The following is a 60948-nucleotide window of genomic DNA, read 5'->3' as shown; positions in this document are numbered from 1 at the left end:
ACAGGTTAAACTGGTAGTGAGTATAAAACAAAATAATCCCAAGATAGTGAGCTGAACAGTTCAGTGGTTCTCTAACACATTACACTACTGGAAAGCCTTAAGGAGCAAACAAGATGGGAATCCCACAAACCAGGGTTAGATATAAAACAGATTAAAAATGAACATAATTCCCTAACCTTATAGCACCCATAGGAACCAAAAACTCTTCTGCAGAATTTAAATTTACAACATTAATAGAATAAATAACTGCATTAGAATTCCATGATTTGTGTTACTAGTCCATGGAAACACTTTAATTCCTTTTATCTCCTATGAGATCCTTCCCATAAGGATTTCTCTAAATTATACCTCCTGTCTTTCAGTGTTGTGGATTAATAATGTTTCACTAATGAGGATTAAATAGCTCAAGAACTCTGTGATGTGTGCAAACAGCAACACTGTAAGGCAAGATTCGTATTCAGAACCAAGAACTTTGTTCAATTTTCGAAAACCTGGAATTATGCTGCAGAACTTCTCTAGGCAGAACTTAACTGCCTTCAATAAAAGCTGTGCTTTTTCACTCATAGGTTCATTACATTGAAGACCAGAAGGGAGCAGGCTGATTGGATCCCATGACGATCACCCAGTCCCTCACAGTGAGCACATTAGATTCTGTTTGGCTGAGATACCTGCACCCTCCTTCACTCAGAGACCTCAAGATATGGAGGCATTGTTATTTCTTTTTGTAGTTCCTTAAAGTATGAGTACAGATTCTGATTTGCACTGGTTTGATTTCTGTCTCCAGACTCTAGTTCTTGTTGGGACTCTAATTTTACTTCAAATGGCCCTTGAGAAAGGACTTAGAGACTCTTCCAGTCACCCATATATTGTCACCTGTGTGTGGTCTTCCTGATTATTTCTTCCTTATACCAAGATATCTGGCCCTGGTCATGTTTGTTTTCTACCTGGAATCCAGCTTTTTACACCCCTCAGGTCAGGGTTTCCCATGAAAAGCATTACTGTCTTCAGCCTCAGCAGGGTGGTACACCTGGGACATACCTTCCCAGCCCTATCAGCTGTTTCTCAGCTAACACTTCATTCTTCCTCCTCCTCCTCCTCCTCCTCTCTGCCACAGTATCACCTTGGCAAATTGCATTGAATTTCAATTAATCTCCTAAAACCTCTTCCAAGCTGCTGTTTTCCAGGGAATTCTCCCTTCTGCAGAAGCATCCCTTACAGGTTGTCTATTGGTTGCATTTTGTGCACGGGCTCAGATTTATCGAATGAACTACGAATCAAGCTGGGATACCCTGTCCTCATGCTGACCACTGCTCCAGGCTTTAATCCATGTGCTTGCAGCTGGATCATTGATAAAAATGTTCAGTAGTTTCAGATGGTGTGTGAACTATTTGAAATACATCCAAGTTTTTCTGATTCCCAGAGGGGATACCCAGTTCCAGCCCATGATTAGCCTGAGCTGATCAGTCGATCTGCTACATTTTCTTTAATGTTCCCCCAACCAACCTCCCTGGAGCACTCCACGAGTTCTGTAATAATTGCCAATGACATCTCACTTTTGAGATCTGCTAGCTCATTTTTAATGCATGCTTCACTGAAGCTGCAGAATGCAAAAATTTTCATTAGAATATAAGAAAAATATTATCAATATCTACGCAACAGCCATTATCAACACATTTATAATCTCATTCAAAATCAGGTTTCCTGCATAAGCTATATTTTTCACAGAAACTGTGCTGTTTAACATTTATTATATTTCTGTCCTTTGAATCTCTATCATTTAAACCCCTTATTAACTTTTCCATTATTTTGCCAACGTTAAGGATAAGAGTATATTTTCTCACCCATGTCAAGTTTTTTAAATCTTTGGAAAATGCTATTACATTAATTATTGAACCCACATTTCATGATTTTAAAAGAGCACCACAAGGCCAGAGATGCTGTTTTAAAAATCCTCTTTTCAGTTTTGTAGAGTGCAAGACATCCAAGTCTGCTGCTTTAAACTTAAGTCTTCCTGCTGTGATATCAACCAAAAAACTTCACTGAACATTTCTGAATCACTACAGACAATTTTTGCGTCTTCACCTGGAAACAGCCTAACACTTGAGTGTGGTCTGAAGGATTAGGGTGTGATTTGACTGCAATATTCCATTGCATCATGTGGCTGTATTTCATTTCTAAGCTCTGTTTTTCTCTGTCTGCATAGTAAATAGCTGGATACTACAATCCTACTGCAATCAACTGCAATAGCTCTTCAACAGGTTTCAGTCCAACCCCAACTGAATTATGAATGAAAAAAACTGCTGAAGTGACTTTCCAGCTCCCTGACATCTCCTTACTATTCCTGACCTAACAGTAGGGAGCTAGTGTGTGGAAAAGATGAATCACTTCCATTTCCATTTTGAGCAAACTGGTGTATTAGCTGTGCTGAAGGCTTTTTGGTACTTGGGCAGGTGTGAATCTGTTTTACTGGGTTTTGGTGGGAATGCAAAGAGAGAAATGCAGGCTGCAGATGCCAGATTTCTACTTTGTGTTACTAAAGTCCTCCTAGCTTAGTAACATATGTATCAATAAATATGTACTGAGGTACAAGTGGGTAACCTGCTACCCAAGCACTGCAGTAACTCTGAGTGGAAGGATTCTTCTCCGAGCTCTGTTGCTCTGGCTTAGGCTGCTCATTGGGACAGTTGTTTGCTTTTGCAGCAATAAAGGATTAAGACTTTCAAGTTCTGCTGCAATAAGCCTGCAGTCTTTATGCTGCAATTCCAGAGCACTTAATCAGAAGCAGACTTAGCAAGTCACACAATAAATGTGTTATCAGTTTTACCTTATCAGAAAAGTTAGCATGAGCACACTGCTAGGAAAAATCTGTCTGGTTTTAGTGGTACACAGGCTGGGTTTTCAGCACCAGTTCTGATCCTGAAGTATTCTGTAATGCCCAAAAGGATGGCATGTAAGCAACTCATTTATGATAAAGAAGTGTCAGTATAAACTCTGAAGCAAAAGTTGCAAAGCTGGATTTCTTGTCTGGCAGTAGATTTCCAAACAATATACTTTGTACTACGGTCATGTTTCAGTGCTGAGCTGTACGATTTATCCTACAGGTGTCATTGCACACTCTCAGATTGCTGTGAACTTCAGACATTGATATAAACATTTTATTAAGTTGTTCTAATGCATTGCTGCCATGATGAAGGTCTGGAAATAGATTGATTTGGCTTGAATGTTGTTGTAAGATATTCCACAATGACCTCAGAGGTAAAAATACTGTGAAAAAGAAAATTTTCAAAAGCCAGCCTTTAAGGGTAAATGAAAGTTGTTGTTGTTGTGTGGAGATTTTAGTCTCAAATCTCAGCATGTAAGAACTGAAATTCCCTGCCACACTGGGACAAACAGCAAACTGTGTGACACAAGCTCCTGGCCTCAGGCAGCTCCCTGCCAGCAGGGCTGTGCTGGAACTCCTGCCCTGTCGCTACACATCAGAGAGGCAAGAACCAGAGGCAATCACCTGAGGCAATCACCTGCCCCTTAGACTCGCCACAGCAAGACACAGACCAAAACTCCTCTTGTGCAAGAGTCACCACGAAGCCAAGCTGGGCAGGAGGAGTGTTGGAGCAATGACCTTCTTGCTCTAAAGCCACAGCTTCCTTTAACTGCTGTGAAAGTCGATTCCACCTTTGGAAGCACCAACAACTTTTGATATCCACCCTGTTCCCCAGGCTCCAGTCCCAGCTTGGGCTCTCCTGCCCCACAGTCAGGACTGGGGTGCTTTAGTTACATGAGGTTAAACCAAAATCACTGCATCCTCTCACTGGTGCTGGTTAGCACAAGGCAGTAATGAGCATAGGTTTAACTCTGGTTTATACCATGTTAGATCCTCAGAACAAGGTACCTTACCTCAGTGGTGACTGAGCCATGGCCTTGTCCTGGGCTGAAAAACCAACAGACCCATCACTAAGCTCTTTCTTCCAGCTCCATGAGTGATTCTGGGTATTCCACAGCACTCAGCTTCTTCTCAGATTAAAGTAGAAGGAGGAAGGAAGAGCTGGCACTGTCCTCTAGAGACATTTGGCTTCTTATGTTAATGCTGACAATTTAAATTACCCTTATCTTTTTTAATCCCTCTCTCCCACATTGCAGAAACTGTAGCCAGCTCAGAGGAGAAGCAGAAGCAGACTGGGAGCAGCAGACACCTGCTTTTCCTGGAGGAGATGAAGAATATTATTTACCTATTGAACAGCAATATGGCCTTAAGTAAGAATATGCAGATTCAATTTAATAACCAGCTAGGAAAATACACACTGTCTGTGCTTGAGATTGGATCCACAGAGCCACAGAGGAATTTGGCTTTTGGAAATGGCTTTTTCCACGTTTTTGTGTGTGTGTATCAGTGGTCAGCTCTGTACACATTTGCTAAGGCTACTGTTCATTTCAGATAGCTCTTGCCATTTCAGCTCTGGAAAAAAGTCTTGCTTTTTGTACCTTTATGAAGTATTATTTAAAAGTCAAAGAGTTATGGTTACCTGGCAACCTATAAATGAAGTCTTTGGAAAAGAAACCTGGAAGAAGGGACCTGTTGAATATCAGGCTTCTTTCTACATTGTACATGAACCTCTCTCACAAAAGATTTCAAGTGTAAATGGCTCTTTCCACTCTGGGACTAGTTTAATCTTAGAAGTATTAGCAAAATATTAAAAAAAAAAAAAGTTTATATGAATAAAAAAAGATGGTAAAACCTTTTCCCTGACCTTTTCACTATCCTGCCCTGGCCTGTAACTTCACCTGAGCTGCAAAAAAAGCTTCAGTTCTCTTTGAAAGGCTGCAAGTGTTTAATTAATTAATTAATTAAACTTCACCTGAGCTGCAAAAAAAGCTTCAGTTCTCTTTGAAAGGCTGCAAGTGTTTAATTAATTAATTAATTAAACCATAAGAACGGTGAGAGGAGTATGCCTGAGTAACTGGTGCAGCCAGAGCATTGCAGTTTTCTCCATTTCAGGCTTCAACCCTGCATGGAAAGACTGCCCTGACCCATCCCATCCCATCAGGACCTCGGTGCTGGCATCTGTCCAGTTAACAATGCATTGAGAAAAGCTTTTCTCTTCCATTGCCTTTGTAAATCTGAAGCATAACCTGACTCTAGATGTGAGCTAGAGAGCATTACAGAGAAAGCAGGATGGACACTGAAGGGTGAAATGCCGATTACAGAGTTTTGTGAGCTGGATGAAGAGCCCGGGCACGAGGGCTGCTCTTCCCTCCTGCCACTCCTTGCTGAGCACAGGAGGAAGTTCAGGCTGTTCCCTGCAGATGCAGCAGCAGCACCACACTCCCAAGCAGCTGAACACATCTAGCACACAGATGTCTGGTTTGGTATTAACATCATTTCAGATGTACATTCAAGGGGCAGATGTATAATCTGGGACTACATCCAAATTGTCATTTAACGCAGTAATATAATCAGTAAGAATTTCTTCCCTTCTACTGTTGCTCATTCTTCCTCCTGCTCCTTAAAAACTAAAGCAAGGAAAACAAAGAAAATTTAAAATAACAACCTTTAAACAAAAACAAACAAACAAAAACAACAAAAAAAAAAACAACCCAAGCCAACAAAACAGAACAAAACTAAACCGAAAAACAGACTGAAGCATCACAATTGATGTAGTTCTATGGCACATTATCAAAGACTTGATTATCTCTGGAAGTGCAATGGCTTTTGAAGTAAACAAATATTTAAACCTGCCATGTTGTAAAATTACCTTATTTAACTGAGGGTCAGACCCCACTTAACAGGTAGCAGCTAAAAGAAGAGAAAGGTCTTAAAATGTGTATAAATGTTTCTTTTCACAGTTCCTATCAACAGTGACCCCTCACCTCCTGCAGAGGCATCTGTTCTCTGCCCTCTGGGCTGAGAGCACCATAGGAAGGCAGATGTCAGACAGGACGTGGTGTTTGTACAGTTATTTCCCACTGATAGAAGTAGTGAAGCAGAAATGATAAAGGTACACTCCCCTGGTAAAATCCAGAGTAAGTGGGATGCCAATGATCCTGCATTGTTCCTGAATGCACACTCTTCTGAAAAGAGCTGTAAAACTGTTAGAGAAATTTTCACCTGTTCTTCCTTCTACTTCACTTTTACTACACAAACAAGAACAATAAAAGCTTTTGCAGTGGTGCAATCAAAATTCATTCTTTGAGGCCAGTTACAGAAGTTGCTGTGCTGGAAGATGCTAACAAGCAAAAGGGTTATTGTGAGGTTTGTTATCTACATTACAGCAACGGCAAGTTCATCAACACAGACAGGAAAAAGATCTGCCAGAGTTACTGTTTGTTATATAGTACTTTCATCCCTGGAAAGGCAAGGGAACTACAGAATCTTGTGGTAGAATAATGACAGTAATATCAGGCTCTAGTTTTTCATCCCCCAAAAAACCCAAGCCCTGAACCCAAAGCTGTTTTTCCACAGAAATGTCACATCCCAGAAACATCATAAAGCCCTTTTGATGACTGAGAGCTGTGATACTGAATTCATGAGAGCAACAAGAGTGTTGGCCTGGGCTCCATTGTTGATGAAATGATGGGAAACAATCAGATCACTGCTGACAACTTAAAAGCTTAGCAGGAGAAATAAGAAAGTACAATAGGATTTCACATATCACTAGGTCCATAGTGTTAAAAATGTTTTACTTACTTATAGAGTAGGAAATAAAGTTTTCCTAATCCTGAATCACAGGCTGTGTTGTAGGTAGGTGCACTTGTCAGATCCAGCAGACATAAAACACTCAAGAAAGAAAAATAATCAAATTGGAAAGAGCTGCAGATTACAGAAGATGAAACTCAGCCAAGTATCATTCAGCCTTCAGAATGTGCAGATGGATGTAAAAAACCTGCACCCTGTCTTATTCTGTATTATTTAAAGTTATCCTCATAAACCCAAAGAACTTCTGTAAAATTCTTGCAGCTGAAATCAGAAATAGGACTCCAGTTAATTTTAGCAGATGCCCACAGGTATCCCATACAGTATAATTAGTCATCTGGAAAATGGAGGGGAGGGATGAAAACTATTCTATTATTATTATTTTCACCTTCCTAAGACAAAAAAAAAAAAAAAAAAAGCACGAGCACATGAAGCAAACATATATCAAATAGCATCAGGTGCACTTCTTCAGAGAGTTCAAAAAAAACATTTAACAGAATGCAGCTGAATGCCTACAGTATAGTACTCTGCACCATGCAGTGCAATAATTATGCACAATTAAAGCCTACTGTGCAATTTTGTTGCCATAAAAGCTCACTGACTCACACCAATTGAAAGATCTAAAACGACCTACTACAGAATCACTTCCCACAATTAAATGCCCATTCACAATTTCATCTCTATGGCCAAAATGCATTTCCCAGTTCAGTCTGATCTTTTCACAGTTGTGGTGTTTAAAGCTCAGGCTCTGAAAAAGTGAACAAGAATTAGCATTAAAATAGCTCGGAGAACACTTCCATGTTTCATTTCTTGGAAACACATTCCCATCTTGGAGGCTCATAATAGGTACTGAGTAACTAAGACCATCATGAAATTTTGCCAGAAATCTTAGAAATATAGGAAAGCTGCATTCCCACTGTAGGAGAATGAATAGTGCATGCTCATTTATTTGTATGAAATCCACAGTGTGTAAGTACAGGTTTCTGATCATTATTGCTTGCCTGAAAATTCGTATGGTCCCTCTGCAGAATACATTACAAAGAGTAAGAAGTTTTAGACTTGGAAGTCTTAAATTAAATGTAAGAGCACTTCCAGGAGTCAGAAATTTCACAGACTCTGAAACTTACTAAAAGGTAAGAAAAAAAGCTGGAAAGGGAGAAACCCCAGGAGAATATAACAGGCATTTTAACCTCTTTTAGTGGAGAACATCTTAGATCTAAAAGTGATGTATAAAAAGAGACATAATATATGCACTTATATTTGTGGATGTCCAGCATTTCCCCCCAAAGTGTTCTTTTATCTCCATCACCAAAGAAGGTGTTTTCCCACTGGTTTCAGTGAGGTCATAATTTCACTCTTTGGAAAGTTTTGGAGCTGGGGCTCAAGAGATCTTGAACAACACCACTCTTGCACAGAAAAAAACTCACAAAGGGTCAGCTACCAGTGATGATAAAAATGTCAAATTTTTACTACAAAAATATTATTTGGTCTAAATTTATGCAAATAAATAAATATTACCAAGAAGAATGTGCTGATCATGAGTAAAAAACAAAAGGAGAATAAACTAGAAAATCAGTGAAACAAAGACAATATGCCAAGATTAAAAACACATCCTTAAAAAATATTTAGATGTGGTAGTTAGTTATTTACCAATCCCTTTGGGGTAGCTATGTTCAATTTTTGTTAGGCACCCATATAAAGAAGAACTCAAAACAATTTGCTGCTTCTCCTGGCTTGCCTTCCTCAAGGGCTCCTGAGATAGTGGGGCACCACCCAGATCTCATCAACCTCACATTTGAAGAAATCCTGACCAGCCACAGAAGCAAAGATAAAATAATCTAATAATCTCCATCAGCCTGAGCAACCTACATACCACCAGGCAAGATTTTTAATTCCTGATAGTGTCCTCTCCCTGACAGGTATCCTTTTTCTTCTGTAAACTGCTCTTCTTACTGTTATCCCTTTTCTTCAAAGAGAACCTGTCTTAGGCTGCTAAGGCAGTGGCTTTGGGAGCTGAGGGCCAGCAGAGAAGCTCCAAAAGCAGCAGTTTAAAGCAGCCTGGCTCTCATGCAAATTTGCAGCCTCAGAGTGGCTCAGGGTATCTTCTGTCACTGAAATTCTTCAGCTTTCAGGCTGCAAGCAAGAATTACCTCTAGACAAGGTGCTTTTTTCCCCCTGTTATCTTCTATATGTTTGTTTTATTTAGATTTCAAAGAAGATAATTTTTGGAGAAACAGCAACTTTGGCCATTTTATTTGCTGTTTTCCACTTGCTTTATTATGCAGAATAGCAGTTTATACTACTGCTGAAAGACTATCATATGTGATGGATGCATTCTTCCTTGGCAAAAAAAGACAACATATATTTTTGCTAAATTATTTTGTATTTAATACTTTATATTCCAGGTTATTTAGCTCCCCATTTTATATCTTAAAAATTTTTTGGTGAAGTAAGAGGTTTCTGTGTTTGCACAAAGAAGTCAAGGTCTCTTCCTTGGAAAATCATGACCCAGGGAACATAGAGCCATTAGGTTTGTTTTACTTTCAGAGTATACCTATTCCATCAAAAATTACAAAATGCTATCACATTCAGTCACCTCAGGCCTGGCTTACAAGACAACACCATGTCCTGCAAGAAAGGACGAGAAAGGTTTTGAATTTTAAAATTCAGTGCACACAATTTCAAATCAGAGGACACAGCAGACAAAAAGACCTTGTCTGTTGTTCCAGAAAGGCAGGATTTTAGGCACAGAGCTCTGCCCAGACAGTCAGACAGCAGGAGCAGCTGTAGAGGACAGACAGAAATCTGTCACCCTTTTGCCTCTGCTCTTGGAAGCTCAGGCCAGATTGCTGGTGAGGGAGTGGAGGCAACACCTTTCCTCCTACATCCCTGCGAGCAGCTTAACCCACTGTGCTGTTATTGACCAAACTCAGGCTCAGGCTGGTGGTTTAAGGACAGAGCCAACCTCTCAACCTGCAACTTTCATCCTGAGCCTTAAAATCTTCCCAGCACAGGGACAAGCCCAACCCAACACCTGCCCAAGCCAAGCAAAGACACGCTGCCATCAGCAGCACAGCAAGAGGTGCTGGGGGTGAATTCTCAGGTTTCCCAAAGAACCTGCCAACTCCAGGCACCAGGAGGTGTTTCCAATGAAGCTGCTCCACACCCCAGGCACTGTATGATGTGTGGGAGCAGAGCAGCTCCTGGCCTGCCAGAGCACACGTGGCACAAGCACCCAAACTAGAAACCTCTGTGGTATTTTTCTGACCTTGTCTACATGATCACATTTTGGAGCACAGGGTATGAGCTCTGTGGGATGGCATCCCTGCTAAAGCCAGGGGTAAGATAAATTTAGCAGGCATCTTTGGAGGGCACACTGTAATGTCCAGATGAACCAAAGTCAATGTTAAAGGCATCTCTGGAGACCACATAAGTAGATAAACATGAAAGAGCACCAATATGAGCTTATGTTAGTAAGATTATGATTTCAAGGCCATTATTTTGGCAGCTCCCTGAGAGCCACTTCATGTCCCTTGGGCAACAGCAAAGCACTGTGTCCGTGAGAACCCGTGGGAAGTGGCAACTGGAGGACAAGGTTATGGAAAGACACAGGGTAAGACATTCCTTTGTGGAGAAAAATAAAGTAACAGCTCATCCGATGGCTTTCCCATCCTCATCACTCCACACTGTGCTGTGAACCCACACCTGAGGGCCCCTGACAGGAGCTCCTGGTGCTCACCTGGCCCTGCTGGCATCAGGAAATGAAACATGCTTGCCAGGGCTCTCACTCCACAGCTGGTGATTCCAAAATCCTCCAGAGACAGACTCCAGAGCACAGCCCAGAGCTCCTGCTGCCTGGTGTTCGTGTCTGGGCGCTGGCTGTGGAGTTCCCTCTGTGCCAGACATGGACAGCTCCCACCAGCTCTGCCACAGACCCTGCACAGAGCACAGCTCGGCCCAGCAGTGACACCCATGGCACTTCAGAAAGGGCCAAGGGCACCAGGGGCTGAGGGGACAGCCTGGAGAGTGCCCAGAGTGGGCAGCAGAGGGAGGAGGCGCTCACAGAGGAGGACATAATACAAAATTGGCCAGGAGATAAACACAGGACTAAAACTGTGTGAATTTAGCAAGAACTGCTCTGAACTAAGTGCCTGAGGAGATTAGAAAGGATGGCAGGTTTTAACAGCTAAGGACTGTATGGGATAACTTTACAAATACACCCACTGGAGTCTGTCTTTGCCATAACATTTTTGCTTAGTTTCTATTATGCCATGAAGAATTGCAAATTCTGTGCATTTAGGTCTTTCAACATCAGTAAACAGTACATGTGATTATTTTGTTATTGCACCTTACAGACCTGGACCTGCTTCCTAAAGTGAGTTTGAATGACACACTTCAGTGTGATGATGCATTACTGCGACATGTGCATCCCCTCCCTTTCCCCCTGGCCATGTCTGTAAGACTAAGGAGCAATACTGAGCTGAGCACCAGGTATTGTGTCAGCTATCAGGCTCAGCTTCCTGCCTTAATTTTGTAATTGCCTGGATATTTTAATAATTTGGATAATTTAGTAATTGTCCATTTTACTATTTAGATGAATCAACTCACGGAGTGTATATTTGATCTCTGTTTGATAACTAAACCCCTGAAGAGTGAATCAGTTTCCCAATTCTTGAAGCATCCTTCACTAGAAGGTGTCTTCACCTTTCTTTCACTTGGGATAAGTGATGATTGTTCTGGGTGAATAAAGCTTGACTCTGCATGCCAGACCAGCCTGCTAGTCTGGAAAATTCTATACAGCTGTGTGAGCAAGATGGACATTTACAGGCCATGGACCAGAGCCAGGCAGCTCAATTAGTTGTACAATCTTCCTCTCAAGCAATTGCAGGCAAAGAAATTTTGCCAGACCTGGATTTGAAATAATAGAACAGATGACCAGTAAAGGAAGCCATGAATAAAACTACCACATTAATTAAGAGTAAATAATTATTGCAGTGTACCTAACTGATTCTGAGAAGGATGTTCTGCAGACAGAAAACAGCAGCAAGCAGGTACTTACTTTGCAAAAGGATCAAGACTAGTGACACAAGAACTCTTTTCAGGAAAATCAACATTATCAAGGGTCAAGGACAGTATGCCCTTCTGTTTTCTTGGCATGATTTGTTAAACCCCATCCAGAAATTTATAACCAGCACATAGCCATGAAATCCCTGACTCCAAGAAGCTCTGCACTTTAGTTACTATTAGCAATAATGTTAATATCATTCTAAAACCAAACTATTTGGGGAAATAATATTAAAAAACTCCATTCCAAGAACAGTGCAGAGAAGAACTGAAGCAGTAACTAGGAGAGAAAGGGAAAGATGAAATTTAAAACTCTGAGTTTCCTTTAGGGTGATGGACAACAAAGAAGCCACATTTAATATAAAGAATTCATTCATGTGATCCACATGCTCATGCAATCAGCAAGGAGCAAGATACATCTGTTGCTCCTACTCTCACTTGTACTGTAATGAGCCTCAGGTATATCTCTTTCTTCTAGTCACATAAATTTTCATTTGCTACCAAAAAATCTACAGAAAAGTTACAAAATCAAATTAACAGCAAATAAGCACCCTAAGGACGGCATTTAGAGACAGTTATTTACCCACTGTAGGGATTAACTGCAGATTATCCATTAAGATCAGATTTTTTCATTGATGTGAATTAGCACAGCTCTGTTCAAATAAATGGGGCCATGCCTTTGACTCCCAGTTGATGATCCAGCCTGTAACGCTCTCAGAAGTGGGATTTTGTTCACCTGAACAGAGACTCAGTGGGATGCCTCTGAGCAAAAAGTTGTAAGTCAGTGTTCACAGCAAGCCCAGTTTCACACCACACCTGCTGAGATGTTTCAGCTATCCTGAATTCTCCAAAAGGCTGCTTTGTCTCTAAAGGAAGGGAAAAAACCCTCCCAATAGAGCAGCAAATTAAGAAGGGGGAAAGGGACACCCTATATTTAAAGCCCATAGAGCACAGAGAAATCTCAGCTCAGTGGGACAGTGAGTGTGTGGGCGAGGGGTAATTTTTTAGGTGTTTCTTCAGAGAGTTACAATTTACATGTAAGTGCTTATACTTTCTGTAAAAGACACACATTTCAGGCTCCCAACTTTTGGAAGCCTGACTATCTCCAAGGAGTAACTTGGTGCATATAAAGATGGGAAAAAGAAAAACACAGTAGGTTTGTGGGAGTAACATGTGATTAAAAACCAAACAAAAAGCACACCAGGGTACCACTAACCCGCAGAGTCCATTTACCAGTGGAAGAATTTCTCCTACCTGAGTTTGGTGATTTGCAGAATGCAGGAAAAGCATTTTCAGAGGTCTGTGAACAGGTTTAGAGGCAACAAGGCGGCTCAGAGGAAGCAAATGTTCAGACTCAATAGATTGTGGGTGGAGAGTGATGAAATTATTGCTAGTAGAATGTTTTCAAAATGTTTTTCACTATGTGCAGGTTTTTCTAAGACAGAAAAATAAATATACAAACATCTCTGGGGTGTTTCAATGGTGCAAGGTAGGTCTGGTCTAAGGGGACAGAACATAAAAATTATTTCACTGCTGTAAGAAGGAATAGCTTAGAGAACAGTAAACATGGAAAAGGTTTGATCTTCCAGCTTTGGGAATTACTGATAACTACCTTAAGGGGCAGAATTAGAGATGGAAGGAGAGGACTTGCCTTCACCCTGTGTGTGTGCCACCCTATTTACCTCTCTTCCTACCCCTCTCCCCTTCTTGGTTTATTCCTTTCCCTGGTCTCCTACAGATGTGAATTTTGGGGAGCCTAGGCCAGTTCCTCAAAAACTGAATCCCAGCCACAGTTTCTAATGTTCCTATATCTCCATTATGGTGGCTCTGCACCCTTTGGTACTGGAACAGCTTCTGTAGCACAGCCGTTGAGGTAAACCAACATTTGTTACATTGAAGAAAAAAGACTTTTAGGTATTTGGAGCAATCCCCACTCTCTTTTCAAGCAGCTAAAAGACTTCCTTTAATAATGTAAGAAATAGTAGTTAATCTTCATTGCTGTGTCTCTGGTGGCATCTGTACTAAAGGTCCTGATCTCTCAGTGCTGGCACCTCTAGCACTGACTAAGGACTTTGGGAAGTGAACTGACTGCTCAAGTAGCACAGGTCAGGCAGGGCAGGAGGAATTAGGGAGATTTAGGGAATATGAGACACAAGATGGCAATATTGCTGCAGGGCCTGGGCTGAAAGCTGTAGCTTCCTTAAGAACTGAGGCATTCTTAAGGACATGGGAACAATATTTTTGTGCCCAGGCCCTGAAGCAACTGTGCTAACAATTTATCTTGTTTTTGCCTCCTGAAAAAGGGATTGTAATCATTACCATGATTTCAGGAAGGGGAAAACCCAAACCATTGGAAGGTGAAGGAACTTTCCCAAGTATAATCAGTAAGGATAAGGAAGGGAAGAGGTATTGTGTCTACTCACAACTCTCAAAGCAGCACATAAAAGGCTGGGCCCTTGGAACAGGTCATGTTCAGAAGGACACTATGGAATTGACTGTAGTACTCTAGAGCTTCTCTAAGAGTCCATTCTGTTTTGAGTTGACACCCAGCAGCCTTTATCTTGAAACTGTTATCCTCTCCTGAAAAACCAAACCAAGCAAGAAGCAGTGTTTTCTAAACAAATGACACAATATTGTTGTGTGGAACAAGCAGCTTTGTTCAGGAGTTCTCTTGAAGATCCACTTCAAGGCCAACATACACTTCAGATTTAAATAGTCTGGTATGTGACGAGAAATTCACAAAGCCAGGATTCTCAACTCCTCTGTACTTGTGACTCTTTGCTATACTGCTAGGGTGACTCTGCTGCCAATTTTTCAAACAATTTAGAGTTGAACTGTCTTTTTTTAAACCTGTGAGAGGAGAGGGGGGGAAAAAAAGGGAAAAATGAAGAACTTATAAAGGGAGACATAAATGTGTCAGTTTTAGAAATCAGCTGCAAAAGGAGGAGGTAGGCTGGCAGGTATAATGGCAGACCAGAGCCAGAAAGCAGAAATACATCATTAAAAGCATTAACTAGGTGTTTTGAGGAATTACTTTGGCAGGGTGCCAACATGACATTACTATTATTTCATGACAGACTCAATGTGTCACCAAACCTTTATACCATTGAGACCCCTAAAAGCAAATTAGTGTTTTTTAAAATAATGAAACACTTCTACCATTTCAATTTTTGGGTGTTTTGAAACTTTTAATCCATGACAATCTGAAGCTGATTCATTCACTATTCACAGAACAGTTGAGACTCTCACAAAATTGTTCTGTCTTGAAGCTTTATCAAGAGCTCAACCTCTTACCCTACCCTCGAGTACAAAAGGAGCACACAAGGACAGGAATAATTTCAGCTCAGGCTGACTCCTTTTGCAAGAGCTCAGGTATACCTCATTTAGTGGAAATCCATTATGCATCTAATTCCAAGGGGCTGCTCATTCCCTTACCAAGGCTCTCCATCAGCTCCTGACAGATCATCACTTTGTTCTTTTCTTCTCTTGGTTAGGCTGGTCCTTATTGCCCCTTTGCATCTCAGAGAGGACACTGGCTTAGTCCATAACCATTTCCTTGAGAAAAATATTTCACTGCAACTCTGTTTTACACTAGGAACACATTTTCCAGGAGCTTCTCTTCCTACACCTCAAGCTCACTATGGCCAACACATTCCTGTAGGAAGAGTAATGAATCCAACTCCATTTTTAAGCACTGGGAAAAACATCACATGCAAAAGAGTGACAGATGGAGCTGTATCAGCTTTTACCTAACAGCGAAAGGGGAGGTAGAAGTCAGTTGCAGCACTTTTGCCAAAATGTGTTTTTCACAAAAGACATGTGTTAAATTACTAACACATATCCATAATATTTTTAAATATTTACACTATGAACTAATGACATCCTCTTAATTAGTGAAAAGTGAGGAAGGAAACACATAAAAAGGCAAGGAGGACTTGGGGAGAGGTGTGCATGAGACCCAGCTCCATTCATCACAGCCCTTGCATCGGATTTCCTCTGTATCTCCCTTTGGTCTGAGATCACCACATTTCCATGGCCAGAAACCTCTCATAGGGCATCACTTCTTGTTTTCCTGCAACACCACAGCCACAAAAGCCATCTGCTTAAAACTTAACTTTTCAATTTTTTTTTTCTTCCAAAGGGATAAAAAGAAAATCATACTGGCAGATGAGCTTCTTTCTTAATGGGAACACTATTACAGATAGACAGAATGTTCCTTTATGTTTATGGAGCTTCTCTTGCATTGTGTAAATGCACACTCGCAGTGTAATCATGAGTTTTCTATCATCATTAGCAGCAGGATCCCAGTAGTTAAATCAAAGAAGCCTAGTAAATGCCCCAACACTGGAAGATTCCCACAAAGAAAAGCCTATTTAGATAATTAAAGGAATCTTTATGATATGAAGATTCTCATCTCACAGCAAATTATAACACATTAGGTAACACTACCAAAAAAAAAGTCCTGAAAGCTTGCAAAGCCACAAACTAGAACTGGCTTTTGTTTCACGATCTTGAAATAGTGGCTGGGGGCAAGATGAGGGGGAAGTGAGGGGAAAAGAGGAAGAAGAGTTCACATTGAGGCAGTAAACTATTGTTTCTTCGGAAATCTTAAATTTTGTGCAAGTTTTTTAAAATCAATATAAATGGAATATTCTTGGGTTGCAGACATAAATAAAATCCAAGAATGTCTCCCACATACATAGTGTTGATAGGAAAAGAAGTTTGAAAATGGGGTTTAAATCATCCTTCTCAGAAGCTTTAAACCTCACCTTGCAGCAAGTGACACTGAGCTTCTGGCAAGTGGCAGTTTCATGTATGAAATGTGTCTCCTAAAACTGAAGAGCATACAGAGTAGAACAAGATAATGTGTCAACAAATTACATCCGAAAGACTGAAAGCAATCTAGAGAACCTGCACTGACTGATCCCTTTGTATACAGAAAAGTACCAGGTGTCAGGATATTACAGAGGAGAGTTTAGATCTTAATAGCCTAACAGAATAACAATACATCGATTCACAGTGTGGATAAGGAAAAACAAACTAACAAATACCCACAAAACAACAACAACAAAAAAAAACCAAACCACAAAATAAGTTCTTACCTCAGTTGTTTCTCCAGTAGCTCATTCTGGGCCTCCACACATCTCTTATCAAAGCCTCCACTGCAAAATCTGCTTCCTGTGGTTCTGTCACCACCTGCCCCAGCCATTTATGCAGCCAGCTGTCCTCTCAGCACAACTCATCAGGTGCTGACAGAGCCTAAGAAAGCAATGCGTTTCAGGGTTTTATGTTTTAATGGCAGAACCTGCCAAAAATTATTCCACATTTTACTTTATCTCTCTGACTTAAAAGGGAGGAATCACACAATGACTGGGATTCTAGCCATCAGTTAGGACACTAGAAAAAGGAACAGGATTCTTGTTGCCAACTTGCCTTTGAAAGTATATAGAAACTTTTCAAGCCAAGTTGCTTCAAATTCTTAATTTGAGCTCCAGAATTCCTGTTGCTTGTCAGGGAATACAAGATGAACTTCTTTTTAATTAGTTAATGCCAAAGCAAGTATGCCCTTGCTTTAGTGTAAAAAGCTGCTTCTTCCTATAGCAGTACTATTTATGAATTTGGTAAAAAATAATTCAGCTGTAGTTAATCCAGAAAACTCAGAAAAGCCTAAGGTGGAAATTTTTTTTTCCTCTTTTTTTTTATTACATATTTAGGTAAATGCCTATCATCCCCGAGGTTTTAATTATTAAAGACGCTGAAAGTTCAGCTGCAAGAAGAAAGGTCAATGTCTAGCCCTGGTTAACTGCGGGAATCAGAGATGATAAACAGGTAAATTAATTGTCTTTCACTGTTTATACATTAATTGCTCAGCCGGAGCCGCGGGATGGGCACGGCCGGAGCTCCCCCTGCTGCTCACAGACCTGTGCACACTTTGCCATTCAGGCGCTCGCAAAAAGAGATCAAAAATCGGTGCTTGACTGCTTAAATGACCGGAGTGTGATGGTTTGACCCCAGCCAGCATCCAGCCCCACACAGCCGCTCGCTCCTGCCCCAGCAGTGGGATCGGGGACGGAATGGAAAGGGTAAAAGCAGGAAGCCTCATGGGTTGAGATAAAGGCAGTTCAACAGTTCAAAGTGTGCACGCAAGCAAAGCAAACCAAGGAATGATCTCCCTGCGTCCCACGGCTGGGCAGGTGTTCAGCCATCCCCAGGAGAGCAGGACCCCATCACAGGTAGTGGTGACTTGGCAGGACAAACACCATCACTCCAAATGTCCCCCTCTTCCTCCTTCTTGCTCCCACTTTAAGTAGTGAGCACGATGTCCTGCGGTCTGGAATAAGCCCGTGCTCAGCCCGGGTCACCCATCCCGGCGGGGTCTCCTCCCACCCTCCCGTGCAGCCCAAACTCCTCCCCCGAGGGGCGAGGAAAAGCAGAAAGGCCTTGGCTGTGTGCAAGCCCCGCTCAGCAGTAGCAGAAACATCTGTGTTATCATCCGTGCTCAGCACAGACCCAAACAACAGCCCCCTACCAGACACGGGGAAGAAAATTAGCCCTGCCCCAGCCAAAACCAGCACACAGACCAAGCTGACACCAAATTATTACCTTCCACATTCTGGCTTAGGCAAAATGAGACAAAATGAGACCCCAAAACTCACTTTAAGCCCACCCCTAGTCACCATTTTTTCTTAACTGATGATATAAAACACCTTGGGCAGTAACCCCAACCAAATACCAATTCCTGTTAAGAAAATAAGATTTATAATCTTTATTGTTTACTTACATATAATAAATACAATACAGAACAAAAACATCACACCCATTGATTGTATTACACAGGCTGTTAATCAGAATACATTACATTTTCTTTTCATTAGCCCTTTTATAGGGTTTTGGTACTGGATATTAAGAATTTCAATTTATAAACCTTTTAACATAAAAACAATCTTCCAATTTTCACCTTCATGCATATTTCAAATCTTCATATATATACTGGTTTTGTTAAAAATATATAAGCACTGTTCAGTATTTGCAATATAGGACTTCAATTTCCATTCATTAGATCTCTATTAATATAGAGATTTTCAAAATAATTAATAGCTTAAATCTGATTTTAATTAAAAATACTTATTCTATATTTTTTATTTAACTGACCTCACATCAGAAAATGAAGTGACAGGACAAAGACACCCCAGACAAAAGCCAGTGTTCACTTTTAAAGAACAAAGGGTAGAAGTTCTGGTCCTTGCTTCACCTGTATTATCCTGGAATAATGGAGACACAATTTGGTATAAAGAGGGCAGGAGGAAACCAGAGTTTCTGAAGAGATACGCATCTTCTTTTCAGATTTACCACTGCCATCCTGCTGTTTTCTTGGCTTAAAAATCACTGCATCAAACCCTGATATATGTTTTTCTCTGCATGAATATCCTTGCCATTAAATGGAAATCAGATTTAAATGCTACATTTCTTTTTTATCAAAAATAGATCAAGGTTTAACACACTCTGGAATCAGGCTTTCAAGTGCAAACGCAATACAAATCAGCAATTCACGTTTTGCTTTCACTAAAGAAAATGGTTAAAAGATGATTCATAAAGATGTTTCATAGAGGATACATATCTGGAACTTGCTATGCTCCCAGAACATCTGAATTATCAGCAAAGTGTACAGACTTCAGGGGAAACCAAGTTTTCTTCAGGTGAAAGCTCTTCAGTTAGAGCAGCTTCCACTTTAAAAGTGTAACTGAGAATTCCCTGAAAGTTGGTATAAAAGGCAGTGCCAAAACAACCATCAAAACTATGACTGGTTTTGTGCATCTTTTAACACAGTCAAGTTTCAGGACTTTCATAAATCAAGGTTTCATAAACAATTTTGTTTCACTAATATCTATTCCAAAGAGATCTCACACAGATTTTAAATCATTACAAATACCCCTTCAGCTCTACAATGCTGAAGTTGTAGCTCATACTTAGTACATTTCTCTAATTCCATTCAGGTAATGTCAGCTCCAACACCTGGCTGTGCTCTCCATGCAGCCTTATGTAAACAGCCTCTCATGAGTGCCAATTAACAGAGCATTCCTTTGTAACTGCATTGGATGGACTTTTGTTTTAAAAAACCCAAACCTCAAACAAACAAAAAAAAACTTCCTAAATCTCCAAATATAATTTTTTTCCACGATTTTTTTTTTAACAATCACAGGGCTTAATTTAAGCCTTCAGCTTCAATATGAAATGATTATTTAAAATACCTACTTTCTATATTACATCAAGATCAACCAGAGATCAATCCAATAAACTACTGCCCAAGCACTTCCTATGTGGAATTGGGCTACGCAAGAAATTACCCCAATGATTTTACAGCATATGCTTCCTACCTTCCTACTAATAGTCTTGATTTTCAATTAGGATTTCTGTTTTAAAGTTTTTTACATTTTTTTTTCTTCTCCAATAGGAAAGTGACACTGTTTGGTTGGAAAGCCCTGCTGTTCCCCTAGAGAGAGGAAAAATAGATCCTAAAATATTTTAGAAATTAGTCATTCTGGCAGTGGAACTACCTTAATTGGCATGCAAGTGGTCAGATTTAGGTAGAAGTACCACATGTAACACAGACAAGGAAGACTTGTGGACTGGCAACATCAGTAATATATTGACTGATATCATTGATAAAATACAGTCATTTGCATATTATAAAATTAGTTCTGTGCTAAATGGCTAATCCCCCTCAGCTTGATAAGTGTGGAGTTTGATTGGTTTTATTTGGTTGGGTTTCTTAAAAAAAAAGTGGGAAAAAAATCAGGAACATATCTGAAGAACTATAGAAATGGCCCTGAATTATTATTTGAGGCCATTTCAGTATCCTGTCATATTTCTCCTGTGAAACATAAAGAAAATTTGTGCACCTTCCCTGAAAAAAACCTTCAGAAGTTCATTAATAAAAGAAAGGGAACATTGGATGCAACTTCATAAACTGAGATGCAGTTAAAGGACTCTGAACTTGTAGAACTAAACAGCTGCTTTCTACAAAAATCCTCAGAGAAAAGCTCTTAATGCTTTTTCAAAGTAGGAAGTGAAAGCCAGATGGAATTCTGGATGCATTCCACATCATGATAGGCATGTCCAGAAAAGGTTTGGTTACCTACTAATACTAATGACAAGAGTAAGAACACAGATCTCTAAGTAGTCACATTACATGTCAGATTTATGTCTTATGTCAGATTTCTAACACCACAGAGGTCTAGGGCAGTCAAAATACAATTACACTGGCTTTACCTAGAGAGGAAATTCACTTTGCAATGAATGCAACAGGGCATGGAAATGGAAATGTCAAAGCAGAAATCATCAAGAGGAAGCTGATGCTCAAGGCTGATGACTATGATCACATATTCTCACTACAGACAAAAAAGTATACAGCAAAGTGCAGGGGTTAATATTTCTCATGCTGCTGATTTTAAACAAAAGCCATGTAGCAAGACAAATTCACCTTTTAAATAATTAAGCTGCATACTGGATATGTGGAAGTATCTTTTGTGACCAGTAACAGCACTGTTTACCATTTTTACCAGTACTGAAATCCCTCCATTTATATTACTGAGGTCTTAAAGCAAACCACTCCAGATACATACTGCAGACAGAAATACTGCAAAGGCATAAAGGTCAACCTGACTTCAGAGTTCCTTTCAATAAAATTTTACTTTATTAATGCTGTCTATGACTTTCATGGGCTTTGGATCAAATCCCAGTCTAGCCAAAGTAACTTTACAGGAAAAACAAACAAAAAATCCCCAAAGTGAACAGACTGTAAAAATTTAATGATACAAATGAATATATTTATGTTAGAGATTTATCCTGATATACCCCAGAATTAGATTATGTATTATTACAGCACTGCCCAACCCTGAAAGTTAATGTCACTGTCATGCCAGAAGTGCAGCTTCAAAATCAGCAGAATAACTATTCATTTCTATGACACAGAGGATAATAAAGTAGAAAATCACACACATTTCAGCATCAGCTTAGAATGGATACTTCTCCAGAAAGTAACAAAGTGTTGGGCAGAGTATATTTTATTGACATCTTTAAATGCTCTTAACATTCTCCTCATGATTTACCTGATAAGCCTAAGGAAATTCAACATGGAAGTTACATGATGTGAAATGTTTGAGTGAAACCTGGAAATGTTTGTAGGGAATTTAAAAGCAGGAATTAGTTATCACCTCTCACAACATATGGTATCATCCATATTTCCCTGAGAAATCATGCCCTGCAATGATCATGTAACACAAAATACAACATTAATGAAATCATGGATTAGATAGGGAAAAAAAAGGCCTAACAGTTTATGAATGAACACCTAAATGCTACTGGAGTTATAACTATTAAATTGCAGGCACTACATGTGACAGCCATACCGGAAATGGTAACTAACTCAAAACTTACCCCAAATAAAGAAAACTGATTCAAAGGACCATCCTACAGTTAGCCATATAACTCACCATTGTGATATTAACATCAGTTTGTTTCTTGATTTTTGAGCATGCCAGTTCTTCACTTCATTTACACTCTGCCTTTCCAAGGCCTATTTCCATATGAAATCTAAAGTGTGTCCATAAACTCAGCCTATCTCCAAAATTTAACTGGTTTTCCCTGTCCTCTGATAGCTTCATTCAGCTCAGTAACATCATTTCCTGAAGACAGGAGGATCTTTTAGTAGGGAATAGGAATGACAACATTCAACACTAAGAGAAATGGAACCAAGAATTACAAAGAAATCATTTTGCCACCTTATTTAAAGCCATCACAGCTGTGAATAGAAGTACCTAGGCACGAGTATTGTGACAGGAATGACAATGACAGCAGCACACACCAAGAAAAGCAATTTGCAGGCTCTCCTATTTTCATTAGTACATTCCAAGGAGGTCTGCCACGAATAGACCAAGTATCACCTGCAGCTCCCCAGCTTGAACAACCACCCTGCTTAACACCCCATTTCCACAAAATACCTCAGCATCTGCCATTCCACGGGGACACCAGGGCAGTGCCTCAGCCTCCAGCTTCTGAGTTGGTGTGCAATCCCTGCAGCCCAACTCCATGGCCAGCCAGACCAGTCCTGTCCTACAGCCCCTACCCCCTCACAGGGATCCCCACAGGCCAGAAGCCAAGGAGCAGGATGCAGTGGACACTGGGAAAGCCAAACAGCAGGCCCTCAGCGCCTTCAGGAGCACTCATGTGCCCCAGACTCTGTTACAGATGTGGTATTTCCATCCCTTGCTGAAGCAGCATTACATCTGCAGCAGTCCCTTGTAGTGAACACATTTTCAGCATGACTGAAACCCAACACAAAGTGGCCAGAAAAACTGAAATCCTTTTCTGCCTTTGTTCTGAAGTGCAGCACACTGCTTATCAAACTACAGGAGACTCACCAAAACCCTAAAAGCAAAGGCATGCTCTGTAGCTTTTGGCAAATTATCATAATTTCCTTCATATACAAAAACCAAACAGCCCCAAAACCTCAATTGCACACACAGAAGAAATGGATGGTTGTCTCAAAGGATTACAGGAATTAGTTCAACTGTTTGACAGAGCAACACATAGTATTCATTTCCCACCTTGTAGGCCTGGGAAATCACTGTTCCTTAACCATCTAATGACAATCAAAGAAATGCTCGACATTATTTTTCTAAAGCATATGTGGTTCCTACAAGAAGTAAGTCAGAATAAAGACATTCCCAAATCAAAAGAGTAAGAGCAATGACAATTTACACTACCACACAGAGGTAAAGCATTCATGAGAGAGCTCCTTCACATTCCAGTTGTGTCACGGGGAAGAAAAACCCAGCACGTCTCCATTGCATCAGAGGTACCTGAGAATCAAAGCTAAATCTCTTGTGCATTTACCAAGCACCCATTAGAGAGCTATGCAATTTACATTTCAAATCAGACATTATATTTATAAAATATCATTGTACTAAAAATCACAAGGTTTTGTAGAAAAAACTCCATCACATTCTATTAAATGCAGGAACAATGTCATATGTCATAGCTTCTGTAATTAAAAGTGTAACATGTTTCTTGTAACTACAGGGGCACCACTGTTTAAAAATCCTTTCAGGAAGGAGAGTTTGTTTTGTTCTTACTATACAAAGAACTGTAATTTAATGCAAAAACACAGCTTAAGCTACCTAGTGCCACGAGAAAAAAATATTTCGTATCTTATTTTCAAAAAAATTAACACATTTTGTTAAAAACAAAAACATTTGGAAAGGCCTGACTTTGAGTTTACTGAACATTCTTCAACATTCCTGGGGTCAGAGGCAGAAGAATATTCTCTTATTAACCTCTCAAACTAATGAGTAGTGCAAATTAACATGGGAGGCTATGATGATCTTTGATTTTAACCCACGAACACAAGGGCAAATATAAATAGCAACTGCCTGTTTGACATCACAGATCCAATCATATTTGCATGACCAATTTCAAATAACAGTAATAGAAAATTTTGCTACAAATACAGTCACTGCCCATCTGAAAGCAGACTCAGTCTTCCCAGGCTTAATTCACTGATGCCACAAGTCCCAGCTGATTCAAATTTGGAGTTAATGCCTGGTATGAAATATTCAGCAGGTATCGCTGAAACTTTTCATTAACTGAAGAGAGACATTATCTTTTTATTTCTGAGTAGGCAGTACAATACTTCTTGAAAAAAAGTTGATGCAAACATCCCCTAAATTTGTCATCATTTTGAAGGACAAATCCAAAACCTAAGGAAACTCCACTGATCAAAAAATGCCTGAAAATTCTACTAAAGTAAAATTTAGTTCAACATACTGCATTTTCAACCCCTTGACTTGTGGGGTTTGAAAATTTAACTGTGAAATTTAATCGACTTTCTTGTCTCTTTTGGGTTTGTGATTTTGTTGCGGTTGATTTGGTTTTTTTTTTTAATTCCTATTTTAGCGTCCAAGAAGGATTTACTATCTCATCTTGAAGAGATGCCTCAGATCACCAAAGTTTGTAGTGCAAGCCAGTATTAAAAACAGGAAGGAAAGGTTTGATAAATATTTGAACAGAATAGCCCCAGGTTCATTTTGTCTTCCTTCTCTACACACAGTTCTTATATTAAATTCCAGCTGCTGGCTCGAATTCTTCTATAAATGTAGAGTTAAGCATGTTGCTTTCCTGCATTCCCTTTAAATACACCAAAAGACCAAAATTTCTTATGGAAGGATCATTATGGAGTGCCAAAATATGAACAGGCATTTCTGCTATGTCATCTTTCTGTATTTGTGTGGAGGGACAGTAGAAATACCTACATTATTAATAACCTTGTTATGTGGAAGAAAATACTCCTGGCTAAAAATCCACCTTACATTCATTACAAAAAAATAAAATCCATCAAAAGCCAAAATTAACTTTGATCTAAGTGTCTTATAGGCCAGGAGCTGAAAAATGGCATTGACTAATTTCAAATATTCCTGAATATAATTATAATAGCTTCTCCAGATTCAAAAGGATAGAAACACTGCAGTGGAAGGAAGATAATCATCACTTTTAGAACAAATTTATTAATACAGCTGGGGGGAAAGAAAAATCAATGCAAACACCTTTCCTTTTCAGATTGCTTAGCAGATTATTGTAGTGCCAACCCATTGACTGAAAACTTTCACAACCAGTTTATCTCTTTCACAACGTGGCAGCTACACCTGAAAATGTTCATGTCTGAAAGATAACTGGGATTGAGAATGGGTTAAAGAACCAATCTGTTTTAAAACATGTGTAAGAATGTATACCCAAATGTGTTGTAATAGAAATATTTTATCATTCACTGAAATGTTAAGGATTCCTGATGGTTGGGAAATTTTTTTGATTTTTAAACATCAGCACCCATTGCCATTACAAGGCTACTCAAAATGGCCTAAGACATTATATATGTAGTGTTCCAGGACCATACAAAGATCCTTCATCAGTAATTGTAAGAATGCACTTAATAAATTATTTTTCTATTTTCATCTATTAATATGCAAATCATTTATACAACATAAAAAATTTAATTTGTACCTACTACAGGTAACATATCTATTTAGCTTTTCATCTGAAAGCCTGTAAGACTCGATGACCTGCAAACTTATTTACATAACTCACTTAAAAGTATCTTTTAAAAATAATATTGTCCAGCATTTAACAAAATTGTGACTTAAAAAAAGAAAGAAATCACTTAACAGCATTTGCTTTCTTGATTTTCTTAAGTAATGTCACCAGCTCAAGTGTTATAAGGCAGGTTGGTTGCTCAGATGGACTAAGACTCCCTATGGTGACAGGCATGTAGTAAATCTGTTCATTTATAAAATCAGATGAAAGCAAGAAAAAGTTTAGAGTTTCAAAAGAACTGAAACGTCTTATTTTTACTACAAATTCAGAATAGGCACTGAAACATGATTCCTTAGGGACTTTTCCTGAAGATTGTCTCTTCGCTGGGCATCATTCCATTTTTAAACTAAGAAGAAGAAAAAAAAAATTATCAGGAGTACAAAATTCAGGATTACAAAAGAGGAATTACCATAAGTATTTGTTTCCATCTTACTAACAAAGGAAATAACTCCATGTCTTAAGACATCACAATTACTGCTCTGGTTAGAATATTTTTAATTTCATTATTAGATTTAAGCAACATAGGAAAATAAAAACATGCCTTTCAAGTAATTCTGCATACATTATTGAAAACCAAAGCTCTGAAGCACAGGGCTAAGAGAGTCCTAAACTTTGTTTGTTTCAATGCTCCAAGCCAGTACTGACAAACCATGTAATGTTCCTTTTAGAGATTTGTTTAACCTCCTCTTAAGGAGGGATATTTTGCAAACTCTTTAGCTATTCTAGTCTACTTTCCCTATGCTTATCATGAGAAATATTTAGCCTAATATTTAATAGAATTTAACAACCTAATTCTTGTCAACCACAAACACAAGGGCTCCTTTCCACTTTTGGGACCCGTAATGATAAAGTCTGGTGATGTTCTCTAAACGTCCTTAAATGGTTGGTGTTTTTCATGAGCTGCAGTAGCCCAGACTGAGACCCCAACAGCATTAAAGACTGAAGTAATTACCTCAGATGTTTTCCAAGCACATCATCCATGCCAAGAAGCTGAATACCTCTTCTGGCTTATTGACTCACATCCAGTCTTGGATGAACTTTGTAATACTCTTTAGTAAAAAACTCCATTTCAAAACCATTGACCAAGAACTGTGAGAATAATGCTTGGCAACAAGTAGTAGCAATAACTTTGAAGACACACTTTAAAACTCTGTCCATAGATACAGAACAAGACCGACTGCATGCTCTTGAAAAACTTGTCCTTGCATAACACAAATGCCACCATGAAAACCAATCCTCACCTTTCTGTGCATCGTTTGAGGTTTATTAAAGGTTTACCTTTTGTCTATGAACAGCAGCTGTCTCCATCCTGTGAAACACTGTGCATAGGGATGAGGCTTTCACACTGCTCGCTTTCTTCTGGCATTCTTGAAAGAAACACAGTTATTTAAGTCATACAGTAATATTAAATTGGTTGTTGTGAAGCCAACAGAAGTACCAAGTATGCAGCTGTTTGAACTTTAGCCATCAAAAACATGCAAAGACTCCTTAAGTCTATTAAGTGTACTCAAGTTTGCACAATTCTCACTGCATGTGCTGGGTACAGAAATTATCACAGATGTATTAAGGGAAAAAGCTGTGACAACCACTAGGAAACTTCTTTTAAAAGGTAAACAGACTTCACATCTTTCCATTTTCTGAGCATTACATAGGTTAATAAATGGATTGGCAACTACAACTATTAAGAAATTAATACACCTGAATATAAAATCAGGTGAAAATAAACAGAGTATGAATATTGTGGAAAAGTTAAAGAAGAGACAGGATTATAGTTTGTCATTGTCCTACCTCTGAATTCGATGTTTTCTACAAATAAAGGCAAAAATTCTTCTGATTCCCACCATCACTGGATCCCAGTTGTTATAGTGACACAAGAGAGTTGCAATGAAAAATGAAAAAAATACAGGTACTGCTCCTGCAAAAAATAACCAGGAAAACTGCACCTGGAATTGAAACACAAACATCATTCACTCAATAGCTTAAAAAAGAATTGACATGCTGTATATTTGGAATGATTATTATTGTAAGTTTGAGATGCAGTTTGAGTTATTTTAAACAGTGTGAGTTATTTGGTTCCAATTCTATAGCTATTACTTCTTTGAAGAACTGCATAACCTGTTCCCACTGATCCATTCTTTACAATGGAACATTCTGTTTGCACTGGGAGCTGAATAAGACTGCCATTTCCAAACAGTCTCAGTTTTAGGTTTTTAGCTCTGTCTCTGGTGCCAAGGAGAAAGCCTCCTACACATTCCACGGGTTGGAAAGACATGATCTTTAAAGTCCCTTACAACCCAAACCATTCCATGGTTCTGTAACTCCAAACCAAGGGCACAAGGACAGGAAGAGCCTGGGACCTGCCTTTCAGGACAACAGAGCTATGAGCTATGGGCATGGCCCCCTGAATGGAGAAAAGATCCAAAACTGAAGATTTTGGAGAAAACAGATTCAGCTTTGGTACCTGGCACTGATGACCCTCCTCAAAGATCTCATAAACTGCAATTGTTAAACCCTGTGAGCCTATTTAAGCCTATTTTCAAATTAAATTCAGAACATGTAAGTTGCCAAAAGGAATATTTAATTACTTGTTAGAAACCTGGTTGTAATCTCCTAAGATTCAGATTTATGTTAGAAAATTACAGAAAAGTAAATACTCAGAAACTTAGTGATTATGAATACTGTATAATTACCATGCCATTTAACAGTCATACAAAGGCTGCATGTATTGATATTTTAATCTTTACATTACATGGTGTGATCCTTGGGGTGTCCTATGCAGGACCAGGAGTTGGACTGGGTGATCCTGATGGGTCCCTTCAAGCTCTATGATTCCATGATTATTAGCCATGCCAGTGGAACTCTTGTGCAGGTTTAACTAAAAACAAGGCTGGCCAGAGGCATTAACAGAGCAGCCTGAAGCTGGAAGCTTAAATTTCTATCAGGTCATGTGAGATGTGGACACCTGAGACTTCCATGAGCACAGGGCTTGGCTTAGGATATTCTGATGTCTGTATGGCAGAGACAGACTTGTACAAACACACTTGTGCAAAAACCCTCAAAGTCTACAGCAGTTTGCCTTTAATCAGGGTCCCTCACTTGTTTTTCTAATACTAGTAATTTATTTTCCAAAATGAAAGACAAAGGATTTACTTCCAACACCAGGAGTTACAAAGGTAATTTGCCCTTTTGTTACCAACAGCAGCTGAAAGTCATCCAAGAGAGCTTTGGAGATGTTTCTGCTATTTGAAATGCCTCCATATTGCATTAGTACATGAATAAAAATTAATTCTACAAGATCTGGACTCTGTTTATTCAGAATAAACAGCCTAAAGATTAAGCTGTTTACTGGGAATTAGAAAAACATACTCCATTTTTCAATGTATCCCAGAAGAAAGTTTAGATGAATCACTTCAGAAGACAACCTAAAATTTTCATATATTGATATATGTAACTATATGTATATACACATCTCTACCAATGTATTTGCACATGCACCCACACCTGTGTATATCTAAAATGAGTACTGACACACAAACCTACCTATAAAATTCTTATTTTTTCTACCAGCATTAACTCACTCATAAATCTAATTCGAGCTCATGAAAGTGAATTTTGGGGGAGGAGTCTACAGATATTTTATTCCTCGAATCCTTTATAGCTATCATGGGTTATTTACCACCCCATTACAATTTATCTCTCAAGTGTGCATTGCAGATGCTTTAAGAGCCACACAAATACAATTATCTTACCAACAAATGTTTTACTATTGTTGGAATCACTGCAGTATTTGCTCTGTTTCCATGCTGGAATATGCAGGTAGTACTAACACAAAACATACTGTATATCACATGTTCATTACGAAAGTATTTATTCAGGGTCTGACTCTTTTTGACTTTGCTTTTCTTTATCCTTTTATTTTTCAGACTTATTTTCCAAAATGCACACTGGCATGAAGTAAAAGCAAAATACAAGCTGTGTTTGGGGATTTTTTACCCCATTTTTACATGCACAAAATTTCAGAAGTCTAAAGGTACTCATCACAATTTACACTTTGCTTGTGAAAACATTGAACAGCAAAGCTTCTTTTTGTCTGGAAACATTCCAAGTGCAAGACTTGACTGATTTCTTGCACCAAATAAACAAGTACAAGCCTAAAAGAATTTAATTAGAAGAAATTCTGTAAACAATGATCAAAATTTAGTAGTACCTTACCTTCTGCATGCACATATCAGCTATTATGGACAGAGGTATTGTAAGGCTTAGGGCAAGTGTGCCTATCAGCGATGAGGTAAGAAAGCAGCCCCTAAAAGACAATAAAATAATAACAGTTACATGATTTAATGACAATAAATAATAATTATAATAATGAGGTTTTATTTAGGAGTTAAAAGACAACCTAAGTAATACATCAAATGAGGAAGACATTTGATGAACTGTTAGCTACTGTTAAATAACCAAAAACTAACTCAAACCATCACACTCCATTATAAATCTACAAAAGTGCATAAAATTCTTAACTAGGCAACTGATGTCTTCTGGGCTGAGGCTTAATTCCCATCCCAATCTTTTGAGAGGATGGAAATTTCCCTATTTCACATGTAGTAACTTCATCTAGAAAAACCTGCATTTTGCTTCCGTACCATGATTCTCTATAGCATAAGAGACTGCTTCTGAATTACAACCAACCTGTCCACAGAGAACTGCAAATGAACAAATGGTACAGAACCCAATAAAAATTTATCAGCATGTTAAAAAAAAATGAAGAGTCATATCTATCCATCCATTATTTAGTCAGTAATATGTGGTTGGGTGGAGTAAACAAGTAGGTTAAATGACATTATTTACTACCAAAAAAAGTAAAGAAGACTACACTAGTGGCACACTGGATGGTACCAGCACAAACTCTGAATTAGTCCCAGTGCAAAACTATAGAAAAGGAACTGGAAGTAAAACTAGCTCTTAAATTGACTGGAATATCATTCTGAGTTAATTAAACAAATATCCTGTAAAAAAGTCTCTGCACATCCATGTACTTAACCCTACGCTAGTACTTGATTTTGGGACAAGAGACAATGTTTGAGGTTTGGGGGGTTGGTTTGTTTGTTATTTTGCCTATGTTAAAATTACACTTAACCTGACACTGATATTGATACAGGATGGCACTAACATCACAAAAATATTCTATCAACAAAGAAGTTCAATTGCAAAGCAACATATGAAGTAATGCATGCATACCCAGGACTGGTGTAAAAGTTTGACAATAAACAAAAAATCTCATTATTAAATTTCATACATAACTTTCAACTTGAAAAAACAAGCAAAAATCCACAGCACCAAACAAAACCAAGAGGTTTTTGTGGAACTCCATCTACTCCACCTTGATCTTTCACTGCAGTATTGTCACAGAACTGTTACAACAAAATTCACGCTCTCCTTTTGCTACTGCAACTCTGTAGCACAAAGTCTTTTTGTACCAAATGTCAATTCTGGAATAAGCCCAGCACACAGTAATTTAATTACTACAAGATCACATCAGCTACTTTTTAAAGTTAGCTGTTGTCTTAACAGGACATTACGACACGATGCTAAAACTGCACATGTGGACAGAAAAAAAAAAAGAAAAAGAAAAGGGCAACATAGACATATACATAGACATAACATAGACAATTTTTCATCTCAAGAGCTGAGAACACCGGTAAGATAATTCATGTGAAACATATTCAATGCATGGCATACATACCACAGCCAGAGGAACTCTGACAAAACTGTTCCAATAAGGCCATTTATGACAATGCACATCCATATCAGTTTATTGGGAAACTCAAATGCTTCAAATCCAGTATAGTGAAGCAGGAAGAACCCCGGCCAAAGCAGCAACAGATTAAACAGTCCTACAAAACCTGAATATAAAAACAGTATCAAGTAAATCACAATAAATATTCTTCAACATAACCAAAATCTCAGCTAAAATCTACTATTTTGACAATATGCATATAGCAAAGCAGCCATGAAGCAGTATTTTAAATCTTTGAAAGGAAACAAATGTAAGAAATTTAACCTGAAATTCACAAACTAAATTTGCATCAGATATTTACAGGTTTGAAACTGAAAAGAAAATAAAAATCAGAAATCTCACTAAGTCAGTGGGGCTGTCTGCTTTCCTACAGGAAGTTACCTCTCATTGTTAAGGCACTAAACAAGAAATAATTCACTAAACCAGGCTCTGAAGGACTCGTAACCATGGGAGTAAGAGGCTTTCTCTACTTCCTTGGCTTTTCTAAGCCCCTTTACCACTCAGACACAGTTCAGTGCCTGATCACTTAATCACACATTGAATTAAAACTTTCAAAGGAGTTACTTTTGGTCTTACCAAAGAACATTGGTATGTCAAGTTTATCTTCTCTATCTACTTTCCTTTTTATCATGACTATGTAGACAGCATACAGCATTGCTCCTACAAGAGACCAAATGGAACCTGGAAAAATGGAAAAAAAAATCCCCTGAGATATGCCAAGCATGTTACGCACAGAAGGATCAACTCTCCTAAATCTCTGTTGATTACAGAATCCATTACTAAATGAAAAACATGGAAAAATGGAGAAAGCTCTACAACGTAAATACTTTCCCAACATATGCACAGGGTAGAAAATTATCATAAATGGCAAGTTTTAGAAGTTGAAACTAAAAAGCCAGATTGTGAAATGTTACATGAGCAAGAGATATAGAGCTTGCTATATGACTACTTAGTACTGTCAGAAGATGGTACTCATCACTGCATATTTCAGGATTAAAGCCCATAAGCAAATACCTATTGTATCTTTTCCAGCAGATTTTTCAGATCCAGAAAGGTTAACAAGTACCACACCACCAATGCTAGCAAAAAAAGAAGAAATGCAAAATGTTACTCGAATTCAGGAATTTCTTTACAAAAAACAGATAAAAGAAAGAGAAAAACAAATATACAGTTCTATCTTTAGGCATTTTTAGTTAACCAAAACCCACTTCTGGAAAGTCAAAAGGAGTTCTCAACTGCTAAGGCATGATCCCAAGTTAGAAACAACCAACCCCACTTTTAACTTCCCAGAACAATGCACCAGGCATTTAATGAAAGAGGCTGAAAACACTCAACAAACCTCTTCTTTTTTCACCATTTACACAAAAATAAACAAACCACAACTAAACAACAATAAAATAAGTTCATCTATTTCCAACCAAAATCACTCTAATTTCCTGCAAGAGAATGATATTTGGCAATGGTTCATGATACAAAGCATTTAACTGAATTCACTTGCTCAATTGATCTGTGAAACAAGGATTTTTAAAAGGGTGACACCTTTTATACCTGATACCACAGGTATAGTAGGTACAGTTGTCCTCTCACTGTACCAGGGAGTTTTTGACCAAATGTTCCCTCCTATTATCTTACCTTAAAATAACAGCTAATAATTTGGACAGGGTAAACCGATCTCCACTGTTACTGGGAAAGACTGCAGCTAAGATCAATGTAAAAAGCCCTGCAAAAGAAATTCAGAAGAGTTTATACAATCAAGTTTTGCCAGTAGTTTGCCCAGAAAATTACACAGCTTCAAAGCTATTACGCTCCAAATATATTTCTTTAATATACAGATGTAACTGCAGAAGTACACACACAAAAAGCAGTGAAAGTACCCTCAAAAACCGCTGCAAATACAAAATGAATTTTCTAAACACACATATTCAATGCTTTTAGGTCAAATCCCCAGGTAAAAATGTTACACAAATCCACTGTAACAAGAGATTTTTATGTTATAAACAGCCTTATAATGCACACCTGGTGGTGTAAATGAAACTTACCAGAGGTTGATGACAAGATATTAACTATGGCAACTTGGGTATCTGACAGAGCTTCCTGGTACGAGAAATTTGCCAAGAACCACTGGGGAGAAAGAAAAATATCTTTGTTAATATTTGGGTACCAACAACAGAGCTTAAGTTTCTCAGTGCAATAAAATCCTACTTTGAGAATAAACAAAAAAATTATTTAACCAAAATAATAAAATCAGAACTAGATTTTTAGCTTGAAGAGACTGCTAACTTCTATTAAAGTGGCAGGAACATTAAAAGAAAGCAGCAAACTTAGAACTGGCTCAAACCAACCACATACATCTTTAGTAACAAAATAACATACTTCAGAACTTAAAAAGAATTAAAATGACATTATAATAGCTAGTCTGTAGTAACTAAAGGTACTTTTAACTTGTTTTGGAGTGCTTCAAGATGATAACTGCACAAGGGCTGCAAAGAAATTTCAGTAATGCATGTGACATAGTCAGCCTAATGAGGTCTTTTAGAGTACTTAAAACCAGCATTCATCTCCACTGTTCAAAACAAGCATCTCTTACATTCAATGCCTAAAAAATATTTCCTAATTCCTCCATAAAGGAATAAAATGGCAAGCATTTTCTCACTTCTTGATTGAGATCTCATTAATAAGATCTCAGACATATTCTAAGGGAAGTAACCACTCTCTATGAATATTTCCACATAAGACTAAAGTCCAAGAAATAATACATGTACATGCCAGTAGTGTCCTTGATCAGAATAAACAGGATTTGTTTTGGACATGAGGACACTACCCTAGAAAAAATTACACCACTATTTTCTGGCACATGCATCAGTGGTATTATTGTTATTATTGATGATAATAATAACAATAACAATAATGTTTAAAGTGCTCTACTTCCTGAGGAAAAGCTGTGGTGAGCCCACATTACAGAGAACACATTTGGCAGTACTAGTGAAGCTGCCTCTGGAAAAGGTATCACTGATATGCCCTCTATATTTTTCTGTCTCAAAAATCCTGCCACTGTTATCTTTCTCTCTCCCCTCAGAACTGAGGCATGATGCAGCAACAGCATCTACCAATGGATTCATAATTAAATCTTGCACATGCATGTCCAGCACAAGGAAAGTTTTACTTCTTATAGTACATTTATAAAATAAGAATCAAAGAATACAAGTCATCTCAATACTTTTTCACTATTATTATACAAGTTTTAAATGCATCTAAACTGAAGTTTTCTGAAAGAATGGAGCACATACCACAAAGCAAAAGAAAAAGCTGATTTTTGCTACTTGGCTTGCAGTGAGTTTTCCTACAGTTTTTAAGATTGATTCCTGCTCCTTCACTGTTGGATATGACATGCGGGACAGCTTTGCTTCCAAAGCGTGGCTTGATGGGAGCTGCCTGATCTCCATGATGTTACTGAACCTCACACGAGGCTTTTTGGGTGCTTGAAAGGAGGAAAAAAAGAAAAAAAAAAGGAAAAAAGAAAAAAGATTCGTATTGTCATTAAACTTTTTGAGCCAACACAATATGCAAATAAAACGATGATGTTGCAACACACCATTAATAACAATACTGCACAAATAACAGGTTTTTATCCAAGTAGAAGACATGCCATCATGATTTATTAAACTAATATTTTGCTATTCAGGAGGCCAGTAATAAGACAAAGCACAATTAATTACTGTTTTCAATCAGTAAGTTACCCATCCACAAAAACCTCACTGAAAAGCATCACCCCTGCTCCCTGTCAAAAATATCAACAAAAGGTAACAACATATTTTTAGACAGGAATTATTCCATATTGACAAACATTTTCTTTAAATGTCTAACAGCCAAACAGCCAAAACCTGCACACAACTGTACCTAACTGCAAGGACAATGTTTCATTCAGAAGATTAAAGTCCAACAGACCTCAAAGCTTAGCAGAGACCATAAAGTCACTTGCCCTTTTGAAAGCCACCCTCTAGCTAATCTTGCCAACTAGGATCATGTTTTATTTATAGTTATTTTAGTATCATTAGCTCCCTCTGTAAAGAAAACATTACACTACACACTACAGGTAAATATTAGCCTAGATCAATATGAAACAATACCTAATTTCCTAAAAAAAGGTAACGGGAAAGCTGCAGCTGGAACAATTCTGAAATGATTGGTGCCTGTTGCCACAGGAAGCAAAGTCTACCAAACTGGTTCTTAACGTGTGCCATGTAGAAATTAAGAGACTTTCCCTTTGATAAGCTGGGACTCTTTTGCTGAGGACTGGCTAACTGGATGTTTTGAAGCCAACCTTTCTACAATTGTCTGGGACAGTTAGGCCTGTTTCAGGTACTATCACAAGATAGTGAGGCTTAAATAAAACCAGAACGCACATAGACTGTTAAAATTCTTACTTTGACTGCTTTGCTCCTGCTCTAAAAAGGACAATAGCTTGTTTTTCCAGAGGCTGACTCACTGCTGCTGGTCTTACAAGCCCAGAAGGAAAGAATCACAAGTACTGAACCCAGTTGGTCCCTTGAGATAAACATAGGCTGCATCTGTAGTGACCAAGAAAGGTAAACTGAACGACAGGCCTATGTTTTCTCTACCTGAAAGTAAATACATGAGACTGCAATTCATGCAAGAAGAGATTTTTAGAAAGGCGAAAAAAGAAAAAAAAAAGAAAGAAAAAAAAAAAAAAGGGGGTGGGGGGGAAGCAAGACCTGCAGCATGACAGCAGTTACACTAAACAAAGAGAAAAGTAACTCCTTCACCAAAGAACTAACATTACAGCATTCCAAAAGTCTTTACTCACTTTTCTCTGCATCACTACTATTACTGCCATTTTTTTCAGTTGGCAAATCATGAAACTTTACAGGAACATATAAAGGTTCACTCTGCAATGAATCAGTGTAAGTAAAAATACAGTTAAGCAGGATATTTAAATTACAAGCAGTAGAACTTACTTAGCGAATTAGAAAACTAAATAAAGAAAAGATTGGTGAATAGTAAGAGAATCAAACTTAAAGTGGGTCTGCATATAGTGAATAGACTTGTTAAAACCCATGTATAAAGTATAGGGCATGTTAGACATACTGGGAAAACACAGTACTAAAAGAGAACTGTGCTCTTTTGCATGTATCCTCATGAATACAAAACTTATGGCCAGAAAATTCACACCTACTGATTTAAAATTACAAAGTAAGTGATCAATATCAATAGTGATATTTCAATAGAACTATAGCTTCTGTCCAAATTATAAACTAGAAACATGAAATATAGAACATGTATACAAAAATTAATGCACTCATTTTCTTCCCATGACCCTAAAAGCCCTCATTTTCTTCCCTAGATCTAAACATCAAAAAACTTTGGGAAACATGTACAATACATAAAGCACTTACAAGTATTTCAAGCAATTAAAACTTCTGCTAACAAGACAACTTTTAAGGTGCTTGTTTATATTAAATTAATTAACTGTAAGAGTGAAGTAATGAAAAAGATCTGGTAGTTGGATTTACATTAGGCTTGTTTAGGACTAGAATTTTGGTGGATGTTTAAATTAACACAAAATTGCCCAAGTTTCTAGAGTCACATCAACTTAATGAATTGAGCAGGCTAACAAGATTTTATTCTTAAGCACAGAGAGATAAAATTGAAAATCCCCTAAAAATTAAATGAAGAATGCATCTGAAAAAAAGTCTCTTCAAGTAATTCTGTATAAAATATCCATACAGTAATTTGCCAATACTCAGTTGTTTCCCCTGCTCTATTAGAGATGGTATTGAGTTGAATATGTAAAGGTTTCCTTCGTGCAAGACAGTATTTCTTTGACAAATGACTACAGAAACATTCAAGTAAGTGCTTTATTGAGCTGAAGAATCCATATTTCTTATAATTAGCAATACCATTACGTGCAGTACTTATTAGTAACATATAAGCATATAAGTTACCAATCTCCTTTGCCAAAAACTAATACATTCAAGACTGCCATATTTTATAAACAGTAAGTCAGGATGGTTGTGCCATGTTATTGTAAATGACAAAAACATTGACCTTCATAAATTAGGGCACTTACCAGAGAACTGTTTACAGTGGTGTCTGTTGTACAAGCAGCAAAATAACCTTCAGCATCTGCAAACTAATTACAGAAATTTTAATGTAATAAACTACCAAGGCAAAGTTATTAGTAACTGAAATTTTTGAAGAGGAAGATTTTTATTACTTTTTCTATAATTCTGTCACAATTCCCTCTCTCCCCTCAGCCCTTCTCCCCAATACCAAGAGGGCTTACAAGTTCAGTAAATAATTTCAGTACTTTCTTGTACCTCTTGAAGAACCCCACTGAATTCAACTACCCAGGTATGAATGCAGAATGAGACTCTTAGATACAGAAAACCTGCAAAATTCGGTCTTAGGGACACATTCTCCACTAAATTATTGTGCAACTGTTAACAACAAGCTGCTTCTTTCTTCATTTTATTGAGGCAAAATTCCTCTCCCTCTTCCTTTCTGCACCTTAGCAAACCCCTATTTCCTGAGCTGCAGCTTGCTGTTCTACCATGATGGTAGCAAATCTATTAAAGCCTCTAATGTGGAAGAGAACTTAAAAATAAGGTGTGTTTATCCAAGCAATCATTAAAATACAACCATATAAATGGACATGTTTTCCAGATTAATAAACACAAGACATTTTAAAGGTGCTTGCAATAATTATAGAGTTGAATATTAAACTACATCCCTTGAGGAGGAAGGAAACTTCTAATTGCACATTACAGTCCTGTCTGCACTGTTCTTTTGAAAAGGAAAAATAATGGCATTCCAGTAGCAGTGTCATGAGTACCACATACAACATGTGACAGACTGGGCATTCTTACTCATTGCATTCCAGTTCATATTTCATTACTGTCAGCAAAGAAACTAAGTTCTGTTTATTGCCAAATTATCTTGTGATGATTCTGAACGTCAAGTCTAACGTGCTATATTAGGCACAGACACTTGGTATTAAAAGCTCATTCAACAAATATTATATCAAGATATCAGCTAACTCTAAATGCTCTATGTGTTTAACTCAAGAATTTAAAAGAAAGAAATTTTTTTAGTTGTTGTGTTTTGTCTTTTTTTAATAAAAGTAATTTGTATAAAAGTCATGTAACACTTTAAATATGTTATGCCTACAACTGTCACTATCAGTGAAGTCTAACATACCCAGAAAATCTGAAATCAGGTCCTTTCACACAAGCTATTTTCTATAAAGACATGTTGATTAACAGCATGTTCTTGGATCACATTTTCTGTTCTTTTAATGTGAGATTAGTATCAGGCCAAATGCCTTACTGCTTCCTGAGTGCTGCTGTTCAGCATTTTGAAACACTGGCACAGAACAACTGCTCTTCCCAGCATCTCTTGGAAAAAAACCCAGTATTTCTGTCATATAACAATAATTTTACGTTCTAGCACAAACTATGCCTAACTCTGGAATGGGCATCAGAAGGTCACTCATGCACAAAAGCTATAAAAAACAGTATTAACAGTAACAAAAACATAATTCTACCACCCTTATTAAATGTAACTTTAAACCCCTCAAAACAGTTAGCAAACAGTTGTGCCAGAGACTAAAAAAGTCAGTGCTAAAAATCAATTACAAAGTCCAAGTTCTGACTCCATTGATTACAGATGTTGGGGGAGGTAAAGGGAACCAAGAGCCAACAGTGGTGGGGTTCACAAGCTCTTGTTAAGAGGAACCATCCCCTGTAACTGTCCAGGATACAATACCAGGCTGCTTGGGCCAATGGTCTGGCCCAGCAGAGCATTTCTTACAACTCCTGACACATCTCATGCTGCTTTCTCTTGCCTCATCCTTTCACATGACAACTGTTACAGCTGCTATGTCTTCCTGTGCCATGACTCAGTTTATATCTCAAATAGTAAACTCTGCTCTTCTCTAGGGTCTGTTTTAAGGGGTTTTATTCTGTAAAAACTTAAACAAATATCACAACATCTATAGAGTTATAATACTTACAAAAGCTGCATGCCTTCCACGAAACCCACGAGTGCACTGTTGCCTCCATGGTTTCCAAACAATAAATCCCAAGAGGTATAGAACAAACATGGATGTTTTTGCAAATGTACTGAAAAAGGGTTTGTTGTACCTTGTAAAAACATACTGTGGAAAGAAAATAATTGCAGTATCCAAAATTACCAAATAGGTAAGAATTCACAAAATGAATGAACAGGTGTTAAGTATATAGTCCAGTCTGGTTCCCAAAATAACAGAGCTGTGAGTACTGACATGGATGACCAAAGGAACCAACTGGCCCTACCTGTTCTAGGGAACCCTCTCCCAAATACCTCTGGTGCCAACAAAAAGAAGCCTTTTTGCAAGATACAATGCCACAGGAGGAAAGCTACTTATTACTGGCAACATATTTATATGCTACTGTAATGTAGCAATGAAAATACATTTACATACAAATATATTCTAAATTAAAGACCACTTTTATAAGCAATAACATTAATCATAAATTAGAAAAGATTACTTTGGCTAAATAACATTTAGGTCTCAGTAGTGACTCCACCAGCTTATTGCAAAAAATGTTTTATTAATATCACATGATAAGCACAAACACTTGTATGTGCTTAGTTTCAAAACTGATATAGAACATGCCTTGATGACAGTTCAGAAAACTGAATTTAAGAATTTGCTAAAAATTCAATTTCCATTGCTAAAGTTCTGTTTTAAGTTCTAAAACTTAGTATGAAATAAACACCACAACAGTTTCAATATGGTGAATATATGAACTAAATGCAATTACAGGGCTTAAACTCCATGACCTAAGTCCTTTCAACCTGGACTTCAGGATGTTCTGAACTATAATGCACCACATCACTCAGTCTTCCATGTTACAGCTCATTTACTATTTTTTGGGAACCATAAGGGCATTATTTTAATCAATATGGCAATAAACAAAATGAACTCCCTGATTACAGTACATAGTCATGAGCTTATGCTCTTTAAAGTCATCAGTAACACCTTCAGTCTCAAAAGAAACAGGCACTGAGTTGAGCTTATCTGTAACTTTAAGTGGACTCAGGCTGGTGAAACACTGAGTGCTTGATAACCATGTTTCTGTTGCATCCTTCTCTTTTATTTTCCCTTTAAGATGTGTCAAACAACACTTACAGAAGTGAGTTCTGAAGAGGCCACCCAGATCACGTCAACCAGGAGGAGAATGACAATTCCTAGAGCCATTCGCCTGCGCTGAGCGGATGAACTGCTCTGGGAGCTCATCCGGTTCATGATAAAAACCCACACCATTTGGAACCTGGGCAAAAGAGACACAGAAATAAAACACAGAAGATTACAGTGACACACAAAAAAATAAGCAGTGGGGGCAACTGTTTCATATATATAAACAGGACCTAATATGCAAGGATGCACATAGGCCTGTGCTTGTTAAAAAGCAGATCTTTGACAGATCTGGCAGGAAATTTTCAGAGATATTAGGGACAATTAGAAAATAAATCTTGACTTTGCAACAATTTATCAACTGCTTTAGCACTGAAGTAAGCAAAAGTAGGTAAAACACAATGCCTTTTTGGAATTGGTGCTGCAAGTTCTGCAAAATTTGAAACCACTATATTTTGGTAAATTCAGATACCTGACAGTATAAATTAGATTGATGTGTTGTGACAAATGTCAGAAATGCGTTTAAACTTAGAGGCATTCAACAAACATTTCTGAAGACATAGGAAAACATTTGGGTAAATCATAAACCCTTATACCAAGAGGTGATTCAAGCAAAAAAAAAAAGAATAACTGTAAACTTTAAAAAGCAGACTACACATGCAGTTGAATTAAAAAACAATCATACAGTTATTTGGCAATTTATGAAATACAGGCGTGAACCAATTCAAGGGAAAATCTATCAAAAATCCACTAATGTTACTACAAGGGAATTCAGATTTGTGACACAGCTTTACAGCTGCCCATTGGATGGCCTAAATTTAGGAAAAGTTTCAATTATATTACTAAAAAGCTTCAAACTCAAGTGACAGAGACTGATGACTCATTCACTGCTCTACTTGTACCAGAATCCTTTACAAACTCTCTAATGAATGTCAGTAAGACATGCATGTGCTATTTCTATGATTGACATTAGCTTATTTATGTCTATATTTTAAGAATCAATTTATCAAGAGTTCAGTAACTACAGATGGCATAGCATACCATAAACTCAAACACTATCTCTGAGAGAACTGCTCAAAGAACTGCAATCCAAGCCACCTTTACAGACCAGCTTCTGACTTTCACAGTAAATAGAGGTCATCTGATTTGCTAATATGTTTTGGCAAATTTAAATTGAACTTTGTTTTTTCCACGTGTGAACATACAAATACTTGTTTTCTTCTCATTATTTACATTTCTTCTCATTATTAATGAAAGAGACAGTGCAACAATGCTCTCAGTGAGTGAGGAAGGTACATTTCTTTTTCCCAGAGTAGCCTGTTCTTCCGATTAATGATTTAAATGCGCAGATATGCACAAGTGCTTGGAGATCACAGCACTGTTTCCTGCTTTGACTCATATTTCTATGCAGTCTCTGCCATGTTAAAATCTTGACACTTTTTCCTCCATTTCTTAAAGGGCTTCTTTCAAAAGAAAAATGAACAGGCAGAGTTCCTAAGTATAATTATACCACTAGATCTATGCTGATATATTCCATGTGTGGGCATCAGTTCTGGATAATTACTCTGCTTTTCTGATAAAATGGTGGGACTGACAAAAGAAAGCAGAAATCTGTAAGTATGGAGGGGCAAAATTATGAAAGACTCAGCAAGGAATTACAGTTTTTACTTGATACAGAATAAAGGAGAAAACATTTGTTCTCAAAGAGAGAACAAATAAGTGTATTATCTTAAACTCAAATAAATTAACATAAAGGTTTTCATACTTGAAAGCTTATAAAGGTTTTTTCAGTTTTTATTAATTGGTTTAACAGATACTATGTATTATACTCTACAAACTCTGCCTTCATTTTATTATGACTAATAGCCCACAAGCCATTACATGAAGTTATATTATATACAGCCTAAAAATTGCTCTTGTGTTTGCATAAGATGCAGCTAACATGGAAGCTGGGCATAGAAGAGCTCCAAACAAACTGGAAGGAAGAAATCTCATTCCTGTCAGGCTACAGCACAACACATGGACAGTGGGAAAGTATCCTAGAAATGAAAGCACTGCAGCCTTCCACCAGTTCTGTGCTGCAGGCAGGAGGGGAGAGGTAGCTGGGGAGACAGGAGGGAAAGGCAGCAGCCCAATCAACTGGACATCTCCACATCAGAGGCTCCCTCACACCTACAGCTCTGCTGTTCTCACCACAAGCTGCTTCAAAGCACACTCTGTGAACAGAGATCGTGCACAGACAACATTCACATTCTGCAGCTGCTTAATCTTGTACTCAGCTTGTCTGTATTAGGCTTGAACAAATCCCTTGCTTTAAAATCCCTCAATGGGAGCAAAGTAAAGGATGACAGACCATCCACCACTTCTTAGATAAGAGGTTACACATAAAGTTATTCACAGTCTATGTACATTTTACACCATTTCTTCTGTACCTTTGATAAGTAGATGTTAAAATTCTAAATAAAGAGCCCATAATTATGCCTTGAAGTTGAAATTTTTTATATGTTACAATAAGAGCAGCTATTACTTTCTCATCTGACTACCAAGTATCTGTTTAACAATTCTCTGTGCCTAATATAGTGCTTTGCTCAATCCTTCCCTAACAAGGCAAAAAGCTTAACAAGAAAGGGTAACTACAAAGTGCAGCACCATCACCTTCAAGCTAATAGCTGACTAAAAAAGTTGCAAAGCAGCAATACTAAAATGCCTACAACATTCTGCAGAAATCCAAAAGCCTACTGAAACCTGAATACTAAGTTTTAGGACAGAATTAAAACCCAGTAAAACATCACACAAAATGCAAAGACAGATTGAAACTACTATTTTGGAAAGTTTTAAACAGACACATTATCCCCACTTATTAACAGTACTCGTGAACTTGCAATGAAATACAATTCCCTACTTTTATGTTCATTATAGAAATGAACACAAAAGAGTATTTACTTTTCTCATATTACCTTCCACAATAACTGTAAAAAAGAAAAAGTGGTGACTAACAAACTTCACACTTCATGTCAAAGTGAAGACAGCCTCCTAAAAACAAACAAACAAAAAAAAAGCAGTGTGAAACACATGCATAGGTATATTAAGCATTTATCTTTGCAAAATACTGTCTAAAATTTCAAGTTCCACAAGTGTCTTCTGCAGCTCAAGTCCTAAGTGTTGGGGACATACAGATCTAAAATCTTAAGAATCAGTCTGCATAAAAAATGCCAACAAGACAGCCCTGAAATGCAAGAAAACATGATCCTTTACTACTTTTGATATTACAAAGAACATGATCCCTTCCTTATAAATTGTCTATAAGAGATCTACATGAGGAACAAGAACCTGATGATGTTAAGTTCTGATTTTTTAAGCTATGCACAGAAAGGCACTATTTATTAAGTGTACATTCCTAAGTAAAGTATTTAAACATTAGAACTAGAAAGGTAATGGAAGAACATATTGGCTTGTTGGTCTTAAAATAATCTAGAAAGATAAGGCACCTCCATGTTATGTCTTGGGGAAGCCCAGTATCACTCCTAAAATGGATACAGCATTATTACAGTATTAAAACAAAACACCACCTTACCTGAAACATTTTTTTTAAATTTTAAAACTCAGATCATACAGACACATTCAATAAAATTCACTTTAAAAGTGTTATATAGGAAAAGAAACATTATACAAAATAGAGCCATAAGTTTTATTGCCTGGAAGTGCTGGAATTTTTATTATTATTATTATTATTATTCATGTGAAATGTTTCTAAACTCTGTTTTAGGGATATCCTGAATCAACAGGAGTCACACACTATGCTAATGAGTCTCAAATTAGTGTCCCAAACAGATGTAGCAGCAAGGGCAGAACTAAATACTTAGCCAATATCTTGCTCTTAAGCACCTGTCAAGCACAGCTGAGAGTTTGTAAACTGTTACCATGGGGCAATAGCTAAATTCATGCTTTTCACCTATTAGGTTAAGAGGCAGCCCATAAGGATAGGCCCTACAAGCCTGCAGTTCAGCCCCCACTGAACTCAACATTTACACACAGCAAGTTCAAACCTTTTCCACAGTTTACCAAATGACCATAACTGCTTAAAACAAACACACCAACAAACTGGAAGACACATTTTCTAAGACACAAGTATGTGATTACCTAACTTCTACTCACAAAGCCAATGCCCAGTGTAGACCCTGAATACCAAGGCAGTAAGTCACAGAACATTGTGAGTTGGAAGGGGCCTACAAGGATCCTAAAGTCCAACTCCTAAGTGAATGGCCCAGGGATTGAAGCCACAACCTTGGCATTATTATTGTAGGGGTTTACCCTTACAAAACATTTAATTTCTCAAGTGCACAAAATTATTATAAATTTAAGCCACCAGAAGACAGAGAGGCTGAAATAGGAATGACGGTTTGAAAGTAAATACCTTATTCTACTCTATTAAGAGAGCAGAAACTTCAGCATGTTTGCCTTTTGTTTCCATTATTAGGAAAGAAATATGCTTTCCACATGGTGTAACTTTAAACACAGCAACTGAAATCTGACATTTAAAGGAATATTCATTAAAAGGCATTTCTTAATATCATTATAATTTTCAGCAAATAGCACAGAGACCTTTTAAAGTCTCCTTTTTAAAATTTATTTACCATTCCAACAGTCTTAGAGTTGGTGCTGTCATCTTGTAGAACCATTTTCCAGCCAGTTACATGAAGATCTTCTGAAAAATAAACATTAAAAATTTTCTTGTTGTGACACTGTACTTTGATTTTAAAATGTTGCAGTACCCTAGATCATGTAAGAAGAGTCACCACTGTAATTTATGATAAAAAGATATAAGAAGTGGTCTCCCCCTTTGTGGTCTACAGTGCATGCTCACACAGCTGACTGCACTAAAGCCAACAGGCCCAGCAGCCTGCTGTTCTTAACATGCAACAGGCAGCTTCTGAGGGCAGGAGATATAACTGCAACATTGATAGTTCATGTGCATTCCTATTTGGACAGCATCAAATGTTTCTTTGTGCAGATTATTTCCACATTAAAAGTTCCACCCAAAAAGAGAAAATCAAATGAAATTCACAAAATTTTCACTGCACTGACAATTAGGGAAAAGAACATTATAGGCCAAAGAATTGCCAAATCATTGCAAAACAAAAGTATTGCTGTTCTGACTATTCTAGGAGGAAAACACATAGCTTGTCTCTCCCCTCCACCACCAAGGAATAGAAAAAAAGTACATAACAAGAATGACAGAAGACACAGAACAGCAGCTCAGTCACAGACCATGGTGCAAGTCAACTGGAAATTCTTCCTTGTATTTACTCAATACGATTTCATGTGCAATTTGAAAGACAACATATCAAGATAAGGCTTGCAAGCAAAATAAATGGGTTTAGTTTTTCCAGTTATACCAGCTGCTCCAACAATACAAGTTCTGGGATACAACCTCCTCCCCCTTTTAACATGTTCTGTCATCAGGTGACTGTTTCATATTGGATAGCTTTTAGAGACACTGCTTTCACTTTAACCAGAAGAAAAAAGCTGAAAGTAAAATGATTTCTATTTATATGTCAAAATCTGTAAGCATACATTAAAGCAAGATTAATCTAACACAATTCTGACCTCCACTCAACCTCCAAAGGGTACCACAAGATGAGAGCAAAGCCAAGAATGGTCAGGAGAGATGGAAACGTGAGCCTTATGCAACAAGATTATTTTATTCACCACGGCCCTGTCATTTTTACTCAAATAAAGTCTCCTGTAGGATCTGTAGAACATAGTGAAGCAAAAGATCCAAAAAAGCAACCAAATTTTCCATGCCAGTACTGAGTTTTGCAAGTAGAGATCACTGTTCCCATCTAAACAAGAAGTTACACAAGACCAAAGTTTGCACAGAAAACACATTAATTTTATTATCAAAATTGGAGAATTTAGCTTAACATAAAGATATGTTTTAGGAATCTGGTGGTATGTAACAGTCATGCTATCAAACTGTCATGGCACAGCTGGATCTGGGTATCTAAGGAATAAAAAGAACATGGATGTTGGAATGTTTTCATGAATGAAATTGAAGTTTCCTATTCAGCACTTAAAATTAATAAAGCAACGCTTCAAACAAATTTTTCTATATAGAACTAGCGCAGAGTATTCATCTCTTTTATACTTCAGAGTCCTTACCAGCCACAAGCCTGTGCAAGCACACAGTTCTCAGTAATTCCCACAGCACCCCCAGCAAGCCTGTGACCCTGCTGGACTTGAAGTCTGACTGCAATGAGTTAGAAACACCCAAGTTTCAGGTCTGCAGAGTGAAAGTTGACAAGCAGAACAGACACTGACCTCCTTGTTACTCTTGTCCAGGAACATTAGGAGAAAAAACTCCATGTCAAGCTGCCAAGGCCTCTCTAAGCTTCACCACGTACAGAGCAATCTGTCAGCCACCAGTAGCTCCACATTTAACATCAGCTAAGGATTACAAATGACATCCATTTCACATGCTGCAGATCTAATCTTGTCTAGTGCAAGGACTAAACATATCGTGCTTTGTCACAGGATATAAAGACACAGATCCCTGATAAGAACCAGCACAGCAGCTTTCAGCGAGACACCCTGGCAGCTGAAAGCTGAGCCTTCCAGGCAAGGTAGAAATCGGCAAAATCACTGCACTCAGAGTGAATGGGGGTCTCCTCCCTGACGATAGATATCTTTGGGGAAAAGTAGCAGGAACAAAGGAAATGAGAAGGAAATGAGTAAGTCTTCTTAATGCACTCAGGGAAAAGGGGATATCTAAGAAGAAAGATATATGGCTCAAGCCCTGGGGATCTTGGAGGATAAAAAATGAGTGTGCTGCACTCGCACCTAAAAAAATGGAAACTGCAGGAGGAAAGGGAGCTGCAGCCCAAGCAGGGGAAACATGGACCCTACCCCAGACTCCCGGCGAGGCAGGACAGTGGTGCCAGGTCAGAATCACTGAATCAATTAGGTTGGAAAAGAGCTCTGAGATCATCGAACATAACCCATGACCAAACACCACCCCGCCAACCAGACCACGGCACAGGCTTTCCTTAAACACCGCCAGGGATGGTAACTTCACCACCACCCTGGGCAACCCATTCCAATATTTAATCATCCCTTCTGCAAAGAAATTCTTCCAAATGTCCAACCTGAACCTCCCCTGCCGCAGCTAACACTGTCTCCTCTTGTCCTGTCACTGCTGCCTGAGAGCTCGACCCCCACCTGGCTCCTGTCAGGGAGTTGTGGAGAGCGATAAGGTCCCCCCAGAGCCTCCTTTTCTTCAGGCTAAACTCCCTCAGCTCCCTCAGACACTGCTTATAGGACTCGTGCCCCACACCGTTCAGCAGCTCCGCTGCCCTTCTCCGGCCACGCTCCAGTGCCCCAGTGCCTTTCCTGTAGTGAGGGCACAGAACAGGACACGGCACTCGAGGCGTGGCCTCACCAGTGCCGAGCACAGGGGCACAATCACTTCCCTGGTCGCCTGTCCGCACTATTGCTGGTACAGGCTCGCTCTGGGGAGAGAGGAACCCCTCCACGCACCCCCAGCCCGGTCAGGGGATCTCCCCCGAGGCGTGGAGCGGAGAGCGCGCTCCCCACACCGCTGTCAGGGGCGGACGGGGCCGAGGGGCGGCGGGACACGGGGCACTCGCACACCCCCAGCCCGGGCGGGCACGGTCGCCCCGCCCGCGCGAAGGGACAAAGTTCCCTCCTAGGCCCGGCCCCGCTCAGCCCTGCGGGGCCTCTCGCCCGCGGCACCCCCGGCGGCGGCAGGACCCGCCCGGCCCCGGCCCCGCTCCCGGTACCTGAGACCGCGCCGGGCCCGGCGCCCCCCGCGCTCCGTCCGGCGGCGGCACCGCCCGCCCGCGCCGGACACCCACAATCCATCCCAGAGCCGGCGAGCGACCGCCCCACCCGCCCCGCCCGCGGGCCGGCCCCATCGACCTGCTCGGCCAGCAGCTCCACACCCCTGTCCTTCCACCCGCCCCCCGCCGGGCGGCAGAAGAGGCGGCGGGGGGACATCCCTGTCCCCATCCCTGTCCCCATCCCTGTCCCCATCGCCAGCGCCATCCCTGTCCCCATCCCTGTCCCCATCCCTGTCCCCATCCCTGTCCCCATCGCCAGCGCCATCCCCGTCCACATCCCCGTCCACATCCCTGTCCCCATCCCTGTCCCCATCACCAGCGCCATCTCCATCCCCATCCACATCCACATCCCTGTCCCCATCCCTGTCCCCATCCCTGTCCCCATCCCTGTCCCCATCCCTGCCCCCATCCCTGTCCCCATCGCTGTCCCCATCCCTGTCCCCATCGCCAGCGCCATCTCCATCCCCATCCACATCCCTGTCCCCATCGCCAGCGCCATCTCCATCCCCATCCACATCCACATCCCTGTCCCCATCGCTGTCCCCATCGCTGTCACCATCTCCGGCGCCATCTCCATCCCCATCCATATCCCTGTCTCCATCACTGTCATCATCACCATCCCTATTCCCGTCCCCGTCCCCATCACTGTCCCCATCCCCTTCTGCGTCCCCACCACCATCCCCATCCTCATCCCTATCCCCGTCCCCAATGCCATCACCGACCCCATTCCTAACAGCGTTCCCACCACCACCCCCACCCACGTCTCCACGCCGTTCCCGTCCTCGCGCTCATCCCCATGCCCGTCCCGTCTGCAGCCAAAGGCTGCGCTGCCGGTGCCCGCTCCGTGTCCCGCCGGGAAGCCCCGTTCTGCCGCCGGACTCGCTCCCGGGTCCTGCCCGGGGGTGCCGCCCTGACCGGCGGAACGGGGCGCGGAGTCACCGCTCCGCAGCCACCGCGGGGAAGAGCCAGAGCGGGCTGGTAACCCCGGGCTCCTGCTGGTCCCAGGATCATTCGGGGCTATCCCGCCGCGGCTCCTGGGAGCGGAGCTGGCAGAGGGAGAGCACCGGCTGTTCCAAGGAGATTTACCATCTCTAACGAGGGAATGGGTAGAACAGCTCTGATGGAGCAGGGCTTCCTCCGGAGACACGGGCATTTATACGGGCTTGTCCAAAACTGTAAGACAAGCAAGTCAAAAAAAACCAAACCAAACCAAACCAAACCAAACCAAACCAAACCAAAAAAAAACCCCAACCCCAAAAAAAAAAAAACAACAAAACCACAAACAAACAAAAACCCACAACCAACTAAAATATGGAGGAACAGAAACGGCAGAGGAAGAGAGCACGGTGTGAAGAACTAGAGATGCAGAAGTGGGATGGAGCTTGAAACCAGTCTGTTAAAAAAAAAAAAAAAAAAAAGGAAGAAGAAAAACCAAAGTGAGCAAGACCCTTGAGAAACGTCCTAAAATGCAGTGAGGTGGTGGAAACTTAGTTTCATAGTTACCATAATCTTTACACGCTCTGATACAAAATCTCACAGGACCTGAAAGTAGTGGCAACTATTAAATTTTTTCAATAGATGTCTGCTTCACTATCAACACTCTTTTAAGACCATAAAAAAGTGATATTGCATAGATATGCAAGCTAAATTGAATCAAAATGTTGAGATGTATAAAGTAGTGACTTACAAGCTGCAAAAGGAAATACTAGACAAAGTCTATCAAATATATTGAATAAAATGAACTATTATAGGCTTAGATGAAATTGCAAAATCAGATTCTGGTCTTCTTTGGTTTGGTTTTGTAGTCTGTGTTAGTAATCTCTGTAGTCAGTGTTGATTAATATTTAAGAATTAAGCTCACAATACCAACCTAAAGATAACCAATGTTGTATGTGACATCTTGCAGATTATTCAGTATTCACCTGCTAACAGAAATAAAGCTTTTTCCAAAATTTAACTGTTACATATTTTGGAAATTTTACAGCAAAAACTGCTAGGAAACAAGAGTAAGCAATGTATACATGAGTAAAAAGGTAAATGATGTTTAATTGTTATTAGGTGATACATGTGATATAGCTGTGAAATTATTTTAAATGCTACTCCCACTTACAAACTGTTGAAATCAAATATTATATTTCACCCTTCTTACAAGTTAGTGATTGAAAATATCCATTCCCTCTCACATAAAAATGTGATGTCTTACAATCATATATCTGGGTGAATTTTGCTGTTGGGCTTATTTCCTGTAGATAAACAAAAGTTACTTCTTAAAAAAAACCCCAAATTCTAAGAACTTTTAGTCTGAAACTGGTTTGGGCTTTTTTGTGAGCCTGAATTTCTTAGTACAGCTGTATTTTAATTTGCATATAGCAGCACTAAGAGATGTCCAACAAGTTTGATGCCCCATAAAACTGGTTGTTAGAAGCTGTAAGATACAATCCCTACCCTGAAGCATTATGGCATAAATGGCGCAAGGACATGCAGTGAATTATGCTCTTGGTTCAAACTGTCCTTTTTTGATGTACTCTGAGTACACATTATAAATGCTGTATTGATTTGTTGTTCTCCTGGCCTCACCATCACTATTGGCCTTTCAGCCAAAATTGCCAAAATGTACAATATGGTGCTTTTACATGAAATTTTGACTTTACAACTTTGTAAAAGAGATTTGACATTAAATGAATTTCTTAGCCAAAGCTTCAGGAAAATAGCAGTCCTCTTGAAATGGTGCATTCTGTGAAATTCAGAGGAGCTGAAAATTATATAAAATGTAACTGCAAAAACACGTGTGTATCTCACAGCATCTAATTTTCTTGGGTCTTGCAGATCTTTATTTAGTATTTATACAGAGACTCAGTAAACTTACATGGTTTATCCAAGGTCACTCAGTTCAACAGCAGCAAAACCTGAAGAGAAAACCAAAGAGTTATGACTCCAGTACTCTGACAGAGAAACTGCATATAAGACTTTCCTCTAGCTAATAGTGCTTTTACTAAATAATATATTGGAAAATATTATGCATAATTTATATTAAAATTGGGTGAATGTTTTATATTAAAAAAAAAAAAAAAACAACAAACCCTGCTGCATGTGAACAGGGAGAATAAATAAGGCAACAGGGAAAGCTGAGAGTCCCAGGCTCTTCTGTCTTGCCTGAACCTGCATTGATACAAGAGCTCTGGAAAAGGGGAATTCACCTTTGAGATGTTGGTTTGCTGCCCCTAGAAAATGTTTTTCCATGGTGATTGGCAGTAGCTGGTTCTAGCAGTGACAAAATATCTGTGATATGCAGATTTTCTCTCTTTTTATCCTTTTCTCCTTTGACAGAAAAAAACACATGAAATCCCACCTGAAATAAGACCAGCTCTCTGGGTGTAACTCCATGTGTCTTCTCATGTGTATGAGTTTTCTTCTTTAGGAGGCAATGCAGCAGTTTGCACATCAATATGGCAGCACAGTTAAATCCACCCTGTTAATGTTCTGATTTTCAGCCTTTTGACTGGGGCAGGCAAACAGGAGAGAACTGCTGTCCTTCAGGTGGAGTGCCAAGATTTCTTCATCACAGGATGAGGCACTTATGCTGTGGTTCCTGGGGTGTTTTGAGAAAAACAGGTCAACACTGGCAGAAGCCCAGAAGTTTGTACTTCTTACACTTTAAAATATCACAGGACCTCTGTATTTTTAGCTCTTAAGTAATTTGCTTCCTATTGTAAAAGTTCACATGATGATCTTGTGTCTTCTCTGAAAGAAACTATTATGAGAATTATTTCCAGTTTGTTTTTACTGTGCCTTTTTCAGGAATTAGATTTTAGTAAACACATGTAATAAAACAATATGTATCTTGAAAATATACACATACTGCATATTTATTTATCTTGCTGTGAATATTTTAGCTACATGAATAGCATTTCTGTAGGCAAAGCAAAACTACATCTACTTCCCAGTAGCACTATAATAATCCATAAAATAAAACATCCACAAGTCATGGAAACCTTATAAATTGCTCTTACAAAGAAAATTTGAATTTAGCTTCTGCTCATGTATGTTCTAGTTACAAGAACATAAAAGCTGATTTGGAAGAAATAGATCAGATCCCAAGAATGAAATTTAATACTCTGTAGGTCTCATAATAAATGTCTACAAAGGAGTTGAATCCACTTAATTTAGAGAAATGCTTCCTTCAAAAGGATTTGGAACAGATCTTTGATGAACAAGATGTTCATGTTGATGAACAAGGCAAAGCAGCAGAAGAAACTGTATTAGAAATTCAAACAGACAAAGTCAGCTTTGATCATCTTCTGTTCTTCATAGGGAAATGATTCAGTCTGAGTGTTCAGAACTAGACTCGGTGTAGGACACATGACAGTGGGGTATTCCCCTGTCCTGTTGGGTTAGATCAAAAGCCCATTTAGCTCAGAATCCTCATGTCTCCACAGGACTCATAATGGATGCCTGGGGAAAATGGTGTTCAAAACCAGGGAGTGGTTTCCATGGCACATCCTTCTAGTTTTTAGAAATAAATGGGTAACAGCATCCTCATCTGGAAGGATGTAATTCAGCCAATGCATTTAATAGCTCTTGATGGACCTATGAATTTGGATAATCCCTTCTGTGAACTCAGTAACACAAAAGCTGTTAAGGATTTATTGAGGCAGTCTTGTGACATAGCAGAAAATAGTTTGTTTTGCTTGGGTTTAGGCCACTAGTTAATAATCTTATCACACAATTTGTAATCCTTGTTCCACTTCACCTTCTTTGCATTATTTGAGTTTTAACTGTCTTATGTTTGTCCCTGAATGTCCTTGAGGTGTTCTCACATCCTAAGTCCAGCTTTGCAAGAAGCCACTTGTGACCAAGGGAGTGATCCTATTGCTCAATTATACTCACTGCCTTCCCCTCCTCCTGGTCCAGTTCTAGAGAGGCTGAAGTGAAAACATTCATATGAATACACAAAATATAGTTAGACTGCTGAAGTTATAATTTCCATTCTGTTTTCAGTCTCTTTTTTGTGTATTTACAAACATTTAGTATTTTTGACCCATGCTGAGCTGTGACATGGCTGTTTTTTCAAATGTTTTACCTGATGACAAGGCTCTAAGAAATCTCAGTGCTTAAAAATTTATTATTTTGAATAAAATCTATGCTGATCACTATGAGAACTACTGGTACTTACAGGGAAAATATTACACTGCAGATGTAAGAGAAGAAAAAAACACAAATATTTTTGTGATGTAATTTTTTATCAACCATTACTTTTAATAGCTGGAGAAAATTAATTGGAACCAAGAGCTTTTTTTACTTCCTACTGAACACTACTTGCAAGTGTTATCTAGTAATAAAATTACTGACTAGTACAACAGCTCGTTTGGGGAACTTGTCATCCCTTACTTCAGTCTCTTTACTCTGCTGATTTATAATAGGAAAGAAAACAGGAAGCTTAATTGGCAATGGGATTTCCCAGACTGAAAATTACTGAATTGCTATCACTCAATTATTTTCAGTAGATGAGTTGTGATCATAATTTGCTTTAAAAAAGACAATTTAAAAAACCATTTGAAAGCTTATTCAAGCAAACCAAAAAGGAAATGGAAAGTAAACCTTTTGGAAGTGTTCTGAATTACAGAATTACCATGACATTGAGAGAAATCGTATGCAGGACAGGACTGCACATGTAGCCTTCATGCATGTTGACAACCATTTGAACAACCAGAGCTGGCAGAAAGGCATGTGTGAGCATGAATACCTGTGCTGCTGGAGATGTGCTCCAAAAACACCAAACAGGCCTTAACAGAGAGTCAAAAGAGAATTTTATTTACGTTGAATAGCCCCATTAAAGCAAATTCTCTAAAGGTCAAGTCAAGCAGTTCTCCCAGCACAAGGCTAACCAGATGGAATTGCTGATAATCTGACCCTTCCGTGTTCAGAACACAGAACAGATTTTTACATTTGTGCTTTTGCACATTCCTGGGTGAATAATCACAATGATTCACAGAGGCACATTGCAACATAAGGTGGTATTCAAAGGGAATGGAAGCATTGCCCAATATGGTAACAGTGAACTGATCCCTTGCTGGGAATGCATAATGCTCCAGATAAGGCAGGGATTCTCCTAGGAAGGGCCTAAAGCAAAGGAATGGATGGCCCATGTTGATTCTTACCCCATTAGCAAGGGAGGCCTCCTGTGTATACATGGGTTCTATAGAATGGATTAAACTGGAAGCTGTTCTGCAGGGAAATACAGGGGGGAACATTTCATTTTTCACACCTTCTAATTTTAACACGTGCCTCTGGTCTTCTCAATGCAGATGGTCTTAAACTGCACCAAGAATGAAATTTTATCAGGTGAGGAATTGCACAGACAGAGCTACTGGACTGGGGCTTCACTGGTGCACCATTTTTAGATCGAAATGTTTCAAAGTGTATTGATCCTCAAGGCCATGTTCGTTGGCTTGTTAGGATGGCACACCAAATTGAACAGGCATGTAGTGCTCCAAATAGAGATCTTAATGCCCCTATTCTCACAGGAAGGACTAACATAATTAATGTAATCCGTTTGTCTATAAATTTTTCCCCAATTTACATATTCATTAGCATAATTTACCAGAGTGTTTGCTTTTAGTGCTGTTTTTTAAAGTTTTTTAAATGTGTTGGTTTTGATATATTTTTGATACTGGACATGTGAAGACCACATCATTAAAAATTGGCCGTGGCCTTCTTCAAAGACATTCACATAATCCTAATAGTGTCAGACACAGCACTGTAGAGCTGCAAATCAGCTTTTATACTTTTTGGTGATTTGTTAAGGTATTATTTCAGGAAAATTTCCTATGGTCTTTGAGCAGGACAAGCAAGAAACTGCAACTTTACAGAAATGAATTAACAGTTTCTTTATATATTACCAAACAGATAGAATAAACCCAGTGTGGATGCACCCAGCATGCAGAAATAGTGCTTTGAAATTGTTTCCATTTTGTATGCAAGCAGCATTGTCACTAGAAATAGATTGAGTTATGCATTTATCGAAGAACACAGTACTTTTAAAGTGTTCCACTGTTGACTAACTTAACTAGCATTGTATATTGTTTCTAAATAAATCATATGTCTTAATAAGAAACTTGGACTGCAGATAGCTGTGATAATTGAAAAAGATACTGCATGAGCTGTTCATTGCCTTCCCCCAGCTCTGGTGGAGGGAACGTTCCCTATTCTGCAAGGGAACATTCCCTATCCTGCTAGAAAGGAGGCAGCCAAATAATTTAACCCATCACAGGGGGTATTTTTAGTTATGTCTCATTTTGTCTAGAGACAATTGGAGACTGCTTATCCGTGCTTCTCCAATAGAACTGTGGATGCTATAATATCCAGCTGACTGATATTGTATATCCAAGCAGCACCCTGCTGCATCCACAGAAGAGCACCTGCCCATGTGAGTTCCAAATTCTCCTCCTAGTCCTCCTCTCTTCCCTGAATTATCTTGAATTAAATACAAAAAGAGTAATTGTGCCGCAGCACAATGACCATAGATGTCATATAATAACCTTATAACATCTATTGTCTTCTGAAAGCTAATCTGAGGAGTCAACAGTTTGGGTCAACTGAAGAGAATGTATTTTGATCAAAAGTCACACACCAAGGAGAAATCCAAACACGTACAATATGAGTGTTTTTAAACAATCCCCTTATGCAAAGCCATTTAGAGTGAGAGGTCAAACATTAGCAGCCAAACCCTCTCAAAAGTTGATAAGCAACCGGTGAAAGCCAGAAAAGTGTCTCAGAACAGAAACCCATTTGTTTACCTGCCACACATTCAATTACTTGCAGTTTCAAATGGTTGGGTAGCAAAAAAAAACCCCATGGTGTCATTGCACTCTCTCTGACTTTTCATGCTACCTCTTTTGTGAAATGGCCCACTTGGTTCACCTTGATCCTCTTTTCCAATCCAGCTTTTCTTGCTCTGATACTTGCCCCTGTGTTAAGGCTTGGTTTTACCCTGATGGGCTTCTGTGCTCTGCTGGAAAGCTCACAAGCCTGTTAAACAGCTACTAAACTGCAAACTGGTGATGTACTGGTTTTATTTAGCACAGGGATGACATCTCTGAATAAAAAATAAAAGACAACTAAATTAAAAACGGTGATTTTACATAAATTTGTGAGTTACCACAGTTTTTACTCAAATTAATGTTCATGACACACTATGGAGGTCAGGTACCTACAGTTGTGATTGATTTAGGTTTTCAGTTCAGTTGAGGTGCATAAGTCACATGAAAAAGGCAGCAATACACATTTGTTCCAGCCAAGGAAGTAAATAGGTGCAACTGAGAACACACAATAATGTTTCTATTACACAACAAACCACAGATTTTCTGATCATGGACAAAATATGCACTGTTACTCCTTGGGTCCGGGGTGTGACTGTGTGGAGCCTGTGCAGTATGGCTACAACACAAGGGCAGAGGTTTGTATTCTGCTTTGCTGCTGTAGCAATCCTGCTGCCATCCTTCTTCTAATTCACTTGCAGAGGCATTATAAAGGATTAAGATGCATTCATTATGAGAATGAACAGAATAGCAGCACAAAGAGAACCAATTTTGAATGGAAAAGCAAGCTGTAGATAGGAATGCAGTTTCCCTCGACTTTTGCAGATTTTGCCTCAGGCCAGAACATCAAGTTCTTATTCGAGGCATCACATTTTCAGTCGAATTCTTTTTCTAGGTTTGTCTTTTGATACATGATTTGCTGTTATTCCTATCAAATAAAATGGACAATAGTGGTGTTATCATCATAATAGTCCAAGGATATAAACAAGCCCCAGTTTATAAGTTTCTCTCTCTCCCTACACACCTTGTTTCAGTGTGCCAAGAGTTATTAGCTGGGTTTTTTCCCATCCCTCATTTAGAAAAAAAAATATGGTTGGACTAATTATATTTTGAAAGTTAATGGTTTTAGCTGATCTACGTTGAACTCTTGGAGAGCAGCCACATCAAATGAGTTCCTGGTAATTTGCCATGACTTCACCATGTGCAGCTCCATGAAATTACATGCCTCCCATATGGCTGTTGCTATAGCTATGCCAAAATCATCCAATTACACTGTAATCTTGCTTGTGGCCCTTCTTGAAGGAAATCTGCATACATCTTATATCTGGGTAGATAAAATGGTTTGGGTTTTTTTAGCTCTCTGTAGTATTCTCTCAACTACTGGAAAACTTATTTATATCAAAGAACATGATAGTTAAGAGATTATGCAGTGTACTTTATAATAAATACTTACAATAAAGGAATATTGTCTAATGGATAACCTAGACCTGATTTTTTTTGGCTGTTTCTCTAGCTTTTATTGTCATGTTTAGCTGGGTTTAAGGGCTGTTCAGTGTGATGTACTGGATATTAATGTTCCTTTTAAATTCAGTTTATGCCAATCTGAATGGCAACATGCTGATCCAGGCATCAGATTCCCAGCCTTCCTGGGCATTTCCAGAATCCCTCCACTCCTGGAACTTCCTTTTGGCTTTTTTTGTTTTGTTTTGTTTTGTTTTTTCTCTTGCACTTTACTGTGCTTCCCAGGCCTGGATCTATATATGGATTCACAGCGTTGCTCTTTCTGCATGTTCAAGGGCAGGCCATTAACTGCATGAAAACGATCCAAAATGAGCAGGATGCTGAAAAGCTTCCCACAGAGCTTAGCAAGGGATTTGTAATCCTTTTGTCTAGGTACACACTTCTTCGGGCTGAGGTACCTGTGTGAAATTTTAATATTTAGCACTGCTGGAGCTGGTAAATCATACCCACATCTTGGAAAACTCTGGAGCCCCACAACTTATTTGTATAACACTTGCAGAAAGCTGTCTGCAAATTCCCTCCATCTGAATCAAACTGTTAGACTGTATCTCTCTTCACCTGTTGATTAATAGAAATACTTCCCTTCTGACTTTAATCCTCTCATTCCTTATTCATTTGTATTCACCTGCATTCCCTTGCTCTGTGTTTATATTGTAAACTGCCTGGAAGCAGATGGCAACAGGAGGAGGATGCTCTGCAATGGTAATTACTCTTGTTATCATGGATATTTAGGAAAAGATCACCTGCAATCCAACTGTGCTTACAAAAGCTGGACTTGGTGCATTGTAGAGGGATGCTGTTGCTGGATTATGTGTGCTGTACAGGAATTTACAGAATCATAAAGGTTGGAAAAGTCCTCTAAGACCAGCCCAGCACCACCATGCTCACAGCTAAACCATGTCCCCAAGTGACACATCCACATGCTTTGTGAATACTTCCAGAGATGGTACCGGATAAAAGCAGTTCAGTCTTTTATTCACTCCCATTTCATTGGTAAGACTGAGAACATATTAAGACATTGCCTCTACACATTAAAAATTTGGGTTTTGGTACACCCTGAAACAGTGAAAAGCTTTTCATAACTCAGGAACAGACTTCTGGCCAAATAAGGATGAAAAGATTCAGAAAATTACACCATGAAAACAGACTGTAGGCTTTTTCTACTGTTCCTGTACTGAAGAAACAAGTAAAGGTTGGAAAACCTTTCCATGAAATCAATCAGCACAGCAATCCTGCTGGATCTAGCTGAATTTCAGCTTTAAAAGCTCAATTTTGTAATTTAAGCACAAGACTTCTATGCTAAAAATATCCACCAAGATAATGTAGATGCCAATGCATAAAACCACAAAAGGTCTATAGAGAAACCAGTATTGAAATTTAGATTGATCTATTTGAACTTGGATGAGTTAATATATCAAACTTGTATTTATGGTCCAACAGTATGGGATAATAATGCTTGAAGAGAAATCTTGCCCCTTTATTAGACTGATGCCTGAGTTCACAGCCACCTGAAGAACTGCATCTGGAAGGATTAATAAAATGAAACATGAGATCTCATGGCCAGGGATTTCAGTCTTTCAACTCCTTCCCTTGCAAAACTGTGATTGACTTGGCACCTCAATACTGAGAGAAATCCTATGGTTTTTGGTCCTCAAATGTAAATTCCACTGTAATTCAGTAAATCAAAATGCACCAGCACTGCTCTTTTTCAATGTCATTCTTCATGCAGACTCAGGAAGAACACACACTGATAGCAAGAGATTGCAGTGGAGTTGCTTAATAGAGTTGTTTCACTTTCCATATGACCTGCAGTGCTTTTTTGTTCTGCTCAGTGCCCCACCATTTCCCAGAAAACACTTGTATTCACAGAGAGGAAAAGATAAATCCAGCTCCGGGATATTTTCTGTAGAGCGCATTAGAGTAAGTGCTTTTGGGTGTGATTTAAAGTTTTATAGTGAAATGATGCTTCTGCTAGCAGAAAGCCTCCAGCATACTTTTATAGCCATTCTACTCTCTGCCCTTTGGCTTTGCTATTAAGGTTTAGCAAGACTAATCAGGAGCATTATTTGGGAATATTAGGTAATAAAGACTGGTCTGTTTAATAAAGACTTGCTCTGTTTAAATCTGACTGCAGCTGGGCAAATTAGTGGCGCTGATCCCTTCTGTGCTGGCTCCGTGAGCTGTATGGCCAGGACAGGACCTGCCAGCTCCATCCTTTCCACATGCCTCAGGTTTTTGGACCTTGTCTTGTGCTCCTCTGGGAGGACACTTGAACTCTAGCAGCTGGAGCCCAAAGCTGCTCTGTCATTCCATGATTCTATCTGCCAGATGCAGCAGTTGAACCTGCTGCATGTATAACCCTGACTACCAGGTAATAAAACTGAGAGGAGAGTGAAAAGTCCACATGGTAGTTTATATCCTAACTGTATTTATTTTAGATAAATATTTACCTATACACACACAGCGGCACATAAATAGGAAAGGGCTATTTGCACTTTCTCTTAAAAGCTTTCAGAGATACTCATCTTTAATATTCTAGCCCAGCACAGCTCACGAGCTACACAATATCCTGCAGAAATCCCTTTCATTATCTCTAAAATGTCTCATAATGTTCTATTCGTAATTTGCTTTGACATTAAAATAAAAATGTTAATATTCTCAGTATCTCCTTTTCTTGCTTATGTTCCTCAGGAAGATCTGGCAGCCCACAAAAGCCAGATGGTGACTTGAACTTCCCAAATGAACTGCCTGGCTGCTGCTACAAAAAGGGATGGTTTTGCTCCCTCCTATCTCATCCTGAAGGGCATGTACCTAGTCCTTCCTTTGCATTGGCGCTGCCTCTAGCCTATCCCTCCAGTAAA

The 60948-nt window shown here is 39.0% G+C and overlaps 1 protein-coding gene across 5 annotated transcripts; it reads right to left on the bottom strand.

Moving 5' to 3' along the window:
- Nucleotides 1-16909: 16909 nt before the first annotated feature.
- Nucleotides 16910-48710, bottom strand: SLC35F5 (solute carrier family 35 member F5). Of its 5 annotated transcripts, none has more exons than XM_082284874.1 (18): nt 48109-48354; nt 47212-47337; nt 45525-45595; nt 43848-43923; nt 40885-41026; nt 39724-39867; nt 37780-37842; nt 36517-36598; nt 34979-35169; nt 33731-33812; nt 33324-33411; nt 32706-32770; nt 32268-32372; nt 31638-31797; nt 30110-30200; nt 27686-27840; nt 27176-27264; nt 16910-17011 (listed from the first exon to the last, which is right to left on the bottom strand). In XM_082284874.1, exons 5-17 carry the CDS (start codon nt 41017-41019, stop codon nt 27183-27185), a joined length of 1443 nt encoding a protein of 480 aa, XP_082141000.1. In that variant the 5' UTR covers nt 41020-41026; nt 43848-43923; nt 45525-45595; nt 47212-47337; nt 48109-48354; the 3' UTR covers nt 16910-17011; nt 27176-27182. The 5 variants fall into 5 exon arrangements, with proteins under 5 accessions (XP_082141000.1, XP_082140997.1, XP_082140996.1 ...); XM_082284871.1 differs by lacking the exons at nt 16910-17011; nt 48109-48354 and adding exons at nt 18504-26243; nt 48690-48710; XM_082284870.1 differs by lacking the exon at nt 16910-17011 and adding an exon at nt 18504-26243.
- Nucleotides 48711-60948: the final 12238 nt, after the last annotated feature.

The sequence above is a fragment of the Coloeus monedula genome (genome assembly GCF_965178545.1).
Source record: "Coloeus monedula genome assembly, chromosome: 7".
NCBI lineage: Eukaryota > Metazoa > Chordata > Aves > Passeriformes > Corvidae > Coloeus > Coloeus monedula.
Note: the sequence above shows the minus strand (reverse complement) of the source record. Positions and strands in the feature narration are given on the sequence as shown.

Coding starts and splice junctions, on each gene's coding strand:
- SLC35F5 (XM_082284871.1), bottom strand. CDS start 41,019: ATGGTGTGGGTTTTTATCATGAACCGGATGAGCTCCCAGAGCAGTTCA. Junction 36,599..37,779: donor CCACTGTAAACAGTTCTCTG/GTAAGTGCCCTA, acceptor GATTCATTGCAG/AGTGAACCTTTATATGTTCC. Junction 31,798..32,267: donor TGACATACCAATGTTCTTTG/GTAAGACCAAAA, acceptor TTTTATATTCAG/GTTTTGTAGGACTGTTTAAT.